Source organism: Anastrepha ludens, chromosome 4, assembly GCF_028408465.1.
Source record: "Anastrepha ludens isolate Willacy chromosome 4, idAnaLude1.1, whole genome shotgun sequence".
NCBI lineage: Eukaryota > Metazoa > Arthropoda > Insecta > Diptera > Tephritidae > Anastrepha > Anastrepha ludens.
Genome location: NC_071500.1, coordinates 121,743,857 through 121,810,412, shown reverse-complemented (window position 1 = coordinate 121,810,412; position 66,556 = coordinate 121,743,857). Strand labels below are relative to the sequence as shown.

Genomic DNA, 66,556 nt, shown 5'->3' with positions numbered 1-66,556 from the left:
TCAACATTCCTTATAGTCGCTTGGTGTATGTCCGAAATATTTGCTAAATACCCTTATTTCTGACATACACCGGTAAATGTGCATATTCACCATGCACTAATGGTGAATGTTGAACATGTTGGAGATTGATATTTTCTTCTCCGTAGTTCAGTCGATCTTAAACGCCACAAGGATAACGTAACTTTTTCGCCTCCCTTTCTGAAAGGAATGACCAAGAATTTAAAATACACGGTACATTTTACATGAGAAAAGAAAATAATAGTAATAAAAAAATACTTAATTATGTGATTCAAATCTTATTTATTGCAACAACTTAAACTAGTATGCAACTTTGAATTGCACAATAGTCCCTCACTTTTACAACTGCATTTATTTGTAGAACACTTCCTTTTGCAAGGACAGCGTCTATAGCCTTGTCCCCCGCTACTCGAATTAGCTGTAGCTGCTTCTCTCAGCGTCATTTCTTGAAAAGAAATCTCATCTAAGGAAAGTTACTGCTTGAGGGTACCATTTTTATTTGCCAGTTTAAGAAGTCGGTGTCTTCTATTCCAAGAACAACCGCTAACACATTTCCGTTATCTGTAGGCCCACGGTAGACATCAGGGACTTGTATTCGTGCATTATGACCAATTTGAGCAGGAGGAAATTGTTTTTGTGAGTATAGTAACATTTTTGTTGCTTGCAGTAGAAGATTTTCTTTCGCGGCCGCTCTTTTTGTAGTAATCAACTCGTGTTTTTCAGTCAGAATTTGATGTGAAAACGTTGTAGGTTGTAGGTCCTCTTCAATGTTTTCCTTTGAAATATGGTTTTCGGTATGACCACCACTCAATTTTTTTTATTAGCACTAACAGTTTCTTCAAGCTATTCTTCGGTTTCAGAACTATTGGTAAATTCTTCAAGTTGCTCTTCAGTTTCAATATTTGCGATTTGTTCGCCAGGCAAAAAAGACGACGCTATGCCAATTTTTTTTTTAACGCCAAACATGCTTTCATAAGACTTTGGCTTATTCCTTCGTGGTATGTAGTGTTCTTGGCAAATTGAACAAAGAATAAACCATCTGACCATTTATTTGTATCGTTATCGTTCGTCCATGCAGTTAGCATATTCTATATATCCTGACTGGCCCTTTCAACTGAGCCTTGTGTTTGACAGAGACGAGGCTTTCCATGAACGATTTTAACATCTTTCCACATACTTCTTCAGCTCTTTTAGTTTTCAAAGGTCGTAGCTGGACAAACTTAGTTAAATGATCTTGATGCACTATTATGAACTTATATTCGCCATCTTTGTTTGACTGCATATCTATCAGATCAACTTGACATCTTGAGTGTAATTCAGAACTAACCATTGGCTTAACAACAATAACTTTCTTAGGTGCATTGTGTTTCCCTGACACTGTTTGCATAAATTTAAATACAACATTACAACTTCATATGTAATAATATTTTTGTATTTAACTTGTAACTCTTTAAACATACATACATATTCTTCCTCCGTGGCCTATTCTAGTGTGAGTTTTATGTAGTATATTGCTTCGATCTTTCACCGACGTATTTGGTATCTGTTGACATTCACCTGTAAAAGTCGACATTCTCCAAGGTGTAAGTAGTCAAGGTTTAGCAAGCGAATATTTCAGGTTTATGTATGAACTGTAGTGGAAAAGAACGTAAGAAAACAATTTTTGAATTTCAGTACCATTTTTATTTCAGTATTGCTTATTTTTCCTAGATTGAAGGTTAGGATAGGTTAGACTTAACTGCCAAGAAAGGAGCAAATTTGTGTGGCTTATTAAAACGGAAGAAGAAAGGTATGCTCTTTGTGCTATCCGAACCCTATCCACCAAACGCAAAATATGAAGTAGTTCACTGGCTTAACGAGAGTTAGTAATTCACCTCCATAGGCGAGAGTTAATTCATACAAGATGTACCATATATAAGTATATTAATTCACATTCAATTGAAATTCTGAAAGCCGGGCCTTCCCAGAGATATTCATTCCTCCAAATATATATTTAAAGATATACCATCGAGAATACTCCCGATGCTGAGCTCCTTTTACTAATAAACCCTAAACTTAGCTTTATCTATGACTGACTCAAATTTTAGATTTGAATTTGCAGTGTCTTCATATGCGAAATTGCTTGTCAGACAGCTTGATCAGTATTTCATACTGCAAGCTTCTTCATATCCTATTAAAACTAAGTACTAACCACCTTAATTGCCACCCTAATGCTAGTAGTGGATCTGATACTTGGTTTTATCGACCAAGGAAGTCATCTCTTTAGTGCTCTCCCTGACTCCTACATTGCTGCCTAGAGTACGATATTGCAAAGGTCGTTTGAAAAGTCCGGGCGAAAATAAAAACTACTTAATTGTTTGAGGTAAACGGCTGTTCTAGTTTGCTGATCCCTTTCGAATAATATATAGAATCTGTCTAAGTCAGAAAAATAGCCATTCAAATGCTATATGTGAAAATCCATTTTCAGATATTCACGCCAACTGCTGAGGTGTGAACTGGTGCGTTGTCGTGATGGAAAAGAAAAATCACTCGACTTCCCCGATTCAAACGAATGCCATACACAAAAAAATATACCGATCTGGCTGAAACTTGGTGTGTGTTTCTCCAAGAGATGCTACTTACTAAACATAGCATCGTTACACTTTGCCTGGGCATCTCCTCGGTCAAAAGATTTAACGAAATCTAACTATGGATCGATATCCAGATTCCTTTAATACAAAAAGATTCTACCGACTATGCTGAAAATTCAATACTTTCTCGATTGAATCAATAAAAAAGAACGGCAGAGGTCCGACTATCGTCAGAAAATGCTTTCGTAAAGAGCTAGTTCAACACTTCGATAATAGCTCTCCAGAACCGAAAACTAGGCTCCTTTCACTCAAAGAGAAACATACACATAAATTTACATATTGAGCAAATTATAAAACATTTGATTTGTCATATTCCCCTTAAGTTTGGTTAGGCAAAAAGGACTACTGATTGCCACTTAAGCTGCAATCGGGTCTTTCGTTGTTGTTGTTATAGCAGTTTACTAAATTCTGCCAATGTGGAGTAGTCACCGATCGTCATCGTGTAACTTATCTAATGGGCATGTGAATAGGTGGTTAGTATCATTAAGTATGGCGGTGTCGATTCTGGATAAGTATGAGTTTAACCTACTACAATATCCAGAACGTAATTGAGCCAAAGTGATACCACATGGTTCTAAAGCCAACACTTCTCTCCAAAACATTTCACGGAGTCTACGAACCCAAGTAGCTGTCGTATCTTCATCTCATTAAAAACTTGTATGTATGTATCTAAAAATATTTGCCTTCACCTGCTTAGTGCAGGCCCATCACACAGTCAATATCTGACAACTTCTGACTTTCTTCATTTTTGTAGGAAAAATCTTTGATTTTAAATTAGAATGTTGCTTGTAAGTAGTCTAATGGCTAACAATATGTCTCTCCTATAATTGTTTAGGATTGCTCATGCGACTCTCTTTTGTTCCACTCTATCGCCATGAGTTTGACCGTGGGGCAGATGCTAACGTACATAAATTCTTTGAGCAATCAGCTTTCTCGGTCAACCGCGGTGGCTCTTGCGAGTTCGTCTGCCCTTTCGATACTTGGTATGTTACGGTGGCCCGATACCTAAACCAGATGAAATGTGAAGAGCGGTGGCAGAGCTAACACTTCCGAAACTCGAACCTCTAAAACTCGAATTTTCTATAACTCGTACTAAATCGAGTGGCAGTAACTCGAATAAGAATTTTGGCACTGTTTCTCTAAGTAAAATTATTTAGGGAAATCCCAAATGATGTATTTGTTTACTGCTTTTTATGTATTCGGAGATTTGTATTTTTTTTGTATTTGTAAAGCTTATGAGTGTTTCCTTTTTACCTTTTTTTAGACGTTGCTTTGTTTAACGTTTGCTAATCAGTTTTAATAGCAGGATTCCCCACAGTCGACGACATTATTAAGCACGCGCCACAGTAGATTCGGATTTGAGCAGAGTGCAAAATGTTGATGAAGGTTCAGTGGAGGAAATTATTCACATTTGAAAACGAATGACACTATTACTGAGGGACCATCAAGCTTTGAAGAAATTAGAATCCTTTTTTAAAGAAAACTCCATAAGGAAATTGGGTTTTCAGTATGTATGTTTCAGTGGGTTCAGTTAAAAAACAAAAAATATATATATATATATATATATATATATACCTATATTTGCACTGGATTGCAAGTGCTTATGTTCTTTTGAAATTAATTTAATTTCATCTATTTTTTTAAGTTTTCCGAATTTACATACAATTTTACATTTGCAAAATCAATGCAACAAACAAGAAACAACGAATGCACTTACCGAAGAAGTGGAGTCAGTTTCTAAAGTGTAAAAAGAAAATATAATAATATTGGTAGTTGCGCCGCACTTTAGTGCATATGGAAGTGTAAGAAGCAGACGTCTGAGTTGATAATTGTTTTTTTAGAATTTCGTTGCAATCTTCAACTTGAATATGCATATGTGAATATATGTAGGTATATAAATAGATATGCTTAGAAATGAATAAAACAAAAACATACATAATACATATATTTTTAGTAAGCTGTACATCAACTATTGAAAATTGCAATTAAATTTTGCACAAATTTTTGCTTCAGTGCCTTAAACACAAAAATGTAAATTTATGTTGCAAAATCAAGAGTACATTTGAAACAAAACACCATAGCAGTACTTGAGAAAGAAAACGAAAAGTCTTAGCAAAAATATAAAACAAAAAACAACAAGAAGTAACAAAAGAGCGGAAAATGATATATGTAATTTTCTATTGAATTTGTGCAAAACTGAAAAAGCCTATTTAGCTATTTTTTAAGAATATATTTTAGTATGTACTGGTAGTAGTAGTTTACAACATACAAATGTATAAATACATGCACTACACCGTCATCTATTTGCACACATGCATACATACATACATACATGCATGCAAACATACAAACCTACATAAATACATAGTAGCATAAACTGTATAAGCATTCACAGACGATGATTATACAAATACATACACACACATATACAAAATATATATTTAAAATACGTGCATAAATACTTACCTATATTTAAATTATTATAAAATAAAAATTAAAAAATATAAGAGTTCATCGAAAATATTCATCTGCCGTTGTTTCAATTGCTAGCAAATTTGATTTTTACTAAAAAAGAAAGTTTCTACCTGCGATCAGAAAGAGCTTCTGATGTTACTGATGACCGCTGTAAAGTCAAAGCCAGGCTCACTCGACTTTTCACCAAGGATGATAGATTACCAGGTTGTCTATCGGGTCAGTCCATAAGTTCGTGCGTATTTTACGCATAATTTCACTTTTGTACGATTTTTGGATACAAAAAATGATTCACGGAATATAACGGAACTACGAGTATTTATATAATATTTTCTTTGATATATTGTGCATTCAACAAGTAATTTTAATCGCGGATAGAAGCACGTGTTGGTAAAAAATAAAATGGAATCTTTGAACGCGTATAAGAGGCATATTTTGCATTTTTTTTATAAAAGTGGTAAAAATGCAACAACTGCTGCTGCAGAAATAAACACTGTTCACGGAGAGGACTGCGCAAAGTGGTTTTCAAAATTCCGAAGTGGCAATTGCGACGTGGAGGATGCCCCGCGCGCTGGTCGTCCTGAAGCCTTTAACTACGACGCCTTGCTCGAACTCGTGGACCAAATTTCACAGCCGATATGATAGCTCAGAGGTTAAATTCATCGCATGGAACAGTTCACAGGCACATGGTTCAGTTGAGAAAGGTTTCAAAACTGGGAAAAAAGGTTCCGCATAGACTTTCCGTCGCCAACCTTCAGCAGAGAGTGAATGTGTGTTCTCAGCTGCTGCAACGGCTTGAAAATGAAAGTTTTTTGAACCGTATCGTTACTGGTGATGAAAAATAGGTCCTTTACAATAATCCTGTTCGCAAACGCTAATGGTTAGATAAAGATGAAACACCAGAACAGACCCCTAGAGATGGCCTTCACCCCAAGAAGATTCTCCTGTCTATTTGGTGGGATATGACCGGTATTGTTTATTGTGAACATCTGGAACCAAACCAGACGAAAACTGCTGATTATTATTCCCATCAGCTATCAAATCTGAATGAGGCAACTAAAAAAAATCGACCGTCTTTAGTGAATAGACGCAAAGTTTTGTTTCACCACGACAACGCGAGACCTCATACCGCAAGACAAACATTAGGCAAGCTGAACGAGCTCGGATGGGAGCTAATGCCGCATCCACCATACTCTCCGGATATTGCACTTTGTGATTATCACCTTTTCCGTGGACTTCAATCCCATATGAGTAACAAGAACTACTCCTCAAAAGAAGCTATAAAAAGGGATATCGAAGCGTATTTTGGCTCCAAGGACAAACAATTTTTTGAGCAGGGAATTAAAAATTTGCCTAAACTTTGGGAAGACATTGTAATTAATGAAGGAAAATATATTATTGATTAATAAATACTTTAAGCATCTTTTTTATTAATTTTAAAACAACCTTTAAAAAACGCACGAACTTATGGACTGACCTGATATTTAGCTATGACGAAAAAGAAAATTGGTAGCGGAACTTTGGCTGCCACGTCACTTGAGGATTCGGCAGCCAAATTCTGCACGACCGTTTCACATGTATTCACACACTCGTGCGCAATCAGTCGTTGTTCAGACGGCAACGAGGTGTCATTGGCTAATTTTTTTCGTACATCACTAACACAATCTTATTTATCGTAAACAAACCATTTCGTGACCACAAGTAACGCCAGCCCATCAGCCGATTCTATCAAATTCGTTCAGAGCTGAATAACGGTATTTTAAAGAGCCCACCTTTGAAATCTATTCACCACGAACAATTATAATTACTAGTATCGATCGTGGACGAAAATTCAACCCATAACAATTCTCACTATAAATATGATAGTAATATTCGTAATAAAAGGTTGTGTTTTAAATTTGACAACTGATTTCAGATTTATGTAAATGTATGAAATTTCAGTCGAAAGTATCTGCTGCCTCGGCTGCGGCAGACGGCGGAGTAATGAAGATGTCAACTGCAGGCTAAACAAAGTAAGTGCGGGATTCGGGCGAATACATACAGTATGGGTGAGTTCACCAATCTCCAGGTGCTCTAAACTCCGAATATTCAGCTCATGTATGTATAAAGCCAGTATTGTTGTACGGAAGGAGCGCATGGCTAATCTCAACACCATCACACAGAGGCTACAATCTTTCGTAAACAAATGTCTCCGCATAAACTGTAGAATATTCTGGCCGAACACCATCAGCAACAACGCGCTGTAGAGAACAACGAATGAGGAACCATCCTATGGCAAATCAAAAGAAGAAAGTGGCGTTGGGTAGGGAACACGCTTAGAAACCCACCACCACTTGACTGGAACCCGCAAGGGAGCAGAGATCGCAGTCAGTCAAATCGAGAAGGTCAATGAATGGCACAAAAATAACAGCACAGAACCGTGTACGATGGGCAAGTCTTGTCGAAACCCTATGCTCCCAAGCTGCGTGAACAAGAAAAAATTGAAATTTCAGTATCTTAACATAAGCGCTTCTAAAGAAAAGCGTTACATATGAAGGTTTCAGTTCGGATGAGAGGTGTTACGTCCCCTTTTCGAATATCTACCACTTTTCAGCATAAGACAGGTATTGGCAATTTGTGTAACTATCAAATTTCATAAACTTAGCTTTTGTGGTTCCGGAGAAAATCGATTTGAAATTTTTAGTTTATATAGAAAATCTCACGCCTCTTTTCCAATGCCTACCACTTTTTACCATAAGTAGGTACGATATATACAATTTATGCGTTCGCGCCAAGTTGGAGCTAAACTGGTTTTGGAGATACATTAGTTTTCACATTTTGGTCTATAAGTCAGATGCCACACCCCCTCTATATCGGGGCTAAAATTTCGGGAAATCGAAATACATATACTTTATTGAAACATGCTAACGGTACACTCAAACAGGTACAGAGGCTTAAATATTTTAGTTAGGCGTATGATAAAAATGCTTTGAAATCAAGTCGCGCAAGTCTGCGAAGATTTGGAGGCGATATTTGGAGATGCTTCGAAAAATTGCGTTTGTGATCAATCCTGGCTCGCTACTGACCTCGCTCGTTAACCAAAAACTGTTTCCTCTTAATTTAGGGTGGTACATAACGATGTATTCATTGAAATTTTCGCAGCTAAAACTTTCCCTACTCCGACTATATTATAACGGTGTCTCTTGCGACACAGGACTCTATCATGGCACACTATTGAGTTCCCGTATGCCTAATTGAGCAGGTAGGCGTGCGATCAAATTAGAAACGCCAACGACAACAACAACTAAAACAGCAACACCAAAATAACGAAGATCCTTGAATAGAGTAGGCAGCTCGCTTCGTCGTGCATACAAGATCTCGTGGTAAACGGACGATGAACAAAAGCGTCTACGGAGAACCTGCATTTAAGTCTAACAAACCATGTGATAAGGCAAGGCTTTCGAAACCTTGGCGTACTCTAGAAGAGAAACTGTAATGGAATGCTTGAAACCACCGAGTTTGCCGAGCAAAAAATTTAGATGCGAGCTTAAAAATTGTATTATCATTTTATTAATATTTTCTACGGTTCAAGGGAGAAACAAAGAGCAAGCTCATTTGCAACCCGAAAACTGAAAGTTCTCAACAATGTCACTCACAAATTTTATCACAATCACGGCTCTTTTTTGTTCCCCTGCAGCATTCTAATCATCAATCCGAATTTGTTGATAAACGAATATACCAGCTTCCTCATATTGTTCAACGTTCATCGGTCCGGTTTTTAGTGATTCTCTCGGGCTCTCTATTTTCTTTTTGTTATGATTTTGTTGCCCCCTAGCTGAAGGGGTTGCTTCGTGATTACCATTCGGAAGTGCATAGGTTCGAATCTCCGTGCATGAAACATCAAATAGTAGAAGAAGTTCTTTCTAATAGCGGTCGACCCCGACAGGCAATGGCAAACCTCCGAGTGTATTTTGTAATAAAAAACCATTTGCCGTTCGGAGTCAGCTTAAAACTATAGGTCCCTCCATTTGTAGAGCAACATCAAGACGCACCTCACAAATAGAAGGAGGTGCTCTGCCAAACACCCAAAAAGGGTTGATTTCTGAAAGCCCATGCCAATAATCTTGAGATCACCGCAGATCATCTATTGTTTCACCTAATACTTCATTTTCTCAGAAACAAAATATGTAAAATACGTAGATAACAGCTTCCAAGCTCAATAGTCTGGCAATATCGGTGCAGTATACGAATTCCATGAATTCATTATAGGTAAAAACACGACACGGCGTTTTTTTCTAAAATATTCTTCTCTCTTCTCTAGAAGCTCATTAGCTTCTTCCGATATTCTTAACTTTCTTCCTAAGCCACTCAGTTGAGCTTGGGAAAATCTTTGACATGTTTGCTCGTTGTTGTTTTTGGTGGTGGTGGTGTTGTTGTTGTTGTAGGGAATGCTTCTGAAGTGACAGTCCTTGGGTGGATATAAATCCGGGTCGTTTCGGTTACGTAGAACAGACGTTTGCTCCTCGCTTGCACTGGCTTTTTCGCTTTAAATCTCACTCTCCAGTTGCTCGGAATTTTCTTCTGAACTGGTGTAATACTCATTATATGGGATGATACTTGCAAGTCGCATTTGAATTATTTACAAGTTTAGGAAGACCGACTACCGGTTTCGTCTGGAGGGGATCTAAAGTGGGAACGCGAACTCTACTGGGCCACTCTGACGTATTAGATTTAATGGCTCACCTATTAAAGTGTCGTTAAACAAATTTCCCAGGACATGATTATTCAATAAACTTGTATCCTGACTAACTTACGAGATTAGAACCCTGGCAGTCAAAAGAATATATAGGTTACCCTGCAAAACATTAGTTTTCAGCTGAAATGGGAAACACCCATTCCTCCGGAATAAGAAGGTACTCTCTTACACCGCACAACACTAACCACCTCTCATATGCCACCATAAGCCCACTCTTCTAACACCACTTTCGCTCTGATCAAACCTATTCTGAAATGGATAATTGAGAGGAGATGGAGCGAGAAACAGCTTGGAGTCTTTAGTGACAGTCAGGCTCTGGAGAAAGCAAAGCAAACCTCAAAGATTGCTCAAAAATGTAAGAACAAGTTTAATTCTCTTGCTTGGACTTATATGGGTTCCAGGACACCGCAGAGGAAATAATCGGAATTGGTTCTTCAGGAATCATTAATTATATATATATATATAATTGGCGCGTACACCCTTTTCGGGTGTTTTGCCGAGCTCCTCCTCCTATTTGTGGTGTGCGTCTTGATGTTGTTCCGCAAGTGGAGGGACTTACAGTTTTAAGCCGACTCCGAACGGCAGATATTTTTTATGAGGAGCTTTTTCATGGCAGAAATACACTCGGAGGTTTGCCATTGCCTGCCGAGGGGCGACCGCTATTAGAAAATGTTTTTCTTAATTTTGGTGTTTCACTCTGTGAATTCCGAATGGTAGTCACGCACCAACCCATTCGGCTACGGCGGCTGAATTAGATCAGCGATTATATATGAAATTTACATAAAGACTTTTGTGACAAGCCCGAACCACAAACTGTCGAACTTTCTTCTAAGTATATTTTCAGGTTTGCCAAAGAATCTGTCTCTTTCTTTCAATCACTTCGCTCCTTTCCTCCTTGACTATCAACTGTTTTACTTTCCAGAGCTTCGAATGCAATCGGCTTTTCAGCCTGAGTGTTTTAGGAGTTACCATTCTCTCGGTGCTTCTTGGCTCACCTTTTTCAAATTTCAATTTCAAACCCTGTCGAAACAGACCTTATTCGGGGTCTACCGTTAAATGAGAGGACTTCACTGCGCTTAGCAGAGTTTAGTGATCTGCTACAAAGGCAACATTCCCGAAACTCCGATGCCCGGTAGGCGGTTTTACGCTACCGGAGTGCCCCGAATTTATCCGGTCAAAGGGTGGCACTGCAGCAGCATTCCAAAAAATATATTGAGAATGATTTTTACTGCTACAAGAACAATAGACAATCCTCAGTCAATCTCAATCGCTCTATAAGTGAGCCTAGGGCGTGCCGTTTGGCTAACATAATAAATTAATCCAAAGTTAACTTCCATACAATCTTTTTAACTAGTGCCACACAATCATAAATTTTCTATTATCCATAATACAAAATATTATCATTTATATAGAAAAACAAAACAAATAAATTTATAAATATTTATAATAATTATAAGTTTCTTATTCTCATTTTTTCGTAGTCTCAAATTCTTGTAAATCACAGGATTTTGGGATTTTAACTTTAGCAATATTGCCGGCAGATTTCGTCAACCAGTTTCTTTCGACTCTTTCTCAAGTTACCACGTATCTTTTGCGAGTCAATAATGTAGCAAATGAGATCATGCAAGTTCTCGAAGCACAACAGTCCCGCTGTACCACAATTGAGGTCCAGATGTCGGAAGCGATTCAAATTACATGTACAACCATCGAACAAGAAATAAATTTTATGATAACACGTACGACCACGAAAGACGACATAATTGCCCCATGATGTCATTGTGAGTACACGATCGGCGCATTTGAAGCCGGCACGTAATAGCTTACAAATGCTCTCATAAGTGCCGCTCTCCGAGCCAACAACGGCCATATCGTAAGCCACGCACGAATAGCCTGGATAACTGTTTGGCTTGCATGTGAGTGCGTTTTGGTCCGCTCCGCCATGGCGATCGTCTTGACTTCGGCCAGTATGACTATAACGATCTCTACTTGAACGATCTCCGTCATCACCATATTTATCGCGCCTATCACGATCGTCACGACCATCACGGCCGTCACGACCATCTCGGTCATCACCATCCCTCCGCGTAACAGCACCCTCACCGCGTGACAATTCACTTGCAGTGCGTTTAGACTTATCTTCATCTGCGTTCGCGGTTTTCTCTTTTTCCTGACCATCTTTGCTTTTACCTTTATCTTGGTCGATTTTCTCCTTATCTTTCCTCTCCTTCTCAGCTTTTTCCTTGTCAGACCTTTCTTTATCTGATTTCTCCCTATCACTCTTGCCTTTGTCACCTTTTTTCTTCTTATCTTTTTCTATATCTGATTCATCGTCTTGCGATTCGCCTTTCTTGCCCTTTTTCTTTTTATCCTTATTTTCTTTGTCCTTCTTGTCTTTGTCTTTCTCCTTGCCTTTATCTTTCTTACCCTTTTTATCTTTCTTATCCTTATTGTCTTTATCTGTCTTTTCCCCTTTTTTCTTGCCTTTATGCCCCTTTTCTTTACTACCTTTTTTTTTGCCTTTTCCATGATCATCATCGGCACTTTTTCCTTGACCTCTTCGCTTTCCCCCTTTGCTCTTCTTTCTTCTTCCCTTACCATGACGATGACCATCACCACTGGAAGATGATTCATACTCGCCAAGATCTTCTAATCCACCTTCTTCCTCCTCTAACTCTTCTTCGGACTCTTCGGTCTCACTTCTATCAGGCATATCCATCTGTACTATACCGGATGTAATATCTTCCTCCTCTTCATCATCTTCGCCCATATCGAGTTTGCATTTCGTCTCATCTTCCTCAAAGCAAAGTGTCTCATTAAGCGACTCCACCTCAAAATCTTCATTGAGAATTGGTTCCTCCGGAGGCGGAATACCTTCCTGTAGCCACATTTCTATGTTATTGATTTTAAGTGCGTGCACGGCAAACTGCGTTGTGCGGTTCGTCTCCAAAAGCATCTGAGTAAACACATTCAAGAATACTTCCAGTGAGTTAAACATTCGTAACGTTGCGCTCTTCTTCACTACCGCTCCCTCCTCTACTTGGGGCAAACCCTCAACCCGATGGCGGTAGGGATCGAATAAATAAAAAAACTCTTCCTTTTTAAAAACGGCATAAATATTCTGATCAATTTGGATCAGTAAGTTGTTGTCGCCAACATCAAAACTACTAATCAAAGCTCTTTCTAGCTCGCTTTGCTTGAAATTGGGCACACACTTCCAAGTGCCGGTAAACTTACGTGGTGTGAGGGTATATCTAGCTTTGAATTGAGCGATTTTAAGGCGATTCGGAAAACGCTCGATATCGATCGGCTCTTTTGCCTGCAGGCATTGTTCCCAGCAACAGACGCAGACATTCACACCATAGCAAATTATCCTATCGACCATTTTCTCATTCCATGTAGCTGGATGGTCAATCTTGGCGGCTAACAAAGCTGCCACACCTACTGGCAGAGCGCTACGCGTACGTATTGGATCGCGGCTGTTGCGTAAGAGATGTGTTTCCGCTTTCAGCACAGCATAATCGTCGTTAATCACTTGGTATTGATGTTCGCGCTTAGCAAAGTCACGACGTATCGTCTTGCCATCTGTCCCTTTCATCTTCACTATTTTAAGTTCCCGCAAACTGAACGGATCGGTGGGTTGAACGCCAGACAAATTGTTTATCAAATATATTACATTATCTAGCTCTTTGAGACAGATCAGCAATGCCTTGCCATTCACCTTGTCCGTTTCTAAATCGTCTAATTTGCGGCCATATAAGTCCAATACAAAATAGATGCCGCGAGAACGCCACACCATTTTATAAGTGCCAGCCACCTTGATAAGGCAAAATCGATGCTTAGAAAAAAACTTTTTCATCACCATTTTGAAATTATCCATTGTCAAATCCGGTATGTGGCCTTCCTCCGCGGCGCTTGATGGCGAGCTTAACGTCAATTTTTCAGTTAATTCCACATGAAATTCGATGCCATCTACAGTATGATATCGCTTGATATGGCTTTCCAATTGAGAATAGATATGCGCTGGTGATTCGAAGTCATGCTCTTGACTCTTCTGCTTAGTCAGCAAAGCTTGACCTTCTTCTATAAGTTTATCTAAAGTTTCTTCAGTCCATTGGCTTTCCGGTGTTGTATAGACTTTCATTAATGCCACCAAAGATGTGGCATAGTGATGAGCATGTACATCTGGTGTGTCCGACTTCATAGCAATGGTGGCTTGTAAGACACCAACTGGTGAACCCAAAGAATTCGCATTACTGCTTGCCCTACTCCACTTCCCTAGAGTTAAAACGCATCAAATTTAGTTGCATAGGAAAAACAATCGGAAATTGGATTTTCGAACTTACGGGGGCTGCAAGCCTTGGGATCTGGTCCAGGAGCATTAAGGTCATGCTCACCAAAAATACTACACATTTTCGGCCCGCACAAGCAGGTCGAGGTACAAGGTGCTTCATAAGATTTACCACTATAGAAAACCCCTTATTACGAATTGTCAGCACACATAAAACTTACACTTACATTGATGGGATGGGTTTCCGATCGCAGGGTGGACATCCTGGTGAACAGCAAATTCCACCGTCATTTCCTCCGAGATTATTATCCTGGTTCATTTTATTTACAAGAATTTTAGAATTTTGTTTTTTTAATATTCTGCGATTTTTTATTATAATTTATTTATATTTTTAATAGAATTTTTATTATTCGTCTAAGTTATTGACAACTTAGAAAAGGATTGTTAAAATTGAAATATTTGCTTGTTTTTGTGTTTAATATTTATAAGCTTAAAAAAGGCTGTTGTTTGGTTCGAGTTTTATTGCATGGGGTCAATATCATGCACATAATTGACAATTTCAAATAATATTGTGCGGAGAATTTTTTTCTAATACATTTTTTTAAATTTAATTATAACGAACAACTAACATAAAAATTATAATATATTCTTCAAGATGGTGCCAAGTACAATCATTTACACATTTCATATTGAATGTAAAAAGCTTCTGCAAAGGTCTTCGCTCATTTCGCTCAAATTTTACTCGTGAACTACAATAGATTCATGCTCAAACTGACGAACAAAGTTTTATAATTTTTTTCACAGAAATTATGGAGGAAGCAAAACAGAAAAAGTGGTATTAGAGGTGCTAAAGTCAAATTTTTCTGATCCGATTTGCATAAATGGGGTATCGTTGGAAAGGTTATAAGTCAGATAGTATTTTAGTTTAATTATCTTCATAATTTTTCTCACAAAATATGTTTTTAGAAAGCTCTACTTTTTAATTTTCAAAATTTCATTCAATATTCCGAATATCAATAAAATATTTAAAAAATACCTATTAACTATGATAATTTTCCGAGATGGAGTTTCAAAGGCGGCAGAAGTTAGGATTGTTTGAAGATGCAATGCTAAAAAAATTATTATAATAAAAATTGCCCAAGAAAATTACACGCTTTCTAAATTTGTTTTTCAATTGGCGCGGGTCGATTTTGTTTTGGAGACATCTGTCAAATCTTTTGTTTATTATTCAGTTGTTTATGCCAAATCATCATGGCAAGCTACACGATTGAACAGCACGTTCAAATGTTCATTAACGCAAAAGTTGCGCGCATTGCGCCCATTTTTCGGTAGACGTGGTGGTCCTTCCAATTTCTTATGGCCCATATTGAACCATATGGACCTAGACGGCATGTGGTTCCAGCAGGACGGCGCTACGTGCCACACAGCAAACGCCATTTTATTCCATTTCAACATCTACCCGCCCTTATTGAAAAACCCTTTATAAAACTTTGACAGGATTTTCTTTTAAATGTTTTAATTTATTTCCCTTTTATTATAATTATTATTTTTTAACTAATAAATATTAAACGACTACAAACAATACATATTTTTTCGAGTAGCAGAAAAACGTATTCTGTACTAAGAAATAGTATAATAGTATTGATTTTTTTTAAGAAAATTCAATAAATTGTCATCAAAAATTTAAATATTTTTCATTTAATTTTGAAAATTTCAAAATTCGTTGAAGAAGAAACCCGTCTATGATTCAATTATTAAAGTGGCATTAGAGTTTTGACACTCCCTTACAAAAGGTTGCTTTTAAGGAGGGTGGAGGCAGGGGTAAAAATTAAATCCCTTTCGCTAAAAGTGCTAGCAAAAAAGAGTTTTTACCTAAATGGAAACAAGCGGTTTAAAAAATTTAATTTAAATTTTAATTAATATTTGAATGTAGATAACATATTTTATAGGCAATGTAAATATACATACATATTTCATATATGTATGTCCATATTTATGTCGACTATCGTTAATTCAAACCTGCGATATTTTGAACCTCTCATTAATTCAAAGTTATCACGAGTCCCCTACAAAATCTCTTTATATTTCGAATTATGTAAATTTTTATGCACTCGGTAATTCGATCGAAAAAATCATTGCTACGACGCGGTAACTCGAACTCATATGGTCAAACCCTCGACAATTCAAATTTGCAAAGTTTCTTGGTGTGTTAGAAAGAACTTTGAATTTAGGACTCCCCTGGAAATACCTAAAACATAGGCACATTTTGACGCACGCTTCCTCACGAAACGCTTCGTTGGTATACAGATTAAAAATTTGTATTAAATATTAGTCCTAAAAAGTATAAATTGACGATTGCTGAAAAGAAGAAATTTATTGAAAAAATAGAAGAAGGTGAGAAGAAAAGCGATGGCGAAATTTTATCTGCGACAGATACGAATGAAAAGAGCAACGATGAAGGTGGAGACGATATATCAGAACCTTTGGCAGAAGTGTCAGTTAAGGTAGCAAGAGCCTTATTAGACACCTGTAATTTACAAAGTTTTTGTCTACAAAACGACACTGGTGAAACAGCATATTAGGCACGTCTTGATGTTGTTCCGCAAATGAAGGGGACCTACAGTTTTAAACCGACTCCGAACGGCAGATATTTTGTATGAGGAGCTTTTTCATAGCAGAAATACACTGGGAAATTCGCCATGGCCTGCCGAAGGGCGACTGCTATTAGAAAAAACTTGTTCAATCATTTTGGTGTTTCATGTACGGAGATTCGAACGTACGCTCTTCCGAATGATAGTCACGCACTATATTTATTAGCGGAAATTGCCAAATCTGATATTAACACAAAAAACTGTTTCACTTAATCTAAGACAATATTTTTCGAACTAATTTTTTAATTTAAACCCGAACGCGAAGTTTCACCAATATGAAGCTATTATGGTAATATAACTAAGTAAAATAGGGTCCTAAAGAATTCTTTCATAGAAGAGATGGATTCATCATAAATTGAATTTACTAAAAACAATCTTTACTGTGCTTTGCCGACGTAAGTTTGGAGTTTTGACCCCCAAGTCCCGATTCTTTTTACAATCCTAACTACTTGACAAAATGAATTATTATCATATTTAGAGGACTTTTTTGATCACGAAGTTTTTTGTGTACATTTTGATTCATGTATAGTTTGTTTGTATGTTTTGGAAAAAGCTTCTTCACTTCATACAGCCATGGGCAGGAAGGCTAATTGGGAGCATGCTCCGTCAACCTCAGCTTCCTACAATGAAACCAACAGTATATTCGATCTCCTCCTCATGCCCACTATATGTATCTCCCTATCGTATCTCTTTGAGAAATGTTAGCTCGTTGCAAAAAGTTAATTCGTTCAAAATCACCTCATCATCAGTAAAAGAGGTTTTTTTTAAATTCTCCACTGATGTGTAAATTAGTAAAAACCACTCGGTTTCATCAGTGAGCACGTTACCACGAGTAGCAAAACTTGCGGTGCTGCAGGTTGTTATTACTTACCTTATAGTACTTTCGCAAACTAAATATATTCCAAATGCACTGGACTCAAATTGTCAAAAAAATCCACTGTTGTTGCACGCATTGTCCCAAAAAAATGCTCAATAATGTCCTGATTTAAGGGGACCCGGTGGTCTAAAAATTTCAAAAAATTATGTTTTTTTTTTTTTGATATTTCGAAAGTGTACTTTAAGAATATACTGTGAAATTTTCATGCGGAAATTCCCAATATTATAGCTTCTACAGCCCATTAGCTAGGTAGAGAGCGATCCGCGCGCTCCTATACCTTAAACTTTAAACTCATTTATCTCGAAACGACTTTTTTAGGCACGGCGGGGATGAAAACAAAAAAACTATTCAACCGAATCACTTGAAATTTGGATATGTTGTTCACAACATGCATCGCTATCGTTGGAACTAGAATCATAATTTTATTTAAATAATTTCCTATTTTTTAAACTAAAAAACTAGTGAAAAAACCGATTTTACGAACTTTTTTTTCAAAAATGCGCCTTTTTGTCAATTTTTCATTTTTTCGATTTGTTCTAGTTCCGACCATAACTGCACTCTTTCTGATTAAGAATCTTCTCGAATTTTGTGTTTCATTTTTCGAGAGGGTCATCTTCAGCGGCATTTTTAGAGCGAATTGTGGTTACTCATAACCACACCATTTTGAAAACGAATTGTTATTCCTACAAATTTTACTTTTCCTCCATTTTTACTCAAAATCTCTAGATTTAACAATCCAGTGTTTTGCCAGGGAGCCAATTTGTCAAGAGGGAATGAGAGAGAGCGTCTTACTAAGCAAATCTTTTATTAGGCGCCTTCGCCACTCTCTATGCTCGATTAACTTGACGAACAATTTGCATGTGAAAGCAACAGCAAAGTTATCGAGTAAGGTTCGCCGCTAGCAAGAAAAGAAGAGCCCTATTGAATCATGAAACCCGTCAGTACCGATGTGATTGATGGCAAAAAGGCACGAAACCATGATTCAGTCAATTCAGTGACAACTAAAATTTGGCACTACTCTATTGTTGCATTTTGAAAGTAAAGAGAAAGGGGAAGAATGTGACGCCCTCTGTGAAAATGATAGTAGAAAGGTAATAGAAATAAATAGTACGCAAAGTAAACAAAAGCGGTGAAACACGTTTCATAAATTCCTGCAAGTTTGCAATATAAAGGGTTTTCCAATAAGAGGTGTTATTTTGATATTCAAAGAAAAATGCTATTTTGTAATATAAATGATCGGATGTTTATTTCATTATAAAGAGGAAGGTATGCCGTTAATAGTGGAAAATAACATCAGGCAAATGACCACCACGACCACGCTTACAGGACAATATCCTTTTCATGAAGTTTTCTATAACCGAATTGCAAAGTGGCTGTTCTATGTCCTCGATAGCCTCACGAATTCCATCTTTGAGTGGACCCTGGGCTGTTGGCGTAAACCTTCTCTATCAAGTGGCTCCAAAGAAAAAAGTGACAAGGTGTTAAATCGCAAGATCTCGGTAGCCAATTGTGATCACCTCTTCGAGAGATAACACGGTCCGGTAACTTTTCCCGTAAAAGATCAATGGTTTCGTTGCTTGTGTGGCACGTAGCGCCGTCTTGTTGAAAATAAACGTTGTCCAGATCAATACCATCCAATTCCGGCCATAAAAAATCGTTAATCATCTCTCGATAGCGATAGATAACACCTGTTATTGGAAAACCCTTTATTTGGTATTTTAATAGTAATATTGAGGAAAGCATATAAAAGTATTCTTTCTTAGTTTAACTAAAGCGTTTATTATCAGTGCTAAAACTGAAAGATCTCTCAAATTTTTTTTATTTTTTTATTTATATTGTATGTTATGTATAATAATTTCAATTTTGATTGTATTTTATTCGAATAAAATTTTTGGGTCAAACCTGTACAGAAGAGAAATTCAAAACTATATAGTTACCGTGGGGACTCTAAGAGGAAAACCGCTTTTATTACATTTTATATGCAAGATCACAGCAAGATGCGTTCACGGGGTTATCTGAAAAGTTATTTGTGATCAAATATCTCATTAAAAGTCAATGACCAATAATTATCTATTCAATTTATACAAGTTGTATATGTTTAAGAAGAAGAAGTATGTGTTTACGATTATTATAATTTATTTATTGAAAACTATTTAAAAACAAAAAGTAGTTAACTTGTGAAAAAACTACGTTTGGTCATATATTTAGCGCCGGTTTAATAAGAGCCTATCTTTCTTGAAACACTTGTTAAAAAAGCTTCTTCACATCTTCATCTAATACAATATTAACCTGAAATAGCCGCCAGCATTTACAGTTAAAGTTCTATATCTCCGTAAGTTTTCGTCTGCTGGGCTTAAATTTTGTATACAATATTAAGAAAAAATGGAAAAAAACCAAACTCGGTTTCTGGTAAAAATCCGTAAAATGCGCTTAAATTCTCACTAGTTCCAACTTGGCGAGGGAAACCTTTCTTGTAAAAATAGTTGTACGCGTTTGGTCCAGACAAACGCAATGCCATTGCCAATGCAATATCGTCACATATCCATTGGTGCTTTTCCCCATTATTCTCTAATTTTCGGACTTGCCTTTCTGTGAAAATTGAGCGTTGGCCCTGACCCTGGGCAATTATTTTTCAAGAGCTGCAATCTGGCAATCAGCGTTCGCTCTAAGTCAAAATAAAAATTTACAGTTTGAATACAAGCGGCGGCAAATGCGGAATCCAGTTTTACATGCTTATTTCAAATATTTAAAACTTTAACAGGCATTAGAAGAGTTTAGCTCTTTTCTGATCAGACCCGGTCCCAAAGTCCATTTGGGAGAAATAAACGACACATACTTTTCAGGACTTAGAAGGCTGCGTCACGACTCAATCCACTTTTTTGTTTTTAATTTCTTCCCTTCTTCCTTTAGTACGTGAACAAATTGTATGCCTTCTTATGCCCACTTCTTGTGACATAAGACACAACTTGCGTTTGGCATAATAAGCCTGTTTAAATACATATTTAAACAAAAATATAACATTATAAGAAGCCATACATATTTTCGATACAATTTTTCCGCATAAATCATCAAGCGAAAGCAATTATTTTGTGTATTGGATGTACCGCTTTTATTACGGTATATACCTATGAAATGACACTTTTTTCAATTTCAAACTTTTATTAACAAGAAAGGGTTACAAATTTAATCTTCGAAATAATAGCCATCGCTAGCGACACATTTTTCCCATCTCTCAGGCAATTTGTGGATGCCGCGCCAAAAAAATTGGCCGTCTTTGGCCGCAAACCAATCATCGAGCCATTTTGGCTTATTCGTAAGAATTGAAGCGCTGCTCGGAAAGTGCGTGGCCCATCGATGCAAACAAATGATAAACGGAAGGCGCCAAGTCTGGTGAGTAAGCCGCATGCACCAGCGGTTCCCAATCGTACGTCTCCACCAATTCCCGGGTCGTTCTTGTTCGATGTGGCGGTGCATTGTCATCAAGAAAAATTATTTTGTGACTCCGATCTGCATATTTTGGGCGTTTTCGGTGTATAGCGCTATTCAAATCGGTCAATTGTCGTTGGTAGCGTGCACCGTCGACTATTTCACCTCGTTTTAATAGCTCGTACCAAATCATTCCACGCTGATCCCAGAAAACACACAGCATTGCCTTGCGGCCGGGCGGACCATACGATCATTAACGCTTGGGATTGGAGAAATACACCCATTTTTCATCACCCGTAACGATTCGATGCAAAAAAGATTTCCTTTTGAACCGGGAGAGCAACATTTCACAAGTTGTTTTTCGGTTCTCTTACTGCCTTTCAGTCAGTTCATGCGGTACCCATCTTCCGACCTTTAAAATCATACCCATGTCTTTCAAACGTTTGGAAATGGTTTTTGGGTCACTCCCAGCTGCTTTGCCATCATTTCTTGCGCTTAACCATCATCTTCATCCAACAATGCTTGCAATTCGGCGTCCTCAAACTTCTTCGGTGGCCGGCCACGGTCCTCGTTCTCCACGCTAAAATCACCATTTCGGAATTTTTCAAACCACCTGAAGCACTGTGCTCTACTTAGAGCATGTCCACCATAAGCTTCTATAAGCATTTGATGAGCTTGAGAAGCGTTTTTCTTCAATTGATAACAGAAAATCAACGATATCCGCAAATCGTAGTTTGAAGGCACGAAATTCGACATTTTTAAGAGCGACAAAAATGTATTGTTGTATGAAACATAACAAATAATGAACTGAATATTGTTGACAGATGACAGACGAAAAAAACAAGACATTTGGTAAGGTTTAAAAATACTCCTAGCGGCATCTATGGACTAATAGCTGAAAGTCTCATTTCATAGGTATGGGGGCGTTCATAAATTACGTGAGGTGTTTTTTTCAATTTTCTGAACCTCCCTCCCCCCCTGGTGAGATGTCGTGAGATTTTATTCAACTCCCTCCCCCATCCCCCAATCTCACGTGAGATTTTTCAAAATGTGGGTTTTTTATGTAAACGCGTTGGATTGTTATTGTAAAAAGAAAAAAAATTTGCTTCGTGCTTTTATTTACGACTAGTTAAGACTAGTAATCAATATTGCTGAGAGTTATAAGTGTAATAAAAATTTAACAATAGAAGACTTAAATCGTAACTACTGCGATTAAAAAAAGAATATACGATTACGCTTGAGATTAAATCTTAAGCATGTACAATTTTTTTGTTTCAATCAGAAAAAAAATTGCGTGATATTTGCCGAGACCCCCCCTCTCTCCAACGTAAGATTAGATGAGATTTGACTCGACCCCCTCCCCCCCCTTAAACATCTCACGTAATTTATGGACGCCCCCTATCTGCTGGTAAATCTTTTACTAATCTTAAGAAAAAAACTAGTATTATATTACCACTATGTATAATAACGGCCGCCGTAGCCGAATGGGTTGGTGCGTGACTACCATTCGGATTTCAGAGAGAGAACGTTGGTTCGAATCTCGGTGAAAGACCAAAATTCAGGAAAAGTTTTTTCTAATAGCGGTCGCCCCTCGGCAGGCAATGGTAAACCTCCGACTGTATTTCTGCCATGAAAAAGCTCCTCATAAAAATGTCTGCTGTTCTGAATCGGCTTGAAACTGTAGGTCCCTCCATTTGTGGCACAACATTCAGACGCACGCCACAAATAGGAAGAGGAGCTCGGCCAAACACTCAAAAACGGTGTACGCGCCAATTATATATGTATATATATATGTATAATAACTGAAAACTGAAGAGTGAGCAACATTTCTTATCAATTAAGAAGACGATTTTTTCCTGTGGAAGCGAGAAAGCTGCTTGAATATAGAACCTCTTATTATTGAATCATGAGCCTCTCCTTAAAGTCGATCCTTCCAGCAAATTCCATAAATTACAGCATCAAACCATCGTCAGCCCATCTCTTCCGCGTATCATTAACCTTTGTCTTTCGATCGAAACTAATTCTTTTGGAAGCTACGGTCACATCATTTCAGAAAATGGAAACGAATTAAAAAGTGTAAATATTTTATTACAAAATAATATGGATAAATATTAATGTATTTAAATATTATTTAAACGAGGTGACACTCCTCACTTCTCTCTGCACGGTCCTTGCTCTTTCTTCGTTATATGCTGTCGTTGTTGTAGCATCATAAACATTCCCCATACATGAATGTTCTACTCCAGATATAAATCCGGGTTGCTTCGAAAACGGGGAACTGACTGTTACGGTTAATGCTGTTGTTGTTTCAGCATTTCACTAGGCCCTGCCAGTGCAGTTTAGTTACCGATTGCCATCGTCTAACCAATCCATCGGTAAAGCCCAGGAAACGTGCTGTTTCACTTAATGCGCCTTCTCAATGCTGTTTTTGGAAAAATGGTCAACAAGCCATTTCGTGCTTCTAATATTAATATGATAATTTCACACTGTGCAACTGAAAAGCGGTTCACTAGACAGGGCTAGTTTACGATGTGCAACTCTAATTTCCTGCTAAATTGTAAAATACATCCTGTACATTTTATCCATGATTCTATCATGAGACCTTTTGTAAGGGAGTTTCACAAGTGAGCAAACCTTTAATAATTGAATCATGAATCGACATTATGCATAAAACGATGGAAATTAATAAAACCCATTCAACAGGCAACCCATCCTTTCAACGTTTCCAAGTTCTCGATCTCCATGCGGAATAACCCGATTTTATATCAGCAAGGACAAACACTCCAAAAAATGTCCGTTTCCATAACAGTCGGTTCTACGTTACCGAAACGACCCGGATTTATATCCGGCCAAGGACTGTAACTCCAGCAGCATTCCCCGTATGTAAGTATGGGGAATGTTTATGCTGATACAACAACTCCAAAAAGTGTTTAGGAGCTTTTGCTGTTAGGATAACGGCACTCTTAGTCAGCCATCACCACGTTCCTACGACCCGGATTTACAGCCCGCCAAGGATTGTTACTTCATCAGGATTGTTACTTCATCAGCATTCCCCAACAAATTTTTAGGGCATATTAATGTTACAACACAATAACAACTAATTCTAGAAAATGTGCATTCATGTGTCATAGTACCAATCCCTCAGCAGAGACAACATTCTTTTATACATATTAAGTGATAACATTTAATTATAAATAGATTTTAATTATAATTAAAGTTGTCTATATTTATAAATTAATTTTCATTAATTAGCTTATTAGATTACTAAACATCTTCAATAAACTATAATTCTATTAGCGAAAATGCAAAAAAAAAACCTAAATTATAAACCGAAAAAAGCTGAATTAGCGACAACTGAGAAAAAAACAATGAGATATTTCCAGGCCGATGCATATGCATTACTAATTGGTTGTGGTGTGACAGATATTAGGTACAAAAATACTTGTAAACAGGATGATATAAACAGAATGACTTAGGTAAACTAGAAATATCCTAGCACTCCATGGCAAGCGAATTCGAATTTTCATTAAGTGCAGTAACACCATTTTCGATTGGCATGTTCAGACTATTATCATCGCAAATTGCTTCTGGTGTGTCCATCGATTCGCAACCAGCACTGTTAAACCCATTACCGTTTGATCCAGGTCTCATTGCTCCCGCCGCTGCCGAAGTCGAAGCGCCGTCATCTCTATCGTCCATCGCATGCGCATTTAATTGCCCATTACCGTTCAGTAGTCCATTAGAGGGTGCGTCATCCCAATTTATTTTGAAGCGGGTGATGCGCGGCTTTGTTGCTAATATATTACGTGTAAGTTTATCAAACAGAGGCTTCGGCGGCGGGTTTTCTCGCATTTCGGGGTCTGCATAGTCATTATTAATGAAATATCCAACGCGAACAAACTCTTGGCCACGATACGAGCAAGTAAGCAATACTATCGTCACGCCTACAGCATCTTGTTCTGGAATTTTCGTCACATCGGGAGGATCCGCTTGAAAGACAAATATGTGACGGCCTTCTGGTACGGGACCTACGTATATCGTATCCAACACTTGATCATACTCCTCTGACTCAGCAGAACCAACATATATCATTTTCCATTCCAGATCCTCTTTCAGTTCTTCAATACACTCGAACGTTAACTCAAACTGAAAGGGATTAAAAAAGCTGCTGGGATTGTCCAATACGACCACGTTTGTAATATGTACTTTTGCCATGGCGCTTGCAAGCGACACAGAGGCTGCAAAATCGTTCTAAAATAACGTTTCTACTTTTCTTATTTTCAGTCTGTAAATTTACTACGGGTTTGTTAACTTCTTTTCTGCTTTTCTTAACTTTTAAATGCTTTTTATTTGCCTTAAATGTGTAGTTATGTCTATGACGAAATTTTCAGTAAGCACAATAACCGATGACAATTCCAATTGCCTCTGACTTTCCCGCCAAACAAATTCCAGTGGAAAGTTAGCGCATCATAATAGAGTGCTGCCATAGGTTATTTAAAAAAAATAGTTTAAATATCCTAATCAGCTGATCTCTTGTGAAAATTTACATCTCTATCCTCGATACTCAATTATTCATTTTATAAGAACCGTCAAATTGGATTGAATGCGATGGCAATATTTTCAGTATGAGCAGTACCATGTTTTGTTATCGTCATTTCGAAAATATCATGAAATAACCTAGCTGTTGTGCCCGCGCTCTTCATTTTTGGAAATCATTGTTTGATTTAAACGATGAAGCGGAAAGAAGGGCACCAAGATTCTGGGTGATTTTTTTTGCAAAGAAGAGAAACATGCAAAAGACAGTCTTCTGCTTCACAGATATTGAAAATATATGACTTGGAATATTTCATGACATGAATTGTCAACTTCATTCAATTCGCTATATTGATTGTCAATTTTGTTGAAACTGACCCCTGAAAGTCATAAAAAATTTAGGGTCGAAACGCTTAGTAAATCAATATTTTACAAATGGAATTAATCTTACCCCTCATCTACACATTCTACTAAAACGTTTGTCAAATTTCTGTTTTTGTCCCGTTTTCTCATCTGCAATATGAATTCTGTCATATGAATTAATTTTCAAAATGGCATTACGAAACGGCATGGAAATGTATTCACGCATCAAAATGGTATGAAAATTAAAATTGTATATTGCGATGTCGTAATTGACCAGTCTAGGTGAATATATACAAGGTTTGTTACTAGATTTGCTGGGTTTTTCTTTACGGTTTGTTAGCTTGATCTCAAAGTGATACCTTTTTTGTTGTAACTTTGTTTGTTAGTTTACATTCTGATTGAAATTTTGACATTCAAATCACCGAATTGCAAAAGCAAGATGCATGCATACATTGGTGTTGCGGTCGTGGCTACACCTTTTATAGATTCGGCTTCGCACTTGCTCAATGCCCTATCTTTAATTAATATTTTTTGTCATACAGTGCACTCTGTGTTTAAAAGGTAAACATTTGACCAATTGCAATTAATTTTTTCAATTATCACGGCTGTTTCGGATTTTCAATTATATTTGTATTTTATATGTTTACAATTTTATAATATTTCAAACACCGTATAATAAAACTTGCTTTACATTAAGGTTAAATAAAAAAGGTTAACTAGTCATCTGAGCAGAAATAATGATCCACCTAACAGGACACAATTATAATGCCCGAGAGATTATACAAAATATGTTCTCCCCTCTGGTGGGCGTTGTTTGCAGTCCACTAGCCAGTGAAGTTTGTGCACGCAACAACTTATCCTTTGTGGAAATGTTACAACCATTCGCTAAATTACTGAGCGATGGTAAGTATTGCTACTAAGCTGTTCATAAAGGAAATTAACTTCTGTTTAATTGTCAGCCCAATTTCGTGACGTGTCCGAGACGAGTGTTTCCATTAAAGGTTTGCGCTTAAATTTCTGCGATGTCGATTGGCGACCACCACAGACCGTACTTGCGCGTAAAATGCTAAATGAGGCTGTAACAAATGCGCATAATGAGAAAACTAAATTTTTAACTATAGGCAAATTAAGATTGTTTTAAAAACAAACTTTTATTAACTAATCTATTGTTTTTGAAATCAGGAAATATGGATTTGGAGCTACCGACTTCCGAGCCATGGTTCGAACAGTGGCGCGAAACGTTTCTAACGGTGCAGTTCCCCGCTGACCATGAGTTTACGCGTCACTTTATTAGTTGTCTCATTGTCTTAAGTAGTAGCGATCCGAACATTATTGAGAGCGCACAAAAGCTTACGCAACGAGTGCATCAAATGCAAAGTGTAACACCACAAAAATTACCCAAGTGGTTTCATCCTACTAACGTGCTTAATAGTTACGTAGTGCTGCATGAGGGCTCGCAAGGGGACATATCTAAGTTGGATAGAAAACCAGTGTTATTTAAGTGATCAATTAATTATTTTTTGTTTTCTTTTTAGAGCACAACAAGGTTACGAGTTGCTTAAGTCTACGTTTGGCAATAGTAAATGCTTTTTGGTGCAAATCAATTCATTAGATGCCACCGTATCTGGAGAAGTACCGGACTATTGGGCAACATACATAAAACGACAACCGAAAAATGTATAGTATTACTTGTTAAAAATGTTAATTATATAAATGAGAGCACACTTTTTTTCACGACGAATGCTTTTAGGAGCTTCAAGTAGACCAGTTGAGTGGTCCAAAGACGCCACAGGATGCCATGTCGATTATTTCAATGCCGAATATTCAAATGTCAGTACTTAGTGATGCAATGGCGCCTACTGAGAGTGGCACTGATGGAGCCATTTTACATCCCTTAAGTCCGGTGCAGGAAAATGCAACCGAAGCAATAGTCAGTCAGCAATGTTTTACAAAATTAACTTATTTGTATTTAATAACTTATTTTTTTGTCAAATTTCTTTGCAGAGCTCAAAATTTTCAGTTAGCAGCGAGAGTATAGCTTCTCAAACCATAAACGCAAATGTATGGGCATGCGAGCCGGACGGTGATGGCACAACAGTGCATGGCAGCTGCTTGAATTCCATGGACGTGGAAAACTTGCGTCATTTCGTACAAGATTATACTGTGCGTGCGCTTATACCCTACGCCGAGCAGTTGGTGGCCTTACTGGCAGAAGCGGTATTTTCAAGAAATTTAAATAGTCTATTGTTTAATAATTTAATAATTTTAAATTTTAATTAAATAATTTTTCTTTCGTACAATTTTTTAGATTACAAACAAAAAAGGAGTTAGCAAGTCGCTGCTTAGCGCTACTAAACGCTGGTTTGTTAGTAGTAAACCTGGATCGAATTCCATAAATCAAAATGCTGTAATGTGAGTGATAGCAATTTTTGCATAAATTTATATCAAATCGATTGCGTATAATTTTTGTTGCTGTAATAGTTATACCCACGAATCGTCGGAATTGCAAACACGCAAACTTGGGGATCTATATTTTATGTTTGGTCATTATAACCTGGCTTTTCAAGTAATATTTCATGCCAATTAAATTCACATGAACCTTTTAACTTAAATCAGATTTTCGTTTTTAGGCTTACCATCAAGCTAAGCGTGATTTTAATGCTGATTCCGCTTGGCAGTATTATGCGGGCGCACTTGAAATGGCCGCCGTTTCGGCTTTTATGCTCGGTACAGCAAATCGAAAAACATTTGATTACATGGAGGATGCCATTATGTGCTATTTAACCGTCTGCAAGTAATAAACTCATGCACATATGCACTTATGCTCTATCATATAAAATATGTTACCCCGCAGATTACAGCAATTTGCCACGCGCGCAACACTACTGAGTATGGAATGTCTGCGCACATCACGCATGTACGGCGAGGCCGCTAAACAGCTTATCCGCATGACCAGTGAAGATACCGATTTGCGCTCGGCTCTGCTTTTGGAGCAAGCAGCTTACTGCTTTTTGGCGTCGAGCCCCTCGATGTATCGCAAGTACGCATTCAACATTGTGCTCTCGGGCAATCGATTTTCCCGTGCTGGTCAGAGGAAGCATGCGCATCGCTGCTACCAACAGGCTTTTCAAGTTTTCCAAAGTCGCGGCTGGAGTTTAGCGGAAGATCACATACAATACACGATGGCTAAGCAAGCGTGTGCGCTGAAGAGATTAGAAGAGGCGAGTCGTTCGTATTCACATCTACTGCATCCTGACAGTCAACAGACTGCACAACAACAAATCATATTTCTCAAGGAGTATATTCAAATGCATACTGTACGATGACGTTTGACGTATCTATTCCATAGTGTTTGAAAATGTTTCGCCTTTTTTAGGAACTTATGAAGCGGAATCCTGAATTGGGGCTGCTTTCGTTGTCTTTGCCACAGGTTTCTCAAAACTCTATACGAGTCTTGCTGTCGACGCCAACGACCATGGTGAATGGACAGCATGAAGCTGCCAGCGGCATTGATATTAAGGTCTGCTTAATAAATTAACGATCTACGATTACTTATTTATTACAAAAATATACATATTTTAGTCTAATTCTGCTGATGAATCAACTTGGCAAAAAATGGAAGAAATGCTTGTATCCTCGGCAGGTCTTAAAAAGGCGTTTGTGTTCAAGCCAACACAATTTCTATTCTCTAAAGAATGCCCAGCTGTGGAGAACCCGCTGGCTGTGCAAGGCGGTAACCTAATGTGCAACGTGTAAAAAACTTTAAATATTATTTTAAATTTTTTCACAGAACCCATTGAAATTGCTGTGACTGTGTTTAACACCGTCAAGTGCAGCATTACATTAAATGGCATCGATTTACTCTGGAAACTACAACTTGACAATGGCGAGATGCTTTCTAATGAATCATTGTACATCCATAACGAAGAGAGCTCGAGTAACTAACCCTAAAAAATGTTTTCGAATTAAAACCAATAATTAAATAGCGCCTTTTCTTAGGTAAAGCCGCAGTTAGTGCGGCCATCAAAACTAATTGTGTGGCTTCGGTCGTTTTGGATGAGCGTTGCGAGCAATCAATTTTCTTTAAAATCACACCCAAATTAACAGGACTTTTAAATATAATCGGCGTGGTCGGTGAAGTGGTACTCACATCCGAGCCCACTGCTTGTCTGTTGGGTATGTTACAATTCGAAACACCGCAAGTTAAGGTTAAGGGCAAGCAGTCCACTCAAATGATATTGGACAGCAAACTGAGTATCAAAGTGACACCTGCTGTGCCCTCCATGTCCGTTAGTTTCTCCCAACTACCAGCAAATTTAATAGCCGGCGAAATATTGCCCGTAGCGGTGACACTGCGAAATTCTGGTATTGTAGCAATTGAAGAAATTTACCTTTGTTGCGACCAGCCGCGCTGGCTAACATTGGCGGATGCGGATGCAGAAGTACCACTTTCCATACTAAAAAGTAAACGTGTTGATATGTCTAGATATTTTGCCAACAAGTCTAAATTTTTTCTTTATTACTGCGTGCTTTTCAGCTGTTAAAGATCTATCCAACGAGAAATTATCAAAAGACCGTGAAATACGTCGCCAACGGGTAGTTCGTTTGCTCAAACATGACAACGCGGTTAGTTTGAAGCCACAGGAGTGTGCCACCGTACCGATGTACATGCAGGCACCCTTCCAGAAAGGAGAATTTACACTGAGACTACTTTTCATTTACACGCTACCTGACGGCACTAGCGCCTCCATCAAATATCGTTTGGTGCGCCACAACTGGGTATTCCAAGTGCACGAATGTTTACATTGCGAAGCTACGTGCGTGATCAGCAACACGCTCTCTGGCGAACTGGGGCTTGATGTAGCGCTGAAAAACGAAAGTAGCGCAAAAATTTTTACAGCAAGCGATATGTATGTAAATTCACTTGGAATCTACAGCAGCGATCACAACGTGAATAGGAACAAGCTATACAGTAAGTCAGTTTGAGAAAGCGTAGTTAAAATATTATGCTAATGTGTATGTAATTCCAGTAACTAATCAAATGGATATTGCCACCGGCAGTGATGGAGGTGCGTTTACTAGTTTTACTCGAAAAAACTATTTTTTGAAAATTACAAAATTTTTTTTTCATGAAATTTGTGCATCACGTATTTATTTATGCAGTTTGCTAAATACTACTTTTGTTGCAGGGCGCTATCTCCCCTTGGGAAAATCAATGAATTTTCAGTGTCGCTTAGAACGGAGCACCAACAAAATTACGGTACAGCCAGCTAATGTTCTGTATGAACGCGTCTCGTTTGTGAACGTCATTCCTTCAATTAATGCCGACAAAGCACATGCGAACATTCCGTCCGTGCATGAAGCGTATGGCTTTTTAGCAAGACATGAGACTTCATTCTTCAACACCAATATCAACACGGACGAGTTCAATAGCGCTGTGCTTAATTTAGACCCCCACACCACGGTAATATTAAATTGGGCGGCGCTTGTTAAGTTGAGTGGAAAAGACGAAACGCAGCGTTTTGCTGTGGGTCAGCATTTCATTCAACTTCGCAACCTTTACGAAAGCTCGACATGTCTAGGCGTAAAGGCGCCACATGCTTTTGTGGAGATTATAGCGAAGCCGGAACAGGTGCGTAGCATTGCCGCATTCGCGTTGAACGACACGGATGCCCAACCGTTTGCGGTATTCGCAGATGAGCAACGTTGGGTTGACGATGAGGATGATGTTGACGTGGACGACGATGGCGCATCGTTTTGGGAGATGAATACCGATTATGTGGGCAAGCGTTGTTTACTCTTGGATGAAAATTTACCGCCTGCTGTTAAAGTATAAATTTTAATCGTAGATATGTATGTCTTAGTTATATAACAAATAATTTTAGTGTATCTAAATGCCGTTGTGCAATAAATGACTAAATATTGAAATCATAAATAAGGTTGTCTTATTTTATTAACACATCGACATTTGTAAATCTAAACACAAAGTAACACACACTCTACTTATATACAGAACATTAAAGACTAGATACACATTGTGCTTAAAAATACTTATTGCTGCAAATTATATTCAGCGCAGAGTTCCATGCAGGCATCAAAGACTAGCGTCCCTTCAGCGATACAAATTCAATTGGGCAACTAGTTCTCGCTCGTCTATTTCTTTCATATTTAATTCTGCCTCCTGTTTTTTTAACAGTTCGAAAATTGCCGCAAGTTGTTCACGTTCGATTCTAGAATGTAATTTTCTCATTATTATTTAATAAGCAGCACTTTTCAACTCTCTATTATATGTAAGCAAATTACCTGCGCTCTTCCTCCAGTTGGTCGTGCGTCAATTGCGCTTCCAACTCTTTTAGACGCGCCGATTTAATTTTGCCCACCAAGCCATCACCTAAAGGGTTGTCTGTGTCGAAATCTTCATCGTCACTGGAATCATACGGTCCCTCCAACTGTTGTTCGCCAAAGTTCTTACCACTGCCCATGATATGCTCCACTCCAGTAATGCCATTATGTTCTTCAATTTCCCGCTCCTCTGGAACGCTAGGCATCTAAATATTTTTATTGAGGATATGATAGAAATGTTGAAAATAGCTATTATCACCCCAATGCCCTTCGCCAAATTGGAAAAGTAGAACGCCAAAACCACGGCAGCCAGCATGGTGGCAGTGCTCAACAAGTAAATATTGTCGAATGAATCAAATATTTCGCCGATGCCAAGTAGACCATTCATTTCGTTAACTTTAATTCGGTTGGCATAAAATCTCTTTGAACAAATTTTATTGTTTTGTTTTAGTCACCTCTAAATAAACTTGCGTCAACAAAACTAAACAAACAAACGCGAAATGTAATGAACAGAAAATCGCAAAAGAAATATTAGGTGAGGTAAAATGTTCGAACATTTTTTCGCTTTACCGCTTGAACAAAATTGCAGCGGGCAGCGGGTTGATGGGTACACGCTGTCAAAATAAGAACACATTTAATAGCAAGAAATTGCACAGAATTGCGGCGGAGACGGATTTTTTGCTGTCGGTTATTTTACGGCGGCAAAATAATTGTATTCATTTCTATTTTCTCCGATGGGCTGAAGACCCAGGGTTACTTTTCTGATTACTTGAAGACAATTTGTTTATAAGCAATTAGCTAATACTACCAAATTCAATCATAGCAGAGTAGGTATTCGCGAAACATTCGGTATTCTCTGAACCGAGTGCTTATATCGGGTATTTTTTAAGAGCTTGAGAACTTAATGTGATATTTTCATGGCATTTAATTTTGGTGGCTTAAATGTTGCAATAAATCGATTGTTAAGAGCGCTGTACGCAAGTTGTGCCGTCTTATTGGAACCGCTTATATAATTTGTGCTTACACCCTTTTGGGTGTTTGGCCGAGCTCCTCTTCCTATTTGTGGCGTGCGTCTTGATGTTATTTCACAAATTGAGGCACCTACAATTTGGAAGCGTTCTTCTGGCGCTATACGATTCATGGTTACCTGCCAAACCTTACTGAACAGAAATGTCAACACAGTTTGCCATTCTCAGCTGTCAAACCATAGTTATCAACATTGACAGTTAACATGCAGCTTAAAAAATCTAATCTAGAATTATATTATCTAGTTTTTCAAGCTTAACTCCCAATCCGTAATTCAATGGTGAGATAACTCATACAAACTTTCTCTCCCGAGATTGCAAAATAATTTTAGATTACAACGAAATTTTTTGCCGTACAGCCCTGTGTTTTCTGTGTCATCGCTAATTATTATCAAGAATGTAAGGAGAAGCGTCAAAGTAAAAACTAATTAAAATTGACGCCGGCAGAGAAAATAGGTCCGTAAACATAATTCTAATAACATGTTGATTAAATATTATTAATTATGTATTCATAGAAAAAGAAAGCGATCACTGACACAAAGAAGCAGTCGATCTTCTGGCCTTGCGATTGGAGAAGCTGCCGCAACTGTGAGGCTGCAAAGGAGCTCGCATGTATATGGAGCCATAACAGTGGCAATGGCCAGAAGAGGCTTTGTGTTTTCATAAATTGACAAGCAGATTGTCAATTTTCCGGCTAATCTGCCATATGTGAACGGGTAGATTAATTGTTGTGGGTCTATTGCTACTCCCAACATACATATGTGAATGCACTTGAACTAAAGATATTTAGAGGAAATAGTTACAACTTCTTACTTCACCATATAAAATATAACACAATAGGCGTAATCTTGTAATTTATCAGACTTGTATAGCAAAGATCTAATGAACGGACTTCTTAGGGTTGTTTTTAAAGACAGTATCTGATGTAATTTCTAATTGGCGGCCGCCGTAGCCGAATGGGTTGGTGCGTGATTACCATTCGGAATTCACAGAGAGGTCGTTGGTTCGAATCTCGGTGAAAGCAAAATTAATAAAAACATTTTTCTAATAGCGGTCGCCCCTCGGCAGGCAATGGCAAACCTCCGAGTGTATTTCTGCCATGAAAAAGCTCCTCATAAAAATATCTGCCGTTCGGAATCGGCTTGAAACTGTAGGTCCCTCCATTTGTGGAACAACATCAAGACGCACACCACAAATAGGAGGAGGAGCTCGGCCAAACACCTAACAGAAGTGTACGAGCCAATTATTTATTTTTTTTATCTGATGTAATTTCTAGTCCAAGGGCATGGCGTAATGAACAGGTAAAGTACGTACCCAGCTTTACTTTTTTCGAAGCAGAGCTCTATGATTGATGAACTCACGGTTTTGAAAACTGCGGCGGTTGCATTTTGATTCGGCAACTATTATATATTTGATATTTTTCAAAAATAGTATGCATTACATCCCCAATCGTTAAGGGAATTAAATTTTTTTTAATACATTTGTTCAAATTTTCGGCAGGTCCTAATAAAATCAATTGTATTCATTTACATATATAAATTTTAAAACTTATTTTTTATTTATTTATTTATTTTACAAGAGTAACAATTATAAATAACTGTCACACGTAAGTACTAAGCGCTGGCTGCCAGGGCCTTCGGCTTATGATAATATAAACTTAAGTAGCTATATACTATACATACATACTAACATAGTAATTTGTTTTTTTGGGCGAGGTTAAAGTTAAGGGAGGAGGAACTATGGTGGAGGGGAAGGATAGTTTTTGGGGTGAGTGTTAGGGATAGCTGTTATGGATTGTATGGCTTGTTCAGAGCTTAATGATCTATATACTTAATCTAGTTTGTGAAATGAATTTACAAATTAAGGTAATACTATTAATATCTGTGTTTCTTAATAAATCAATGGGCTTGCAGTTAGGAAACATCGCATTTCTACATTCCTCCCATTTTTGGCAGTAGTCAAGAGTATGTAGGGTAAAAATGTGGAACGCTTCACGATTTTGCGTGTCATCCTTGCGCACGGGCCATGCTAATCTTCTCTGCATCGTTCCAATTTTTTCGGTAAATTTTTGTTTGTTATAATTGGAAGTATAATTGTTTCCTTTAAACCCGTTATTGGGAACGAAAATAGGAAGAGGATCCCATTGCTCACTTGAAAAGAAAAAAAAATATTTCGGACCCTGACGAAAAATATACAGAAGAAACAAAAATTGCAGAAATAATGGAACAATGCTAACAAAGGTATTAGTCCAACCAAAAATATACCTAAAAGAAAGAAAGTTCGAAAGACGTCTGCACGAAAGACTACAACTTACCAGGCCATCGTTAAGAAAAATAAGCTTGTCCATTTTAAGTCCTCTCGAGTGATAACGCTGGAAATGAGGAATATATCCTGAATATATCAAGCAGATTTGTGCGGCGATTACATAATGAAAATAAATTTTATGGGCACGTAATAAAAACAAATAACTACAATAACTACTGTCGGAAAAAATATTAAGGCACGTTTGTCTTTCACAATTGGCCATAGACGTCAATTTCTGGAAAAAAAATACTTGTTTATGATTCGTCCTGATGGGAAGACTTTTGTTTATAGTGAAAACCTGCAGGAGTTCAACCCCCGGAACACAACAAAGCCCCTTAAACATGGTGTGGGTAACTTAACTGTGTGGGCATCATTTTCTAGGAATGGAGTTCGACCAATTGTGAGAATAAATGGCAATTCGGATAAGTGTGCTTATCTTAATATTCTCAAATGTACGATGAAGTGATATTCTTTTGAGCCTATGCCACTACACTGTTGTTGTTGTTGTTTTAACAGCATAGGTAGCCCTGTCTGTGTAGGCATATCATCGGTCGTCTTCGTCTAGCTTATCTAGGGGTAGGCCCAGGAAACATGCTGTTTCGACAGGTTGGGTCCAGAGGGAGAGGGGGGTTAGATGAGTCGGTTTGAGGGGGCATGTGAAGAGGTGGTTAGTGTCGTGCGGGGTACCTTCACATGCCGGACATGTGTTTGGTATGTCGGGGTCAATTCTGGATAAGTAGGAGTTTAACCTGCTACAATATCCAGAACGTAATTGTGCCAATGTTACACGAGTCTCACGGGGAAGCTGGAGCTCTTCATCTGCAATGGGTGGTGGTTGGACTCCGATTACGGCATTCACGGGACGGGAGTTCATGAAGGTGGTAACGGACTCCCGGTGAATGTCGTTTATTGACTGTCTGAATACTGTCCGGTCCAGTAGGTCTCGGTCAGTTTTGTCCTGCAGTTCGTCAGCGTAGTCGAGGAGGTGTCTCCTGACGTGCCTGGGAGGCGGCTCAGGCTCAAGCAGGTGTCTGCAGGGGTGAAACCTGCGGTAACACCCCAGCAGGAACTGCTTGCTGAGCAATTTGTTGTGCTCCGCGACTGGGAGCATTTGTGCCTCGTTGTGCAGGTGTTGTATGGGTGACATCAGGAGGCACCCGGTCGCTGTCCGAATGGCGGTATTCTGACATGTCTGAAGCTTTATCCACTGCGAATCACTAGTACCAGGCTACCAGACAGGCGCAGCATAGTTTAGAACCGGCCGGCCAATTGCCTTAAATGTCGAAAGCAACAGTTCTTTGTCCTTGCCCCAAGTGCTGCCGGCCAGCGATTTGAGGACCTTGTTGCGATTTTGGACTTTAGTGGCAATTGCGGTTGTGTGCGCAGAGAAGGAGAGCAAGCTGTCAAAGGTTACACCCAAAATTTTGGGGTTATTCACAGTCGGAATTGGTGTGTCGTCGACTTTTACCTTAAGGGACAGCTTGACCTCCTTTGTCCAGGTGGTGAAAAGGGTCGCCGTGGACTTGGTGGGGGAAAGTTGGAGATTCCTCGCAGTGAAAAAGCGAGAAAGGTCGGTGAGGTAGTTGTTCACTTTGGAACACAGGCCATCGATGTCATTGCCCGACGCCATTATCGTGCAATCGTCAGCGTATGAGATCAGGGAAACTCCCGCTGGTGGTTGGGGGAGCTTCGAGATGTAGAAGTTAAAAAGCAAGGGTGAAAGGACACCACCCTGCGGTACGCCTTGCTTAATCTTCCTCTGCTTTGACATTTGATCTCGAAAAATCACTGACGAGTGCCGACCGCTCAGGTAGTTCGCGGACCACCTCTTCAGCCCTGGCGGGAGTGTCGACTGATAAATATCATCTAGTAGCGTGGAATGGCTGACTGTATCGAAAGCCTTCTTTAGGTCCAACGCTACTAGGACAGTCCTCTCGCAGGGGCGGTTTTGGTTAAGCCCGCGATTTATCTGGGCGTTTATGGCGGTGAGTGCCGTGGTGGTGCTGTGCACTCGTCGGAATCCGTGCTGATGTGGGGCTGGGGCCAGGTGGGTCGTGAAGAGTGGGAGAAGGAGGGCTTCAAGTGTTTTCACTACTGGGGAAAGGAGAGTTATCGGCCGATAAGACTCCCCTTGGTTGGCGGGTTTCCCAGGTTTCAATAGTGGGACCACTCTCCCTGCTTTCCACTTGTCAGGGATGATGAGAGTGGCCAGAGACAAATTGAAGACCCTTGTGAGGTATCCTACTCCCAGGGGTCCCAGATGCTTCAGCATCAGCGCGTTAAGTCCGTCAGGGCCAATGGCTTTCGATGATTTCGACTTGTTGATGGCCCCCTGAACCTCATCACCGGAGAAAGTAAGTGGCGCACTGTCGTTCGTCAGGTTGTGCAGCCTTCTGGTAACACGACGTTTGGTTCTGTCGCCCGGAGGATGCAGTGTAAACAGCCGGCTAAAATAGCTCGCGCATCTCTTCGGGTCCGACGAAGTACAACCGTTGAAGGTGATAGCCACCTTGTCGTTGTGTTTCGTCGGGTTCGACAGAGACCTAACGGTGGACCAGAGCTTACTCACTCCGGAGGTGAGGTTACAAGTCTTCAGGTGCTCAACCCATTTAGTCCGCTTATGTTGATTTACCAGTTGCCGGATCTCCAAATTGAGATCCCTTATGCGGGGATCCCCGGGATCGGCCTGGCGTAGGTGGTCACGCTCGTTTGCTAAACTGGCTGCTTCTGCTGGGAAGTGAGGACGGATGACCTTATAACATCCAGCTGGGATGAAGCGAGCCGCAGCAGCTGTGAGCACCTTGCGGAATGCGCGTTCGCCGACGCGCACATCAGTGGGGATGGGAAGAGCGGCGAAGGTGTCCTCGGTGAATTCCGTGAAGCCGGCCCAATTAGCTTTTATAAAGTTAAAATAGGACCGGTGATTCGCGGAAACGAAATCGGCAGGTCTCTCGATCGAGACGATAATGGGCAAGTGGTCTGATGCAAGCGATAGCATAGGTCGCCACGTTATGCTATTTATCAGACCCGCGCTAGCTATTGTTAGGTCAGGCGAGCTGCTACAATTGCCCACTACCCTGGTGGGGGCGTCGTCGTTCACTGTGCTGAATGTCGAGTCGTCTATCTGCTCTGCCAATTGCTGTCCCCTACGATCATTTGGCAGGCTTGAATGCCAAAGATCGTGATGCGCATTAAAGTCACCTATAACCAATCGGTTTTCACCTCTGATGAGCGCACCTATATCAGGGTGATATCCTGCCGGGCAGCAGGTGACAGGGGGTATGTATATATTAAAAATTTCGAGCTCGGAATCGCCTGACCGGACAGCTATGCCTTGACATTCTAAGGTGCTGTCCCTGGGGTCGATTCCTTCATCGATAAGACGATACTGCACAGTGTGGTGGACTATAAACGCTAGGCCACCACCGTTGTCTCGCTCGCGATCGTGTCTGTGCACGTTATAGCCATCCCTGGTGATCAGAGATGACCTAGCGTGCAACTTTGTTTCTTGGACCGCAGCTATCTTGATACTGTGCCGGTTCATAAAGTCGACTATCTCGTCGACCTTACTCGTAAGTCCGTTGCAGTTAAACTGGAGAAGCTTGAAGCTTCTCGGTGAGGTCAGTGTAATCCGGGGGGTGAGGGACGCGTGGGGTTGTCTACGTTGGACCTGCTGTGCAATCCACTGTGGTTGTTGCGGCCTGATGGTGGTGGGCGGCCGCGCCTCCGGGGGAGGTAGTGGGTGCAGAGCTCTGCAGCAGGGGGCAACGTAGGCAGTTGTCCACTCACGGGTGGTGCGCAGGCCGGAACATCTCCGAAAATGGCACCAGCCACTGCAGGAATTGCATTGGACTGATACCAGATTCCGAGGTATTACGGTCTGACACACGGAACAGACTGTACGGGGGACCAGGAGCTGCTGGTTTGTCCCCGCACTGGGGTTGGAGCAGGAAGGGATAGGAGGGGTTGAAGGGGAGTTGTGTTGCTCCGATAGGCTCCTCACCGTGGAGGTGTGGGTTGTGGTGGCGGTTGGTAGTGCCGGCCTATCAGGGGGTGTGGTAGCCGTGGAGGCATCAGACGCCTGTTGGCGGGAGCAACACGTGGCCACATACCGTGTGGACCACTCCCTGTGCGACTTAAGGCCTGAGCAGGTCTTAAGGTGGCTCCACCCGTTGCACTTATTGCACCTAACCGAGGTGGAGTTCGGGTGGAGCCGTTGATGGCAGACGCAGCAGTAGAATACCTCTGGCCCAGGGTTGGATTCGACTCCAGCCCTGAGGAGAAGTATTTGGAGCAGGTTAGCTGCGAGAGTTTGCTCCTGTGACGTAAGGGGTGGGGTGATATACGATACACTAGACAGGGCTAGTGTACTGGGGCGGCAGCCCTTGATCGGGAAAAACCCGAGTCATTCCGGTAACGTAGAACCGGCTGCCATGGGAATGAGTCATTCCGGTAACGTAGAACCGGCACTTTGTATAAGGCAGTTGTTGTAGCAGTGACTAATCGTTTGTATTGCTTTTCTTTCTTACGCCTTCTAATTATATCATTAACCAGGCACATAAATGGAGAAAAGCGATCTTTTACCGCTAATGGTGCTCGGTGTACGACCATGATTAACGATTTCTTATTCCAAAAAGTCGTGAATAAGATCATTAAAATGCCGCAAGCCCCTAAATACCACTTTTTAAAATCTTTTTTTTAACCTTCCGTTGGGCACTATTTTAAAGCCTTTGGTTGGACACCCGGGTCTGTCTTTTTTTCGTTCCGTTCAAGGATCGTTTTTAAAAGGTTAAACAAACAAACAACTTTTCAAAGAAGCGTTTTAGATAAATAGGGGCAGGTTCTGTTCGTTTGTGTTGTGTTGAACCTATCACGAATTTAAACGCCTATAGCTCAAAAAATACTACTCCGATTGACAAAAAATATACCAACTCAAAAACCGAAGCACCCGTTTTGGCAAAAACACTAGTTTATAACATACTTTTTCTTACTAATACACCTAATTCTCTTTTTATACGATAGATACGTTCCCAAAAAATTCGTGTAAAAAGATAATTAGGTGAAAATAATTATTTTTAGAGTTCATTTAAGAATTCGTGCTTACACATTTTTCTGACGGGAAAATATTTCAAATTGAGCATTCTTAAACTCCCAAAACGATAGGGTTTAATTGACTGACCGTTCATAAGAGAATTCGAGTAATCGATTGTTACCAGGAGGCAGCACCCGCCAGAGGTAATGGTTTGAGCCGCTGTAATTGAAAATAGGCGGGCTCCTACCATTTTAATCGAGCCTGGGGTCAAGGTAAGTGCGAAATATTATCGGGAAAGTATTCTGGAGGTTGCTTTGCAGCCGTGGGCAGACAATCATTTCAGTGGCAGACCATAGACATTTGAGCAGGACTCGGCACCGTCTCACAAAGCTCGAGTGAACCAAGAATGGCTAAAAATAACGTTCCGAACTTCATAACGTCCACACAATGGCTCTCAAATTCACCAGACGCGAGTCCGATGGATTATTCTATTTGGACCATTTTGGAGAGCAAGGTCCGAACTAAAACATTCACCAGTCTCGAGAGCTGAAAAAAGGTATTGTCCGCGAGTAGGCCAAAATACCTGTAAGTCACATTCGGACAGCTTGCAATTCGTTTCTGGACCGTCTCACGGACATAGTCAAGGCAAAAGGTGGTTATACCGAGCAAACGAAAATGTATTCTTAATTTTGTATTATTTTCACACATTTTTTACTTTGAATTGAATAAAAGTAATTTTCCAAACTAAATTTATGGTTTAATTGGTTACACTTCGAGTGCCTGACCCTGTAGAGAACCCGTGATTTCTATCGCAGTTTCTTTGTTGTCTGCGGAAAACATGTAAACATTAAATACTTTGATAAATTGGACCATTTAAATTATTTCGAGTAAATAAATAGTACCCAAACCCGATCATAAAAACGATTTTTCGAAATATCTCGACCACAGCGGCACTTAGCGTGCCTAAAAAAGCTCGCGAATCTTCTTTGACATGCTCCCAACAACTCACCAAAATTCTATCGTAATCGAATGAATGAACGGTTTGAATGTATACTCTACAAATTAACAAGCTTTTACATTTACATATACTTTTGTATGTATGTTTATAAAATATTTCATTTGCGTTCTTTTTTTTAAAACTAAATATAGTAACAGCAGAAAAAATTAAAGTACAATTCATGGTATGAAAAAATAATTTTTTATAATATCTGGAACTCAAAACTTTGCTCAAATGACATAATTCAAATCAGTAAATATTCATACATAGTAATATAACGGTAATTGTGAGTTTTCGGGTAAATACATTTGTATATCACTTATTATTTATATTCAATTGTGCATCTCAATTTTAATCGTACCATTTTCGATTTACATCATGAACTTACTATTTTGACAATAGATGCCGGTTAAGGACAATAAAATTTTTTAACCCATTTATCATTTTTACTTTTCACAAAGTTTTAAATTTCAAAACCTTCAGCGCCGACATTTGTAAGATTTTCAGGATACTACTTCTTCATTTGGTCAACAATTTCAAAAAAAAAAAAAACAAAAAAAAAAACACAAAAACAAAATATCTTCTAAAATGTACCGAAAACTTCACACCTAATGCCCACAGGGACTTTGTAAATCTCACCCATGTAACAATTTTTTTTAATTATTTGGTCGGAACGGTCTGTACGAAAAATCTCCAAATGTGATGCGATCTATCAATCAGTTTTATTTACAATATTAGCCATCATATAGGGAAATTTGGCCTATCATAGGACTTAACTGTGAATTTTTTGCCTTGTCTGATTTAAAAAAAATAATAATAATAATATTCCCAGACATGGCGAAAATTAAATCTTACCCTCAAAACATTTTCCATATATCTGAGGAAAAAATCAATTAACAGCAAAATAAGGATGTAAGATACAAATGCATGCTCAAAAAACAGCAAAACAAAAGCTTTTATCAAAAACTAAAGAATTTATAATATCCAAACATTCGATGAGAAGCACTTGAGCAAAAAAAAATATTTTACTTTGCCTTTCAATGATGCATTACAATAATGAAAACTTCTAGTCTACTTTTTCTTTTAAACAAAAAAAATCGGTTGTAATGAACAATTAAGTTTTTGCTTTAAATTTCTTTAAAGTCTTTAGTGGGAAATTGCTAACAACTTTCTAAAGCTGCTCATTCAAAATCAAACTCTACACCTCCCTATTATATGAAGTATAGGATCAGTAATTGATATTGATTTATATGAGACCTTCATGCTTTAGCTTTAGGTTGCCATAATTCTTTGTACACTCCGATAGTTAAAGACTAGCTATTCATCAGGTCTCACTGCCGATAAAAAAAAATGTTTAAGAGATCAGTTTTTTTTAACAGCTTCATAAAGCTATTCCTTTTAAAACAATAAAGCCAAACTTTCCACTTTTCTATTATTAGAAGTCTAGGATCAACAATCTAATCCAACCAATTTATATTGACTTCTGATACCTTCAATCCCAAGCTTTAGATTGCTGAGCAATATGGGTTAATGGAATGGAAAATAAGAGCTGTTGTTGTTGTAGCAGTTTACTAAACCCTGGCAGTGCGGTATAGTCAACGATCGTCTAGGTCTAACTCATCTAACGGTAGAGTTCTTGTTTTCTGGTAGTAGTGTACAGCTGAGCATTAACACTCATTACGTTCGTTTCCATGACAGTCGGTTGTACGTTACTGAAACGACCCGGATTTATATCCGGCCAAGGTCTGTCACTCCAGCAGCATTCCCCGTATGTATGGAGAATGTTTATGTTGCTACAACAACAACAACTCATTACGTTGATAAAGCGCAATTTAGGCTACACCCGTGCTATGTAGAAATTATACAATTTTTGCATCGTGTTTTTTATGGAAACTGAAATTTTTGATAATCTTTACAATATTTAAATTTTGTATATTATTACAAACATTTATTAAGAGTAGTTTACTTTTACGCTTCTTCATTCGTCGTAATCGATGACAAATTCAAGTAAAACAGGGAATCTTCAGTGATTGTACTATACCATGCATTGCACGCAGATATAATTGGATGAATCTTTTCCCATTAATGCCGCATTTATAAAACTTTGAAAGGATATCCACGCCTTAAGTATCCATATCACGATATGTATGAGAAAAATATCATGGGGATTTGCTTCAGCTTAAGGCCGGCGGGCCAATTAGATGTCCTAAATTCAGTAGTTTTCGCGAAGCGTTGTAGGATGAGAAAAAAAACAATTAGCCAAATGAAGTTTTGGGGATAGTTTAATATATATTTGAACTAAAAAAAAAAATTTGTACAATCTCCAACAATATATTGTAAGCCGAGTTATCAATAGATTCCCAGAGCGCCTGTATCCAACTTTTGTACAAGATACAACTTGCAATTTTCATCTGAAAACGCAAAAAAAAAAAAAAAAAGAAGATTATTAATTTTGATGTAATTATCTTCTATGTGAACTAAAAAACATCCAAAAACTTTTTTAAGCGACTTTTTTACCCAGTTGAAGAGTTTTTTTTTTCCTTGAAAAACCATTTTTTTTTTCTACCTACTACCTAATTACAACAAAATTAATAATCTTTTTTTTTTTTGTTTTGTGTTTTCAGATGAAAATTGCAAGTTGTATCTTGTACAAAAGTTGGATACAGGCGCTCTGGGAATCTATTGATAACTCGGCTTACAATATATTGTTGGAGATTGTACACATTTTTTTTTTTAGTTCAAATATATATTAAACTATCCCCAAAACTTCATTTGGCTAATTGTTTTTTTTCTCATCCTACAACGCTTCGCGAAAACTACTGAATTTAGGACATCTAATTGGCCCGCCGGCCTTAAAGGCATATATAGTATGTACAAATATTTATTATTTTACTTGTCCAGAAACACCGTAGGACGAATGTGGAAGTTATTTTTTTATAAACTACTTTAACTGTAGAACACGGCTTGCATTTGCAGATTACTAAAAAAAAACGTATTAATCAGTCTTGTTGAAGAGCAAAAGTTGCAGTCCCACCCCATTTGGGTGTTGGTTTTTTTCAATTTCGGTGAGATTGAATAGATTTTTTTTCTTGTCGGCAATACCTTTGAAGCCAAAAAATTTGATCAAAATCGAAATCACGAGCATTATTCATTTTGATATTGAGCAAATTTTTCGGCATCGAAAGTCAGTACAAGACTGAATATGTTACTGTTGTTGTTGTTGTATCAGCATAAACATTCCCCATTCTTACATACGGGGAATGCTGATGGAGTGGTAATCCTTGGCCTGATATAAATCCGGGTCGTTTCGGTAACGTAGAACCGACTGCCGTGAAAACGAATATGTTACTGTGTTATGCATTGCTTACGCAGTGGCGTTCCGAGCTACTATACACTTAAGTTTTGGGCTATAGTACAAAATTAATTTAGCTCATTGAATTTGAATGCAAAATCGTTTGTACTGCGCTTTATATGTTGAAATCCTGCTCTACTCTTTCGTTGCATTTCCAGCGGCGTAGTAGCATCTTCGTTTTCGCAAAATGTATGTGAAAAATTTGTACATTGGTTGTAGAAGTTTCTCAGCATATGTTTATGGAGGAGGTGCTCATATAACTTCAATTGATATATAGACTTTTTTGCAAATACTTGGCGCAATTTAACGGATAGTGGCCGTTTATACAGATCATATTTGTGCTGCAAAATACAAGGGGGATAACATAATTTTTTGTATTCATTTACAAACTACAATTTTCCACTTACGTTACTATCTTCATCGGGCTGAAAGTAAAGATGTGTTATATTCAATGTTTGCTCTACAGCTTCTATTAAAGTGGTTGGTTCCTTGCTACCACGAACAATTGATACCGCTACAAAAGTATCGAATACTCCACCTAATTTAATGCCATGACGATTTTTTAACTGATCAAGTAGTCTATGACTGTAGTGAACAGATTTGCGCGGTCGTTCCGCCTCCAGTATTTGTTTCATTTCGCGAAAAATACTTCCCAGAGCAATTATGTCAAAAATGTATACCGCTTGATAGGTGGCAACTGCCATCACTGATGTACGTTGTGCTCGACCAAAATCAACCGGCTCTATAACAAGCGCAACTATCGGTTGAACGCGTATGTCTGCCAATGCTTTGTGATATCGTTGATCCGTTTGCGTAATGTATACCACAGAATTGAGTTGCTCATGAATAAGATCTAATTCAGTGCTACTTAGTGCAACCTCGATTTCTTGTTTGTGTTCAGGCAAAGATGTTGGTGACTTTTGCGCGGTATTGTAGCTGCTGTAACTGTCTGGATCAACGTCAGATGTTGTAGGAGATGTTCCTGTATCGCTTCCACTATTTGTGTTACACGATGCTTCTCCACTTCGTATAATTTGTATCTTTTTTATTTGAGGAAACGCCAAAATTTGGGGCGAGTTATACGAACAGTTGGAACGTTGATCATAAGCGTTTTCTAATTCTATTATTTTGCGCTTGGGGTCAACGAACTTCAATGTGCCAGTTAGCAATTCACTGGACGTTTCTACCATCAAAATTTGGCCCAATTGTAGCGTGATGCCCAGAGATTCCATTTTGTTTTGATATATTTACAGTTAGCAAAACTTGTACGACCTTGTAACGAAGTATCCAATGTACTGAGTGATAACAACGTAGGAGTTTAAGTTAACCAAACATTTTACCATTTACTGTTTGAATGATATTCTGTGTTGCTATTGCTTTATTTGGTGGCGATGGAATTTTATGTTTAAATCCTGAATTAAGCTTTGCCAAAAACGATACGCGTTTATAACCATAGATGACTAGATGCGAAACTCTTTCATTTTGAGAGAGAGAGCGCCCATGAGCTCGTTTCAAAACTTGGCAGCACTCACACATTATGGGACTTTGAACAGCTGATAGGAGAAATGACGGGCTGCCAGAGAAAACGTTCCAAAAATAACTGACGGAAACAGTTCGTTTTGCTTAATGGAGAAATTACGCGATTGAAATGTTTATAATTATTTGTCTTAAAATTAATTTAATTGAAACATAATAATTTAATTTGGAGGGAGTTTTTAGAATTTTCCAAAGCTTTTTATATCCTTTTCGGCTTCTACTTTTAATTCGTCTTGTGTACATATCTGAATACATTTTACATACATGTAATTTTATTGGAAATGTGTGTTGATTTATGTCTGTAAATTTGAATATATGTAAGTATTTTATGGTTAAAAATCTTAAGTAAGAGAATTGAATTTGAGTTTCAAGTATTTTGCAAACATACTTAATTATTTTCAGGTTATAAAAAATTAAAGGCTATCTGTTTAAGCTTTATTCTTATATTAAAAAAATGCAATATTTTATGTATTTATTCATACATTTTTGAGTTCATTACTCTATTATTGTTATATAGCATTTGTATTTCAATTTTGAATAATTTCATTTAAATATTTTGGATTTTTAGGCTTATTTATTTTGCTTATTTTTATTAAATGTAGGTGTATACGGGTGATATAAAGCTACTGGGCAACCGCGCACTATATACTAACTTCAATAGCGGTGTAGAAACTAAAAATCCCCAATTTTTGTTTAAAAAATACCAATTCAAAGTTTCTTCCGGTGTGCCATTTAATTTAATTTAATAATTGGCGCGTACACTTCTGTTAGGTGTTTGGCCGAGCTCCTCCTCCTATTTGTGGTGTGCGTCTTGATGTTGTTCCACAAATGGAGGGACCTACAGTTTCAAGCCGATTCCGAACGGCAGATATTTTTATGAGCTTTTTCATGGCAGAAATACACTCGGAGGTTTGCCATTGCCTGCCGAGGAGCGACCGCTATTAGAAAAATGTTTTTATTAATTTTGCTTTCACCGAGATTCGAACCAACGACCTCTCTGTGAATTCCGAATGGTAATCACGCACCAACCCATTCGGCTACGGCGGCCGCCATTACTGACGAATATTATAAAAAATGCACATTTGATTGCTATATGATAAACGTGCGAGTCTACTTTGCTTTTCTTAATTTGTTTGGAATAGAGCGCTCTGAATATTTTTGTATGACAGAAAGAATACAAAATCGCCCCATCATGATGACGTGGCTTCAGCACAGAAGTAAAACAAATGAAAAGAAGAGGAAGAATAAGAGATAGCAAGGGGGAGGATAGTTCCATGTGTAGAAGTCCACGCAAGTTGGGAAAGTTTCTGACCGCCATTCATTTGGGAGTGTCCAGAACGATTCTTCTGCGTATGTCTCAAGTAGCTCACAACGTCCGGGATTAGCCCACGTATCCTCTGGGTAGGTTCCGAACACCCGTTCGGGAGTGACCTAACGTGAGAAGGCGAAGCATTCCAGGATAGCTGGTTGTGCGTTGGGTTTGGGACCCGTCACTTTAAAATCCGCCTCAATGAAAAGAACTAACAAGCCTCGGATGAGAACTACCTTTACTGATGACGACCCCTGCAAACGAAATAAGGAATATGATTTGATGACATGCACCTGGAATGTCCGGTCTCTTAATGGGGAAGGTGCCTTTGCCCGGCTGGTTGATGTCCTCGTGAGAGTAAAGGCTGACATCACTGCCATCCAAGAGATGCGATGGACGGGGAAGGCAAGAAAACCATAGGACCTTGCGATGTCTACTACAGCTGCCATGTAAAGGAGCGCAAATTCGGTGTCGGATTTGTTGTGGGAGAGAGACTTCGTCGCCAAGTACTGTCGTTCACTCCGGTGGACGTGCGTCTCGCAATAATCCGCATCATAGCGCGATTTTTTAACATCTCGCTAATTTGCGCCCACGCCCCGACGGAAGAAAAGGACGATGCGGCTAAAGATTCCTTCTATGAGTGCTTGGAACGTTCCTATGAGCGCTGCCACCGCCACGACATAAACATCGTGCTTGGCGACTTCAACGCTAGGGTGTGCAAGGACGGATTTTTTGGCCCCACAGTCGGAAAATTTAGCCTGTACAACGAAACATCCGGTAATGGACAGAGGCCGAGGCCCGAAACATGGTAGTCTATAGCACCAGATTCCAGCATAAAAAGATACACCAAGCTTCCTGGCTGTTTCCTGATCGAAAAACGCGAAACCAGATCGATCATGTTGTGATAGATGGAAGACACGCTTTTAGTGTATTAGATGTACGTACGATCCGAGGACCCAACATTGATTCGGATCATTACCTTGTTGCAGCCAAACTGCGCACCCGCCTCTGTGCAGCAAAAAACGTACATCTACCTACGCAAAGAATGTTCAACATCGAAAAGCTGCAACCACAACAGACAGCCAGAAGATTCGCCACTCGACTCTCACTCCTGCTCTCAGAGAGCACTGCCCAACAAACCGGCACGCACGAGCAATGGAGCAACATTTCTCGTTCCCTACGTACCGCCGCCGAAGGAGAAATCGGATTCCGGCGAGCCCGAAAAAAGAGTTGGTACGACGAGGAATGTCAGGTTGCCGCAGAAAGAACCACGTTCCGCTACCCGACCATGACGAGGTGAGAATAGCGATAACGCGGCTAAAGAACAATAAAGCCGCGGGCGCCGACGGACTGCCTGCTGATCTGTTCAAACATGGCGACGACAATCAGTCGGCGCACTCGCGTATCGGCACCCACGTCACTGTAGACAGTTATAATTTCGAGGTTGTAAAACACTTCGTTTTTTAGGAACCAGTATTAACACCGATAACAGTGCCAGCTTTGAAATCCAACGTAGAGTCTCCCTTGCCGACAAATGCTACTTTGGACTAAATAGGCAACTGAGCAGTAAAGTCCTCTCTCGACGAACAAAAATAACACTCTACAAGGCTCTCATCATGCCCGTCCTAACGTAAGGCGCAGAAGCTTGGACGATGACAACATCCGATGAAGCGACGCTTTGAGTGTTTGAGAGAAAGATCCTGTGTAAGATTTTTGGACCTTTGCATGTTGGCAACGGCGAATATCGCAGGCGATGGAACGATGAGCTGTATAAGCTTTACGACGACATGGACATATCGCAGCGAATAAAGATCCAGCGACTTCGTTGGCTGGGTCATGTCGTCCGAATGGATACAAAACGCTCCGGCTTTGAAAGTATTTGATGTGGTACCAGCTGGTGGGAGCAGGGGAAGAGGAATGCCTCCTCTGCGTTGGAAAGATCAGGTGGAGAAGGACTTGGCTTCACTTGGTGTGCCCAATTGACGCCGGTTAGCACGAGAAAGAAACGACTGGCGCGGTTTGTTAAACTCGGTCAAAATCGCGTAAACGGTTATCGCGCCAATTAAGAAGAAGAAGAAGAAGAAGGGGAAGAGAAAAAAAATGTTTTAGAAGCCTTTATTACCTTTCGACATTTCGCAATTTAGCAGCGACACTTCATTTTTATTATTTTGTTTAATTTAAAAGTTAAACTATTCACTGATTGATTCTGAAAAAAATAACTTTGCTCACAAATGTTTGTTTATTTTATGTGCTGACGTTACTTTTGTTATCAAAGTATCTGTTATCATAAGTATAAGTACATTTAAAACTAACCAAGTCCAATTGTACAATAAAATTTCAGCGTAAACATTTTATGTCGCGCTGGTTTTTAAATAATTTTTACTGAAAAAAATAATAATTTTTGGTTATAGAAATTTGTATTTGACCTTATCACGCTCCATTGCTTGCCTGTTTGTATACCGCAGCTCTTTAATTCATAAACGTCAAATATGACGTACGACGCCAGTGCAATTTTTCGATAGGGTCATTAATAAATAAAGTAAATAACGGACTTTTTACAAAGAAAAAGCAGAAGCCCTTAATAATTGGAAAAAAGTTCGGCAAATGGGCTGGAAATATCTGAGACAACTACTGATAATAGCATTTTTGGTCCAGTCCATAATAGATGTCCACGTCTGTTATCGAGTATCGATTAATAGTTGCAAAATCTTTTTTCTTTCCGAATTTAAATTTGAATTTGATATTTTAAAATTGTGGAATATATCCCTAAATTTACCAATGGCTGGTTGGTTGAGTGGTGATTCATCCAGAATCCAACTAGCGCTTCCGCACCATTTTGTTGCCACATCCTCGTTACCAACTTGTTTAACAGTTATTTAGAGCAAGACTATATCCAGCCTGTGCGGTTTAGGAACCCTATTAGGCTGTTGACGTCTAAGCCAGACAGTTGCTCGAGAGTCTCGAACAGCGGTTTACCCAGGGTTAACATTCTGTCCTTCCATAGAGCAGGGCATTCACAGAGGAAATGGAAGATTGTTTCCTTTTTCTCCGATTGTTTACACCTATGACAGTATATGTTGTCAGGGATGCACATTTTGGCGGCTTGTTCTCCGATAGACCAGAACCCAGTTATGACTGCCGTTAGTCTACAGGCGTCCCGTCGATTCATGTTTATCAATGTCGACGATTGCTTGAGGTTGTAGGTGGGCCATAACGTCCTGCTGATTTTGCATTTCGTCTGGTCTCTCCATCTACAATCTGATGGTGCACCTAATGGTGTGAATACCGGTACTGCAAGAACGGTATTCATGGCAGATCCCCCTCTTGCAAGTTCATCGGCTTTTTCTTTACCTTCTATGTTCCGGTGTCCCGGGAAATTAAGGTTACTTTATGGTTTTCACTCAAGGTGGTGAGGCTATTCCTACTTTGCTCCACCACTTTAGAGGTTGTTGTAGCCGAGTCCTGTGCCTGGATTGCAACTTGGCTATACGAAGGAATAGCGATATTGCCCTTAAAAGAGAAATTCGTGATTAGTATCCTACAAGCTTCCCCAATTGTCAGTACTTCCGCCTGGAAGACAATGCTGGTATTAGGGAGACGCACAGATTTTTCAATTCCAAGTCTATGAGAATATATACCAGCTCCAACACCACAATCCATTTTACTGCCATCTTTATAGACTGTAGTGTCGAAGTTGTTTAGAGAGAATCCCTTATTCCATTCTTCCTTACATGGGGGGTGGCAAAGTTACTATTGCAAGTTAGTCAGTCCTCACCGATATTAACTGAGCTTCTCGTAATACATAATAGACTAGCGTGACCATAAGTTTTTTCTTTCCAGCGACCCGCTTCATTTAACCTAAATGCACTCATGGTTGCTGTCTTCTTTATATGTAGGTTGGAATAACGTGTGTCAGTGCATTGAGGGCCTCTCTAAGACATGATCTGATTGCACCGACCGTTTTTGCCCAGGCTGATCTTTGTATTCTGCCGAGCAATTTGGAATTGTACTCTCTCCCTAGAGCTTTCCACCAAACTGCCGAACCATACGATAAAATAGGTCGTATAACCGCCTTACCATTACCACTAAATTAACCTTTGTCACATGCATTTCTTTGTACGATTTTTTTTGCATGCATTTCTAAAGTCTTTGATCGCCATTCACTTGGGAGTGGTCAGAACAATTCTTCTGCATATGGTCCAAGCAGTTCCCAACTTTGGGCTTGGCCCAAGTATCCTCTGGGATACTAATGTGGGAAGGCGAAGTAACCCAATCTATCTGGTTGTGCGCTGGGTTTGGGATCCACTATTTGCGTCCGCATCCCTACAGAAGAGAAGGACGGTGCGGACAAATATTCTTTCTATGAGCGCTGCCCCCGCCAGGACATAAAGACCGTCCTTGGCGATTTCAATGCCAGAGTGGGAATGGAGGGAATTTTTGGTCCCGGAAACTAACGATTTACTGTAAGAACAAAGGCGACGATCTGATGACTGAAATCCAGAGCGTGCTTGAAGTATGGAGGAAACACTTCTCAAACCTACTAAATAGTGACAACTGCACATGCCACAGAGAATGTGAAGATCCCGATACCCCAATCGTTGACGACGGAACTGTCGTTCCGCTTTCCGACCATGACGAGGTGAGAATAGCGATAACGCGGTTAAAAAACAACAAAGCCGCATCAGCTTATATGCAAAATATGGTCGGATGAAAGCATGCCTGCCGATTGGAATTTTAATGTGCTCTGCCCAATCCATAAGAAGGGTGATCCTGCAATCTGTGCCAATTATCGCGGGATTAGTTTTCTATATATCGTCTGTAGGGTTCTAGCGAGTGTATTGTGTGAAACGATGAAGCCCACCATCAACCAATTGATTGGACCTTGCTAGCAAGGCTTCCTCTGCGTTGGAAAGGTCAGGTGGAGCAGGACTTGGCTTGGGGTGTTCAAAATCGCTTAAGCGGTTAACGCGCTAATCAAGAAGAAGCTTTAAATTCGTATTATTGTACTTCAGTCTAATCAATGATAAATCCAGTTGTTTCTCATTTTCAAGATTCTTGCTTACGCAGACGATTTCTGAAGATGCAAAAAAGAATGAGAATGCAACTGTCTACATATATATTGCCTATTACCTAGATATCCCCAACTTTTAAAATGAGTTCTTAAATAAGAGACAAACGAATTTATCATGACACTCAATACGATTTTGCAATAAACTTGTTCGCAAAATATTTAAGCCAGAAGTACAAAATTCCAGTTCAAGGTCTTAAAAAGCATTGCTACAAAAGATTATGATTTCCTCAGTAAATCTCGTGCAATATTTATAATTTACAGCAATACTCGTACAAAGGCACAAAGGCAACAATAAATATCAACCGAAAATAAAACGAATCTGTGACAAATACTGAAATACAGCAGAAATAGTCCACCGGTAAATATTCGAACTATGAAGGACATTCAGTGGGAATGGAAAAATTTAAATGGGCCCATTGGCAGAATGCTTAAATCAATGCGAAATGAAAAGTGAGAATGCGTAAATTTTATAGAAACAAGGAAAACAATGAAACTGGATTATCAGTCACAGCCTGCGGTGAGGCAGCAAGGCGCCGGTTCATGAAGGCTCAGCTGCAGAATTCACTGCGTCGTACCATACAGCAAGAAGTGTGCAAATTAACAAATGATAAGGAGATTTATGAGGAAATTTTTGCAATAGCCACATGAAGTTATCAGTTCATATATAAACTGAAGCGTTGTAAGAAAATGTGAACATGAACTTTCCCAAACCAGTTCACTTTATGTTCAGGTTATGTCGCCCTTTAATTCAATATTTTATGCACTTTCATATTGCACAGATTTTCGAGGTTTTGTGAGTGATTTTATTGGAAAGTCGTTTTTTTTGGTGGGTCCCAAGCGCGCGCTCGCGGCCTCGGCAGCACACCTCCATCCGATGGTCCAAATTTTCGATGACGCTGAGGTTTAATTGAGGTTCTATGCCGTTAATATGCCGAATTATCTCATCCTTTAGCTCTTGAATTGTTGCTGGCTTATCGACGTACACCTTTTCTTTCAAATAACCCCAAAGAAAGAAGTCGAAAGGTGTCAAATCTCGGCGGCCAATTGACATAGCCGCGACGTGAGATTATTCGGCCATCAAATTTTTCGCGCAAAAGAGCCATTGTTTCGTTAACTGTGTGACAAGTGGCACCGTCCTGCTGAAACCACATATCGTCCACATCCATATCTTCCGATTCGGGCCATAAAAAGTTCGTTATCATCTCACTGTAACTGCCTGACCGGACTCATTTTGGACAAAATACGGCCCAATGATGTCGCTGGCCTATTAACCGCACCAAACAGTCACTCTTTGTGGGTGCATTGGTTTTTCGGCACTCTTGGATTATCATTCGCCCAAATGTGGCAATTCTGCTTATTGACGAATCCACTGAGGTGAAAATGTGCCCACTATTGCCATTTACTGCCAACATTCATGATCAAGAGGCTTTAGTTCTTGAGTCAATTGCAACTTGTAAGCGTATAAATGCAAGTCTTTATGCATAATGTTCATCAACGACAAGCGTGAGAGGTGCAATTGTTGGGACGGCTCTTCAACCACACTATCGCGAACAGCAGCAATATTTTCTGCAGTACGAGCTGTACGAGCGTGCACTGGTGTTTTCTCATCTCCTACAGACCTGGTTTGCTCAAACTTTTGCACAATTTTTCCGATTGTACGCACATTTGGACCATTAAATTGGCCGAACAAATCACGAAGTGCGCGATATGCATTTTGATTTGAACGCCCGTTTTCATAATAAGCCTGAATAACTTGACCGCGTTGCTCGATTGTGTATCTTTCCATGGTTCAAATTGAATTAGTCTGAAATTGAAAAATGTCAAAAAAATGCAGAAAAAACTTGACGTTTAGGTGTGGTTCATATTCAACATCGGCCCTTGAAATTGAACCACCCTTTATATAGATGGCGCTGTGATCGATACATTTCAACTTATATATAAGTATACTATACTAATATTATACTATCCTTTTTATTGTCGGATTTGAATCATATTTTGATCTTCATAAAGGGCCCAGTTGAGCCCAAGAGTGTAACTTCTTTACTTTCTAGGTTGTGTAAACATTTTCCGAATCCGTTCATAATAAAGTTTATCTTATTTAAAAGGAAATTATATTTTAGTCATTATAATAACTAAATATTTATGCATTTAAAGAATTTAATGGTAAGGCCACATTCTGCGAATAAGCAATGATAGAACTGTAAAAAAGATCTTCGAAACAAATCCACAACGCGATAGAAGAAAATGTCGGCCGAGCAAAGGTGGAGACATAGAAAAAGATTTAAAAACCGTGGGATATCTGATGTCAAAAGAAAAGATGAAGACCGAATGACATGTAGGCGTATTGTAACTGAAGCAATGGTTCACACCGAACTGTGTTGTTATGATGATGTTGATTTATGCGCTCATACTAAGGTAAATATTAAAATGTTTTATTTACTATAAGAGGCGAATTATTGCAATAAGCAAGAAAATAGACCAGAGAATACGAAGAAAGAGCTGCATTCACTCCGTTTAAGATAAATGTGATTTTTGTAAGATCCTTTCACGAAAACGAACACCACTCCGCGGGTGAAGCCGCGAACAACATCCAGTACAATATATTTGCATAGGTATACTTAGCATCGAAAACCACACACAAAAGAAGCTTAAACGCAAATATATATGTACACATATTCATAAAAATACATAAGTTATTTTTTCCGTGCATATATTTTTGTTTCCGCTGCATTTCTAAATCAACGAAAATGATGCAGAGAATGAATTGCAAGAACATGTAACCACTTTCCGGTAGAAAAAAAATTATACCATGAATTAATAAAATAAAAATTCATTACATTTAGTCGTCGACATATAAAAGTCGTTAGCTTTTGTGGTTAACTTTTCTCTGTCACTTAGTATGACACTTTACATCCTTAAGCGTGTCTGTTTCCGCTGACGTATCCGGCAGGGTGGACGACATTAATCCCTGATCCATTGTCATTGCTTATGAGAAGCGTTCATAGTCAGCACACACACACACGCGCAAGGTAATGACCAGGTTGGCTGGCGTGCTTTGCTAGTGCTGCCAGTCTCACTAACACTTCCGTTTCCACTTCGTTTTTTGTGCATTTTTACACTCTCATTCATCAGCTATTCGCTGGTTACTGGTAATTGTAGCATTTGAGTGACTGCGTGCGATTTTCACCGCTTTCGATATTTTTACCTCGCATAAGTGGGATGAGAAAAATGTTGTGAATTAAAGTGAAACATTAGAGGGGTAAAAAAGTAAAAAAAAATTTTGTTAAATTCACTTGATATATGCACGTAGGTAAATAGTATACATTTTTTAGGAAAATGTGTTCATAGGGTAATGTTCGGAACATACACGGCGGCAATTTTTTTCTGCATATACTGTAACAAATCTGTAAAACTGCCACACAGTGTAACGTAGTCATATTGGGTGTGACAAAAAATAAAAGGTGGTGCAAAATTAATCATCCCATTGTTTTTAGAGAACTTTCTTATTATTGTGTTGGGGAATAAGTTCATAGCGTTTTTATATTTTCTTTTATTTTACAACGATTTGTTTGCTGTTTGGCAAAGGGTAAGTATTCTTTCGATAGAACTCTTTCTGCACTACAAAACTACAATATCTTAATTGTATTTTTGAGCAATTTAATTTGTGATTAGTTTTGAGGCTTGCAAATGGAATGCGCAGGAGGCAAAAAGTCAACATTTTCGACACCTGCTCTTCTTTGCTTTTCATCGAGGTCAAACAGTTGCCGGAGCAGCCCGGGACATTTGCGACGTCTATAGAGAAGGTGTCATAGGCGAGTCTATAGTACAGAAATGGTTTGCAAAGTTCAAAAATGGCGACTTTGATGTCGATGACACGTCCCGATGCGTAAAGCCTTCTAAATTCGATGAAGAACGTCTCAAATCACTTTTGAAGAAGAACGTTGCAAAACCAGTCGTGAATTGGCGTGAAAAATGAACTACAATCATGAAAGGATTCTCAACCCCCTTCATTCAATGTGATTTACCGACAAATTGGAAGCTTGGGTGCTTCATGAGCTCAACAATAGAAACAAAGAAATTCACCTTCAAATTGCTTCTTAGCCTCTGGCCCGCCATCAAGCAATTCGCGGTCATGACCAGTGCTTTTTGTACCGAATCATCACGGGAGATGAGAAATGATGCCTATATATCAATATAAAGCAATGCAAGGAGTGGTTGGCTCCATGAGATATGCCAACGCCGAGAGTCAAGCCGGATCTTCATCCAAAGAAAACCATATGTGCTTGGTGGGACTGGGAGGAAATGGTGCACTGGGAAATGCTCAGAAAGATTGCCACGGAGCTCTACACCGCGTGAATGAGGCTATTCGACTGAAAAGACCTGACCGACATGATTAAACCATACTTCTTCAGGACAACAAGCTCGAATGGGAGGTGCTTCAGCATCCGCCGTATTCTCCGGACCTTGCACCGACCGATTACTATTATATTATATTTTCCGCTCACTGTCAAACCATATGCAGGGCGTTACCTTTGATAACAAAGAGGTCTTTAAAAACTGGCTCAAAAATTCTTTGACACTAGATCAGGCGATTTTTGGCTGAACAGCATCAAGAAATTGGTCGAGAGGTGGAAAGAGGTTGTAAACAGCAACGGCGAATATATAATTGATTAACTTACTGGTATACAAGGTGAAGTCCAAAATAAACAAGACTAAGCTAAAATAGAAACGACAGAAGCTTTGTTCTGATAACTTCGAGTTCATATCCAAAATATTCCTCTCTGCTTTTGATACAATTTTTTCGCGATCTAAAAGCTATTCGAAAGAGTGTTTCAGGTCATTGACCGGAATGTCCTTAGGATGTATAGGTAGAAGTCACAGGGAATAGGTAGAAATAACAGGGAGCCATATCAGGCGAATACGGTGAGTGATTGATGGTTAAAATGTGATTTCTAGAGTCACAAGAGTGACTTGACTTTTTTTTTGACTTCTCTCATTGCAACTTTTTGAGTGGTGGTTCGTCTGGGGTCTTCCATTCGGTACTTTTTGTCGCTTAGTTTCAGGTTCATGTTGGAAACACAACGTTTAATTACCAAGTACAATTTTGTAAAGGAAGTTATCGTCTTTTCTCGCCTCTTTAATGAGGTCTTTCGAATGTTGAATTCTGAGCAATTTTTGGTCCTCAGTACCTTCCGTAGGCCCAAATTACCAGTTAAAATGCGAAAAATCGATGTTTTGGAGATATTCAACTCCGATTCCATGAATTTCAATGATGATTTCGGTTCATTTTTGATAAATTTACGAACAATTTCGATAGAGTCTTCGGTGATTACTGATTTTGAGAGGCCGGATTGTTCATTGTCATTTATGTCCTCACACCCATCTCTGAAACGTGTAAACCACTCAAGAACTCTGGCACGAAATAAACAATGATCAACATAAACTTTTTTCATCAATTCGAATGCTACAGTACACGTTTTACTGATTTTAAAACAAAATTTGATATTAACTCTTTGTTCGTAACTCATTTTTTTACCGATGACACAAACATACTGACACTTTAGACGCAATAACTTCGCTTCCATTGAACCGAATGTCACTAAGCTTTCACTAGAAGTCAGCTATGAATGTAACTTCCAACGCACAAACTCATTAAAAAGAGGCCCCATAAAAAATATTTGTATGACGCCAGTCGTGTTTCTTTTGGACTTCACCTTGTTAGTATTGTTTTTTGTTTAAATAAAATTCTTCGGTAAAAACGCTACGAACTTATTCCCCAACCTATAAATAAAAAAATGATTTTGATTGTTAGAAATCTTTATTTCGACCTTTACGCGCTGCATTGCTTGGCTGTTTGTATGTTGCAGCTGTCTAATTCACAAATGCGAAATATGATTGACGAACGCCGCTATTTGCAGAAATTATAGACGCTTCTGATATATATATATATATATAATATAGGGTGGGCCATATAGCGTTTGCTTTTTGAACCACCTATTTTTTTGAGAATGGTAACACAAATGACATGTCAAATGTGTTCATAATTTACTTAAAGGTTTGACAGTTACGAAATGGGACGCTATACGCTTGAACAAAAGAAAATCCACACGTTACTATAGAGAAGCAAATGCATCCACAAAGAGTCACTGTTTGGTGCGGTTTTTGGTCTGGCGGCATCATCGGGCCATTTTTTTCGAAAATGAGCGAGGAGCCGCGGTTACAGTAAATGGTGACATGCTCAACGAGTTGTTTCCAAAAATTGAAGAGGATGACATGGACGACATTTGGTTTCAACAGGACGGTGCAACTTGGCACGCTGCCAAAGTTACACTCGAACTTTGGGCTACCGTTTTTGAAAACCGAATAATCAGCCGAAATTCCGATATCAGTTGGCCGTGTCGTAGCAGTCAATTGAACGATATTATTTTTCATTTATAAATGACAATGTTCAATCTATAAAATAAAAAAAAATTTGAAAAAATATTGATTTTTTTTTATAGCCGATTCAAAAAGCAAATTTTACATGGCCCACCCTATATATAATTGGCGCGTACACACTTTTTGGGTGTTCGGCCGAGCTCCTCCTCCTATTTGTGGCTTGCGTCTTGATGTTGTTCCACAAATGGAGGGATCTACAGTTTCAAGCCGATACCGAACGGCAGATATTTTTTATGAGGAGCTTTCATTGCAGAAACACACTCGAAGGCTTGTCATTGCCTGCCGAGGGGCGACCGAAAAAAAGAACCATTTTCTTAGTTTTGAAAATTAATTAATTGTTAATTTTCTTAAGAAAAAAAAAACACTTTTCTTTAATTTTGGTGTTGCTTCGAGATTCGAATCGACGTTCTCTCTGAATCCCGAATGGTAGTCACGCACTAACCATTGAAGAATGAAGAAATATGAAATATGGGAAAGTAAGAATGTTAAATGTTACCCGAATTTGAAAAAATTCGGTTAACCCATTGCTTTTAACCCGAAAAATAGAAGTACTAGTAAGTAAAAATATTCCGATTTTGTTGAATTTTGGAGTACAATTTTATGTTATTCAGAAAACCAATTATTCTAAAGATCCTCCATTTCTTATATATCCCATGAAAAAATACTTTTTTGTACTGTTTTCAGCCTATTGGGTAGGCTCCTTATGGTAGGTAGGTAAGATGGCAAGAGTACCCCAGCTACACTTCAAGTAGCACTTACGTGCCGTTTTGATACCATAATGTGGGCTCCTTATATTTAGAAAATAATTTAATAATAAATCCAAGATAATATAGTTTTCTAAATGACCAATTCCATTTTATTTATTTATTTCATAATCTAAAAATGCATTATTTCGTACAGACAGTGAAAAACAGATTATTGCTAAATAATTCAATCCAAAATAAATTAAAGTTATAATTTACTTGTTTCATTGGAATGGATGAAAGAAAATGTAACATTTCTTATAATTTATAGAGAGATAATATTATATTAGATTCAATTTAGAATTTAGCTCAACTATTCATTTAATAACTCCTTGAAAGGGTTCTTTGTTGAAGAGAAATTTAGGCCAATATGATTTGAAAGCGAGCTAAATTCTCTCACAGTTGTAGAAATCAGAGCATTGGAAGCATAGGTAGTTTATTCAACCTTTCCTAACCAGAAAATATCATGACTTCTTAAGCTTCGTTGAGGAATATTGAAACTAATTTTCTCGAGTAGCGATGGGAAGTCACTTATCTAATCCAAAACGAAGGTGAGAGAGAGTATAGTCCTTCTAACGTCTAGTATTTGTAGATTAATGAGCAAGCATCGACTTTTATAGGATGGAATTGGATCAGTGATATTCAAAGGACACACAGCATAATAGACAAAAGCTTTCTGGACACATTCAAGCCTACTAATATGACAAGCATATGGTCTCCAATTAAAGATTGCATATTCCAGCTTTGAACGCACAAGAGAGCTTTAGAGTACATGGATCAACAAAGTCCGAACTAAAACGTTGAATTAAAGCAAGTATGGGATATGACTTTGAAATGGCGTAGTTTAAGTGCCTTCGAAAAGAGAATTTAAAGTCAAATATTTACCACACCAAGATCAATAATTTCACTTCGATTGGATAAACTAGACCCACCAATGTGGTAGGAAGTGGGTAAAAGTGAACACGATTTAGTATAAGAAACACAACAGAAACTTGCTTATATTTAAATCTAACTTAATTCTGTACACCGAGCAATGACGTTATCTAAATCAAATTACAGATTTATAAAGTCCGCTGTAGTTGCGATTATTGAAATAACTGGAAATGTCATTAACAAAAATTATAAAAAGTAGGTGACCTAGTATACTTCCTGGGGTATACCAGAGGACGCAACAACCTTGTGATTAACCTTATCAAATGTTTTGAAAAGTATGTGTACAAGGTCAACTTGAACATTTTTTTGCACTGATGATATACTATATTCAGAAAACACTATACGATTTGAAACAGTGGATCTACAGAAATAAACGATTAACTGCAAAATAAATTTTATCATTCACTATAAGTTCAAATAATTGTGAAACCGGGGCTAATTAGGCGATTGGTCCATAATTCGCAATATTATTTTTACTGCTACTTTTGAATACTCGATTAGTGGTTGTTACTTTCCAGTCATCTGTGAACTCTCCCCGTTCAAGGGAGTTGTTGAACATTAATAAAAGTGGATAGGCAATTGCAAATCAGTTTTTAGAAAGATACGAAGATATCCCATCTACATCAGATTTTGTTTTGATGCTTTGAGTTGCCGAATTCTATCTTCAACATCAGAAAGCATTAAGATTAACGAACCAATATTCACTGAGGAACTCATATTCAAGTGACTCTCATGAATCAAATCCGAGCCTGCTTTAAAATTTAAACGGACGAAATGTGCAAAAATATTAGCTGTATTTAGAGAGAAATATGCTTGAGTTTCAACGGAGAGAATACTTGAGCATGATTTCCTGGATTAAATATATCGCCAGAAGGAACTAAAAAGAGCTACCGTTTAGTAATAGATTACAGAAAACTAGGTTACAATAGACGATAAAACCCATTTCCAAACATTGACATAATTTTAAACAAATTATTATTATCATTATTAGCAGGCCCGTGCGCAGACCCTCAAATTTAGGGGTGGTTCAACTTTTGTTGCAGTCTGATATGTATAACTTTGCTTGTGTTTATAAATTTATGACACAGTACACGCTTAAGTCACAGTTTTGGATATGATGAATCAGGGATTGGTGGTAGGGATAAATAATAATCAAGAAAAGATTGAAATTAATTTATTATAATATGCTTTATAATAACTCATCGATATTCTCATGCTTTATTCGTACATAAATTGTTTTCTCTGTACATCTAATCGATTTATGTTATTAGCTATTATCAGATTTTATATAAGTAATTGAACATATACTATAGATTTATTACTATTTGAGTAAAGGCAAACAAACGTTTCTACGATTCATTTGTTCGAGTCATGTCAAAAATTTTTTTAAAGCTTCGGCTTGCACGGGCCTGATTATTAGTATTATAGGGAGGATGAGTCCAATACTTTACCACGTTAATCTTGGCAAAAGGGTATCATCGAATTTTAGTAAAGAAGGAAGAAAACGGGTTGCATGAGTTTATAAGAATGCCATTCGGCTTTAAAAATGTGCCAGCCACATTCCTACGGCTAATGAAGGAACTTTTTAGAGACTACATAAAAAAAAAAATACCAGTCTAACGGTTAGACGCGATACCTTCCATAAAACCTTCCGTAAAACAAACTGAGAGAGAATGAGACGAAAGCAGCATTAGGAGCGGGATAATTATACATAGGTTCATTATAATATTGCTATAAAGTTCATATTTTATTTTCTTCATTTTATTATTACTCATCCTAAATGTTTTCAATTTCAACATATGATACGAGTGTGATTGTCAACATATCTTTGAAATACCGCGTCAATTCTTGTTTTTGATCTCATTCTCTCTCAGTTTGTTTTACGGAAGGTTTCACTTCTATCGCGTCTAACCGTAAGACTGGTATTTTTTTTTTTTTCTGTCGAAATTCACGACACTTTTCTGCATTATTTTTCGGCATAATTGCGGTAAATATTTAAAAATGAAAATATTTACGAATATAAAAATACGGACGCAATACAGCACACGCGGTTGCTATTATGAGCGTCGTAACGCGTATAATACACAGACGTACTAACATACACGCAAACATTCGTAGGACGCTTGGTTTGAATTTTTTATACATATGTATGTATGCTATACTATGGCCTAGCCTATGTACGTACATACATATTTGTGTTCTGAACTTCCAGCAAAACAATGCTTATTAATATACACATATGCATCTACATACAACCGCACACACAGGCCGCTCACTTTATTGCTGTAAATGCGTATGTCGTCCAAAGCTAAAATTCTATGCCTAGCGACTACAAGAACAAAATGCATTAATAGGCGCAGGCGTAGCGGCCATCATCCTAGTTGCCATAGCGCTGAACAGTCGCGGCGGCGCCGAACAGTTTCAACTATTGTACTGTGCAACAAAAACTCATCATCAAAAAATTGATTTATAAATTCGAGCTCATAGTTCTAAGAGCAAGTACTTTCATTCATAAAACGAGCCGCCCATATGCTAATTTTCTCGACAATTCGAACATAGTCAATATTGGAATATTTCGCGTAGAATTATTTGCCAATATTCAATTTTTGTCAAGTCGAGTGCCAGCGGCTCCGTAAATATGTTTGCACCCATATATGTATGTAAATATATGTTTCTAAATGCTCGACAACCGCAGCTGCCTGTTCAAGGTTACTGTACATTAGGCCGGGTCGATTTGTGGGAAGGCAAAAAAATCGCCCATTGCTCTGTGAAAATCATATTCTAGGGATCAGAACAAGAAATTTTGCCGAAGGAACCATACCTCTAAAACGATTTCTGATGTCCCCCAATATGGGTCGAACTTTTTAGTTTCTTTCTATAACTCACATTCATTCATTTACATATGTTCTGACTAAATAAATTTCTTAAGAGAAAAAATAGATAATATTATAAATAAATAAAAATAAAGAAAAAACATAGCCATTTAGCTGATTTTTTCATGTAAAGGCCAAAAATGGTGATATTTTGAAATTGGGGGACATCAGAATTCGTTTTAGAGGTATGGTTCCTTCGGCAAAGTTTCTTATTTTGATCCCTAGAATACGATTTTCATAGAGCAATGAGCGATTTTTAAATCGACCCGCCCTGCTGTACATGCAATGCTGTGCCTATGAATGTGCGCTGTGCCTATGAATGCGCGCTGGATTTCTTGAGAAATTTTACCGTATGTTTTGCTGTGGCGAGGCACATATGTACATACACACAACATATATAGATATATCCGCATATATACATACATATATAAATTCACAAATTTAAATTTGCTTATGCCATCCTTCTGTGTGCCTGGTAATGAAGCATTTTCTATACATACATATATATACGTATATCTTTTTTCTTCTTCTTTTTGGTGTCGCTTTTTCGTTTCACTTTTTCTCAAATCACTCCCAACGATTCTAAAGAAGTTTTCACTTCAAAAACTTGAGTCGCACATTTGGACGATGCCTTAATATTTAGTACATCAATAACTGAACGCATCAAACGTTAAGTAAGGTTGACCTGGTCGATTTGAATTTAAGGTGATATTTCACAATAACAAAATTCTTTTGGTGTTTTTTGTTTGCTCCATTCAGTTGTGAGGTACAGGGTGTTAACGATGGAAGTTAACCAAGAGAAAATGAAACTTTGGTTTCACGATTCCGTTTAGGCATTTTTGATGTTAAAGAAAATGTTGATAAAATCACAGAAATAATAGAAATTGATCGGCATATTAGTAGCTCTTCGTGACCGTGAAGCAGTTTTAAACTACTTACGCAAAAATTTTACTCAAAAAAAATGGATTTCTTTTTCCGCAAACAAATATATTATATATAACAAATAAAGTGATTGAAAGTTTTGTAATACCCAAAATTGAAAAGCAAATAAAAAGTTTTTTTAGGACTTTTATCGAAAATTCGATATTTTAAAAATGACGTACGAATTAATGCAGAATAAGCTTTTGAACAACTTAAACTATTCATCAGTTCACATCCAATTTTACGATACCCAAGCTTTGGAAAAAATTTACACTTACCACAGATGCATACGCAAAAATTTTACTCAAAAATAATGGATTTCTTTTTCCCCAAACAAATATATTATATATAACAAATAAAGTGATTGAAAGTTTTCTAATACCCAAAATTGAACAGCAAATAAAAAGTTTTTTTAGGACTTTTATCGAAAATTCGATATTTTAAAAATGACGTACGAATTAATGCAGAATAAGCTTTTGAACAACTTAAACTATTCATCAGTTCACATCCAATTTTACGATACCCAAACTTTGGAAAAAATTTACACTTACCACAGATGCATTAAATTATGCAATTGTCGCACCAAAACAGCAACAAGTCAGCCTTGAGAGGAGTTGCTTCGCTTGGCTGAAAGCGGTCAATTTCCGAGCATTGTGTTTTCTGACGAGAAATCAGAAGTTACATTGCTCACATTGAGCAATTCGTAAACTCCCAAAACCAGAGAGTTTATTTGACCAACCCCTCATACGAGAATTTGAGTCATCGATTGGCCACCAGGAGGCAGCACACGCCACAGGTAATGGTTTGGGCCGCTGTAACCGCAGATGGGCGTTCTCCAATCGAGCCTGGCGTCAAAGTAAATGCGAAATATTATCGGGAAAGTATTCTGGAGGTTGCCTTGCAACTGTGGGCAGACAACCATTTCAGTGGCAGACCATGGACGTTTCAGCAGGACTCGGCACCGTCTCACAAAGCTCGAGGGAACCAAGAATGGCTGAAAAACAACGTTCCTTACTTCATAACGTCCACACAATGGCTCTCAAATTCACCAGACCCGAATCTGATGGATTATTTTCTTTGAGCCATTTTGGGGAGCAAGGTCCGAACTAAAAGATTCACCAGTCTCGAGACGCTGAAAAAAGCCATTGTTCGCGAGTGAGCCAAAATACCTGCAAGTCACATTCCGGCACCTTGTGACTCATTTCTGGACCGTCTCAAGGCCATAGTCAAAGCAAAAGGTGGTCATATCGAGCAAAAGTAAATTTGTTCCTAATTTCGTATTATTTTCACACATTTAAAATAAAAGAAATTTTTCAAACTAAATTTATGGCTTAGTTGGTTACACTTCGAGTTCATTTTTTTACATTTGAAATACGAATCTTTTATTTTTTTCTCAATATTATTTTCCGCGAATAATAACAGTGCTTGTTTTTTATAAAATTATGCCATTAATGACGGGGCACAAAAGGCCATGAGACTTGGTTTTAACGCTCCCTTCAGCATATTTAATATAATACAAAAGACTCGCCTTTCAAGTAGAAAATAATAGAAGAGTTTTCTTTCAACAAATAATTGACGACCAATTTTTTTATTCAGCTGATGCAATGTTTTTGTAGCAAAGCCACTTTTTAAGCAGAGGAAGGCCTGCTTTGCGCTGAAAAGATCAGATGGAGAAGGACTTGACTTC

At 38.6% G+C, this 66,556-nt stretch overlaps 5 protein-coding genes and 1 non-coding gene across 6 annotated transcripts; 1 reads left to right on the top strand and 5 right to left on the bottom strand.

Moving 5' to 3' along the window:
- Positions 1–11,236: 11,236 nt before the first annotated feature.
- Positions 11,237–14,562, bottom strand: LOC128862433 (uncharacterized). Its single transcript, XM_054101042.1, has 3 exons — positions 14,371–14,562; positions 14,199–14,317; positions 11,237–14,130 (listed from the first exon to the last, which is right to left on the bottom strand). The coding sequence occupies exons 1-3, from the start codon at positions 14,460–14,462 to the stop codon at positions 11,378–11,380; spliced, it is 2,964 nt and encodes a 987-aa protein (XP_053957017.1). The 5' UTR covers positions 14,463–14,562; the 3' UTR covers positions 11,237–11,377.
- Positions 14,563–23,164: 8,602 nt separating this feature from the next.
- LOC128860926 (histone chaperone asf1) lies at positions 23,165–25,527 on the bottom strand. Its single transcript, XM_054098722.1, has one exon. The coding sequence runs from the start codon at positions 25,310–25,312 to the stop codon at positions 24,590–24,592; it is 723 nt and encodes a 240-aa protein (XP_053954697.1). The 5' UTR covers positions 25,313–25,527; the 3' UTR covers positions 23,165–24,589.
- Positions 25,528–26,535: 1,008 nt separating this feature from the next.
- LOC128860922 (trafficking protein particle complex subunit 8) lies at positions 26,536–31,919 on the top strand. The gene is made up of 18 exons (XM_054098720.1): positions 26,536–26,554; positions 26,691–26,896; positions 26,953–27,114; positions 27,176–27,467; positions 27,529–27,670; positions 27,744–27,923; positions 27,998–28,210; positions 28,302–28,405; positions 28,475–28,559; positions 28,624–28,787; positions 28,848–29,310; positions 29,370–29,513; positions 29,576–29,726; positions 29,784–29,930; positions 29,993–30,457; positions 30,531–30,965; positions 31,024–31,062; positions 31,183–31,919. Exons 2-18 carry the CDS (start codon positions 26,731–26,733, stop codon positions 31,827–31,829), a joined length of 3,999 nt encoding a protein of 1,332 aa, XP_053954695.1. The 5' UTR covers positions 26,536–26,554; positions 26,691–26,730; the 3' UTR covers positions 31,830–31,919.
- LOC128860923 (matrix-remodeling-associated protein 7) lies at positions 31,916–32,958 on the bottom strand. Its single transcript, XM_054098721.1, has 3 exons — positions 32,595–32,958; positions 32,297–32,541; positions 31,916–32,223 (listed from the first exon to the last, which is right to left on the bottom strand). The coding sequence occupies exons 1-3, from the start codon at positions 32,721–32,723 to the stop codon at positions 32,106–32,108; spliced, it is 492 nt and encodes a 163-aa protein (XP_053954696.1). The 5' UTR covers positions 32,724–32,958; the 3' UTR covers positions 31,916–32,105.
- Positions 32,959–35,335: 2,377 nt separating this feature from the next.
- Positions 35,336–35,443, bottom strand: LOC128862647 (U6 spliceosomal RNA). The gene has a single exon (XR_008454529.1). It is a non-coding gene; the product is annotated as a U6 spliceosomal RNA (small nuclear RNA).
- Positions 35,444–41,866: 6,423 nt separating this feature from the next.
- On the bottom strand, positions 41,867–46,540 carry LOC128860921 (protein Exd1 homolog). The gene is made up of 3 exons (XM_054098719.1): positions 46,386–46,540; positions 45,453–46,317; positions 41,867–45,386 (listed from the first exon to the last, which is right to left on the bottom strand). Exons 2-3 carry the CDS (start codon positions 46,275–46,277, stop codon positions 45,114–45,116), a joined length of 1,098 nt encoding a protein of 365 aa, XP_053954694.1. The 5' UTR covers positions 46,278–46,317; positions 46,386–46,540; the 3' UTR covers positions 41,867–45,113.
- Between the last annotated feature and the right edge of the window lie 20,016 nt (positions 46,541–66,556).

Excerpts from the sequence above, each read along its gene's own strand:
- LOC128860926 (XM_054098722.1), bottom strand. The coding sequence starts at position 25,312 with ATGGCAAAAGTACATATTACAAACGTGGTCGTATTGGACAATCCCAGC.
- LOC128860922 (XM_054098720.1), top strand. The coding sequence starts at position 26,731 with ATGATCCACCTAACAGGACACAATTATAATGCCCGAGAGATTATACAA. Across the intron at positions 27,924-27,997 it reads AAAATGCAACCGAAGCAATA|AGCTCAAAATTTTCAGTTAG; the intron begins GTCAGTCAGCAA and ends ATTTCTTTGCAG. Across the intron at positions 30,966-31,023 it reads GAATAGGAACAAGCTATACA|TAACTAATCAAATGGATATT; the intron begins GTAAGTCAGTTT and ends ATGTAATTCCAG.
- LOC128860921 (XM_054098719.1), bottom strand. The coding sequence starts at position 46,277 with ATGGAATCTCTGGGCATCACGCTACAATTGGGCCAAATTTTGATGGTA. Across the intron at positions 45,387-45,452 it reads AGCCCGATGAAGATAGTAAC|CACAAATATGATCTGTATAA; the intron begins GTAAGTGGAAAA and ends TGTATTTTGCAG.
- LOC128860923 (XM_054098721.1), bottom strand. The coding sequence starts at position 32,723 with ATGAATGGTCTACTTGGCATCGGCGAAATATTTGATTCATTCGACAAT. Across the intron at positions 32,542-32,594 it reads ATTTGGCGAAGGGCATTGGG|ATGCCTAGCGTTCCAGAGGA; the intron begins GTGATAATAGCT and ends AAAAATATTTAG. Across the intron at positions 32,224-32,296 it reads CAACTGGAGGAAGAGCGCAG|AATCGAACGTGAACAACTTG; the intron begins GTAATTTGCTTA and ends ATTACATTCTAG.
- LOC128862433 (XM_054101042.1), bottom strand. The coding sequence starts at position 14,462 with ATGAACCAGGATAATAATCTCGGAGGAAATGACGGTGGAATTTGCTGT. Across the intron at positions 14,318-14,370 it reads CGGAAACCCATCCCATCAAT|TGGTAAATCTTATGAAGCAC; the intron begins GTAAGTGTAAGT and ends GGTTTTCTATAG. Across the intron at positions 14,131-14,198 it reads TCCCAAGGCTTGCAGCCCCC|GGAAGTGGAGTAGGGCAAGC; the intron begins GTAAGTTCGAAA and ends TTTTAACTCTAG.